The sequence below is a fragment of the Musca autumnalis genome, unplaced genomic scaffold (assembly GCF_047663935.1).
Source record: "Musca autumnalis isolate F117 unplaced genomic scaffold, ASM4766393v1 scaffold_180, whole genome shotgun sequence".
NCBI lineage: Eukaryota > Metazoa > Arthropoda > Insecta > Diptera > Muscidae > Musca > Musca autumnalis.
In genome coordinates, this window is record NW_027411734.1 from 5,069 (window position 1) to 77,157 (window position 72,089).

The 72,089-nt window shown below is 34.8% G+C and overlaps 2 long non-coding RNA genes across 2 annotated transcripts; both read right to left on the reverse strand.

Annotated features, from left to right (window-relative positions):
* Positions 1-32,217: 32,217 nt before the first annotated feature.
* On the reverse strand, positions 32,218-32,648 carry LOC141391872 (uncharacterized). The gene is made up of 2 exons (XR_012409733.1): positions 32,589-32,648; positions 32,218-32,487 (listed from the first exon to the last, which is right to left on the reverse strand). It is a non-coding gene; the product is annotated as an uncharacterized lncRNA (long non-coding RNA).
* Positions 32,649-43,212: 10,564 nt separating this feature from the next.
* Positions 43,213-43,655, reverse strand: LOC141391873 (uncharacterized). The gene is made up of 2 exons (XR_012409734.1): positions 43,569-43,655; positions 43,213-43,425 (listed from the first exon to the last, which is right to left on the reverse strand). It is a non-coding gene; the product is annotated as an uncharacterized lncRNA (long non-coding RNA).
* Positions 43,656-72,089: the final 28,434 nt, after the last annotated feature.

Here is a 72,089-nt window from a genome sequence, read left to right on the forward strand (position 1 = left end):
TTATTAAGAATATTTTTTGAAGGACCAAAAGACCTATAAGCGTGGATTTATTAAGAATATTTTTTGAAGGACCAAAAGACCTATAAGCGTGGATTTATTAAGAATATTTTTTGAAGGACCAATAGACCTATAAGCTTGGATTTATTAAGAATATTTTTTGAAGGACCAATAGACCTATAAGCGTGGATTTATTAAGAATATTTTTTGAAGGACCAAAAGACATATAAGCGTGGATTTATTAAGAATATTTTTTGAAGGACCAAAAGACCTATAAGCGTGGATTTATTAAGAATATTTTTTGAAGGACCAAAAGACCTATAAGCGTGGATTTATTAAGAATATTTTTTGAAGGACCAAAAGACCTATAAGCGTCGATTTATTAAGAATATTTTTTGAAGGACCAAAAGACCTATAAGCGTGGATTTATTAAGAATATTTTTTGAAGGACCAAAAGACCTATAAGCATGGATTTATTAAGAATATTTTTTGAAGGACCAAAAGACCTATAAGCATGGATTTATTAAGAATATTTTTTGAAGGACCAAAAGACCTATAAGCGTGGATTTATTAAGAATATTTTTTGAAGGACCAAAAGACCTATAAGCGTGGATTTATTAAGAATATTTTTTGAAGGACCAAAAGACCTATAAGCGTGGATTTATTAAGAATATTTTTTGAAGGACCAAAAGACCTATAAGCGTGGATTTATTAAGAATATTTTTTGAAGGACCAAAAGACCTATAAGCGTGGATTTATTAAGAATATTTTTTGAAGGACCAAAAGACCTATAAGCGTGGATTTATTAAGAATATTTTTTGAAGGACCAAAAGACCTATAAGCGTGGATTTATTAAGAATATTTTTTGAAGGACCAAAAGACCTATAAGCGTGGATTTATTAAGAATATTTTTTGAAGGACCAAAAGACCTATAAGCGTGGATTTATTAAGAATATTTTTTGAAGGACCAATAGACCTATAAGCGTGGATTTATTAAGAATATTTTTTGAAGGACCAATATACCTGTAAGCGTGTATTTATTAAGAATATTTTTTGAAGGACCAAAAGACCTATAAGCGTGGATTTATTAAGAATATTTTTTGAAGGACCAAAAGACCTATAAGCGTGGATTTATTAAGAATATTTTTTGAAGGACCAATAGGCCTATAAGCGTGGATTTATTAAGAATATTTTTTTGAAGGACCAATAGACCTATAAGCGTGGATTTATTAAGAATATTTTTTGAAGGACCAAAAGACCTATAAGCGTGGATTTATTAAGAATATTTTTTGAAGGACCAAAAGACCTATAAGCGTGGATTTATTAAGAATATTTTTTGAAGGACCAAAAGACCTATAAGCGTGGATTTATTAAGAATATTTTTTGAAGGACCAAAAGACCTATAAGCGTGGATTTATTAAGAATATTTTTTGAAGGACCAAAAGACCTATAAGCGTGGATTTATTAAGAATATTTTTTGAAGGACCAAAAGACCTATAAGCGTGGATTTATTAAGAATATTTTTTGAAGGACCAAAAGACCTATAAGCGTGGATTTATTAAGAATATTTTTTGAAGGACCAAAAGACCTATAAGCGTGGATTTATTAAGAATATTTTTTGAAGGACCAAAAGACCTATAAGCGTGGATTTATTAAGAATATTTTTTGAAGGACCAAAAGACCTATAAGCGTGGATTTATTAAGAATATTTTTTGAAGGACCAAAAGACCTATAAGCGTGGATTTATTAAGAATATTTTTTGAAGGACCAAAAGACCTATAAGCGTGGATTTATTAAGAATATTTTTTGAAGGACCAAAAGACCTATAAGCGTGGATTTATTAAGAATATTTTTTGAAGGACCAAAAGACCTATAAGCGTGGATTTATTAAGAATATTTTTTGAAGGACCAAAAGACCTATAAGCGTGGATTTATTAAGAATATTTTTTGAAGGACCAAAAGACCTATAAGCGTGGATTTATTAAGAATATTTTTTGAAGGACCAAAAGACCTATAAGCGTGGATTTATTAAGAATATTTTTTGAAGGACCAAAAGACCTATAAGCGTGGATTTATTAAGAATATTTTTTGAAGGACCAAAAGACCTATAAGCGTGGATTTATTAAGAATATTTTTTGAAGGACCAAAAGACCTATAAGCGTGGATTTATTAAGAATATTTTTTGAAGGACCAAAAGACCTATAAGCGTGGATTTATTAAGAATATTTTTTGAAGGACCAAAAGACCTATAAGCGTGGATTTATTAAGAATATTTTTTGAAGGACCAAAAGACCTATAAGCGTGGATTTATTAAGAATATTTTTTGAAGGACCAAAAGACCTATAAGCGTGGATTTATTAAGAATATTTTTTGAAGGACCAAAAGACCTATAAGCGTGGATTTATTAAGAATATTTTTTGAAGGACCAAAAGACCTATAAGCGTGGATTTATTAAGAATATTTTTTGAAGGACCAAAAGACCTATAAGCGTGGATTTATTAAGAATATTTTTTGAAGGACCAAAAGACCTATAAGCGTGGATTTATTAAGAATATTTTTTGAAGGACCAAAAGACCTATAAGCGTGGATTTATTAAGAATATTTTTTGAAGGACCAAAAGACCTATAAGCGTGGATTTATTAAGAATATTTTTTGAAGGACCAAAAGACCTATAAGCGTGGATTTATTAAGAATATTTTTTGAAGGACCAAAAGACCTATAAGCGTGGATTTATTAAGAATATTTTTTGAAGGACCAAAAGACCTATAAGCGTGGATTTATTAAGAATATTTTTTGAAGGACCAAAAGACCTATAAGCGTGGATTTATTAAGAATATTTTTTGAAGGACCAAAAGACCTATAAGCGTGGATTTATTAAGAATATTTTTTGAAGGACCAAAAGACCTATAAGCGTGGATTTATTAAGAATATTTTTTGAAGGACCAAAAGACCTATAAGCGTGGATTTATTAAGAATATTTTTTGAAGGACCAAAAGACCTATAAGCGTGGATTTATTAAGAATATTTTTTGAAGGACCAAAAGACCTATAAGCGTGGATTTATTAAGAATATTTTTTGAAGGACCAATAGACCTATAAGCGTGGATTTATTAAGAATATTTTTTTGAAGGACCAATAGACCTGTAAGCGTGGATTTATTAAGAATATTTTTTGAAGGACCAATAGACCTGTAAGCGTGGATTTATTAAGAATATTTTTTGAAGGACCAAAAGACCTATAAGCGTGGATTTATTAAGAATATTTTTTGAAGGACCAAAAGACCTATAAGCGTGGATTTATTAAGAATATTTTTTGAAGGACCAAAAGACCTATAAGCGTGGATTTATTAAGAATATTTTTTGAAGGACCAAAAGACCTATAAGCGTGGATTTATTAAGAATATTTTTTGAAGGACCAAAAGACCTATAAGCGTGGATTTATTAAGAATATTTTTTGAAGGACCAAAAGACCTATAAGCGTGGATTTATTAAGAATATTTTTTGAAGGACCAAAAGACCTATAAGCGTGGATTTATTAAGAATATTTTTTGAAGGACCAAAAGACCTATAAGCGTGGATTTATTAAGAATATTTTTTGAAGGACCAAAAGACCTATAAGCGTGGATTTATTAAGAATATTTTTTGAAGGACCAAAAGACCTATAAGCGTGGATTTATTAAGAATATTTTTTGAAGGACCAAAAGACCTATAAGCGTGGATTTATTAAGAATATTTTTTGAAGGACCAAAAGACCTATAAGCGTGGATTTATTAAGAATATTTTTTGAAGGACCAAAAGACCTATAAGCGTGGATTTATTAAGAATATTTTTTGAAGGACCAACAGACCTATAAGCGTGGATTTATTAAGAATATTTTTTGAAGGACCAAAAGACCTGTAAGCGTGGATTTATTAAGAATATTTTTTGAAGGACCAAAAGACCTATAAGCGTGGATTTATTAAGAATATTTTTTGAAGGACCAAAAGACCTATAAGCGTGGATTTATTAAGAATATTTTTTGAAGGACCAACAGACCTATAAGCGTGGATTTATTAAGAATATTTTTTGAAGGACCAATAGACCTGTAAGCGTGGATTTATTAAGAATATTTTTTGAAGGACCAATAGACCTATAAGCGTGGATTTATTAAGAATATTTTTTGAAGGACCAATATACCTGTAAGCGTGTATTTATTAAGAATATTTTTTGAAGGACCAATAGACCTATAAGCGTGGATTTATTAAGAATATTTTTTGAAGGACCAATAGACCTATAAGCGTGGATTTATTAAGAATATTTTTTGAAGGACCAAAAGACCTATAAGCGTGGATTTATTAAGAATATTTTTTGAAGGACCAAAAGACCTATAAGCGTGGATTTATTAAGAATATTTTTTGAAGGACCAATAGACCTGTAAGCGTGGATTTATTAAGAATATTTTTTGAAGGACCAAAAGACCTATAAGCGTGGATTTATTAAGAATATTTTTTGAAGGACCAAAAGACCTATAAGCGTGGATTTATTAAGAATATTTTTTGAAGGACCAAAAGACCTATAAGCGTGGATTTATTAAGAATATTTTTTGAAGGACCAAAAGACCTATAAGCGTGGATTTATTAAGAATATTTTTTGAAGGACCAAAAGACCTATAAGCGTGGATTTATTAAGAATATTTTTTGAAGGACCAAAAGACCTATAAGCGTGGATTTATTAAGAATATTTTTTGAAGGACCAATAGACCTGTAAGCGTGGATTTATTAAGAATATTTTTTGAAGGACCAAAAGACCTATAAGCGTGGATTTATTAAGAATATTTTTTGAAGGACCAATATACCTATAAGCGTGGATTTATTAAGAATATTTTTTGAAGGACCAATAGACCTGTAAGCGTGTATTTATTAAGAATATTTTTTGAAGGACCAATAGACCTATAAGCGTGGATTTATTAAGAATATTTTTTGAAGGACCAATAGACCTATAAGCGTGGATTTATTAAGAATATTTTTTGAAGGACCAAAAGACCTATAAGCGTGGATTTATTAAGAATATTTTTTGAAGGACCAAAAGACCTATAAGCGTGGATTTATTAAGAATATTTTTTGAAGGACCAAAAGACCTATAAGCATGGATTTATTAAGAATATTTTTTGAAGGACCAAAAGACCTATAAGCGTGGATTTATCAAGAATATTTTTTGAAGGACCAAAAGACCTATAAGCATGGATTTATTAAGAATATTTTTTGAAGGACCAAAAGACCTATAAGCGTGGATTTATTAAGAATATTTTTTGAAGGACCAAAAGACCTATAAGCGTGGATTTATTAAGAATATTTTTTGAAGGACCAAAAGACCTATAAGCGTGGATTTATTAAGAATATTTTTTGAAGGACCAAAAGACCTATAAGCGTGGATTTATTAAGAATATTTTTTGAAGGACCAAAAGACCTATAAGCGTGGATTTATTAAGAATATTTTTTGAAGGACCAAAAGACCTATAAGCGTGGATTTATTAAGAATATTTTTTGAAGGACCAAAAGACCTATAAGCGTGGATTTATTAAGAATATTTTTTGAAGGACCAAAAGACCTATAAGCGTGGATTTATTAAGAATATTTTTTGAAGGACCAAAAGACCTATAAGCGTGGATTTATTAAGAATATTTTTTGAAGGACCAAAAGACCTATAAGCGTGGATTTATTAAGAATATTTTTTGAAGGACCAAAAGACCTATAAGCGTGGATTTATTAAGAATATTTTTTGAAGGACCAAAAGACCTATAAGCGCGGATTTATTAAGAATATTTTTTGAAGGACCAATAGACCTGTAAGCGTGGATTTATTAAGAATATTTTTTGAAGGACCAATAGACCTATAAGCGTGGATTTATTAAGAATATTTTTTGAAGGACCAATATACCTGTAAGCGTGTATTTATTAAGAATATTTTTTGAAGGACCAAAAGACCTGTAAGCGTGGATTTATTAAGAATATTTTTTGAAGGACCAAAAGACCTATAAGCGTGGATTTATTAAGAATATTTTTTGAAGGACCAAAAGACCTATAAGCGTGGATTTATTAAGAATATTTTTTGAAGGACCAATAGACCTATAAGCGTGGATTTATTAAGAATATTTTTTTGAAGGACCAATAGACCTATAAGCGTGGATTTATTAAGAATATTTTTTGAAGGACCAAAAGACCTATAAGCGTGGATTTATTAAGAATATTTTTTGAAGGACCAAAAGACCTATAAGCGTGGATTTATTAAGAATATTTTTTGAAGGACCAAAAGACCTATAAGCGTGGATTTATTAAGAATATTTTTTGAAGGACCAATAGACCTATAAGCGTGGATTTATTAAGAATATTTTTTGAAGGACCAATAGACCTGTAAGCGTGGATTTATTAAGAATATTTTTTGAAGGACCAATAGACCTATAAGCGTGGATTTATTAAGAATATTTTTTGAAGGACCAAAAGACCTATAAGCGTGGATTTATTAAGAATATTTTTTGAAGGACCAAAAGACCTATAAGCGTGGATTTATTAAGAATATTTTTTGAAGGACCAAAAGACCTATAAGCGTGGATTTATTAAGAATATTTTTTGAAGGACCAAAAGACCTATAAGCGTGGATTTATTAAGAATATTTTTTGAAGGACCAAAAGACCTATAAGCGTGGATTTATTAAGAATATTTTTTGAAGGACCAAAAGACCTATAAGCGTGGATTTATTAAGAATATTTTTTGAAGGACCAAAAGACCTATAAGCGTGGATTTATTAAGAATATTTTTTGAAGGACCAAAAGACCTATAAGCGTGGATTTATTAAGAATATTTTTTGAAGGACCAAAAGACCTATAAGCGTGGATTTATTAAGAATATTTTTTGAAGGACCAAAAGACCTATAAGCGTGGATTTATTAAGAATATTTTTTGAAGGACCAAAAGACCTATAAGCGTGGATTTATTAAGAATATTTTTTGAAGGACCAAAAGACCTATAAGCGTGGATTTATTAAGAATATTTTTTGAAGGACCAAAAGACCTATAAGCGTGGATTTATTAAGAATATTTTTTGAAGGACCAAAAGACCTATAAGCGTGGATTTATTAAGAATATTTTTTGAAGGACCAAAAGACCTATAAGCGTGGATTTATTAAGAATATTTTTTGAAGGACCAAAAGACCTATAAGCGTGGATTTATTAAGAATATTTTTTGAAGGACCAAAAGACCTATAAGCGTGGATTTATAAGGAATATTTTTTGAAGGACCAAAAGACCTATAAGCGTGGATTTATTAAGAATATTTTTTGAAGGACCAAAAGACCTATAAGCGTGGATTTATTAAGAATATTTTTTGAAGGACCAAAAGACCTATAAGCGTGGATTTATTAAGAATATTTTTTGAAGGACCAAAAGACCTATAAGCGTGGATTTATTAAGAATATTTTTTGAAGGACCAAAAGACCTATAAGCGTGGATTTATTAAGAATATTTTTTGAAGGACCAAAAGACCTATAAGCGTGGATTTATTAAGAATATTTTTTGAAGGACCAAAAGACCTATAAGCGTGGATTTATTAAGAATATTTTTTGAAGGACCAAAAGACCTATAAGCGTGGATTTATTAAGAATATTTTTTGAAGGACCAAAAGACCTATAAGCGTGGATTTATTAAGAATATTTTTTGAAGGACCAAAAGACCTATAAGCGTGGATTTATTAAGAATATTTTTTGAAGGACCAAAAGACCTATAAGCGTGGATTTATTAAGAATATTTTTTGAAGGACCAAAAGACCTATAAGCGTGGATTTATTAAGAATATTTTTTGAAGGACCAAAAGACCTATAAGCGTGGATTTATTAAGAATATTTTTTGAAGGACCAAAAGACCTATAAGCGTGGATTTATTAAGAATATTTTTTGAAGGACCAACAGACCTATAAGCGTGGATTTATTAAGAATATTTTTTGAAGGACCAATAGACCTGTAAGCGTGGATTTATTAAGAATATTTTTTGAAGGACCAATAGACCTATAAGCGTGGATTTATTAAGAATATTTTTTGAAGGACCAATATACCTGTAAGCGTGTATTTATTAAGAATATTTTTTGAAGGACCAATAGACCTATAAGCGTGGATTTATTAAGAATATTTTTTGAAGGACCAATAGACCTGTAAGCGTGGATTTATTAAGAATATTTTTTGAAGGACCAAAAGACCTATAAGCGTGGATTTATTAAGAATATTTTTTGAAGGACCAAAAGACCTATAAGCGTGGATTTATTAAGAATATTTTTTGAAGGACCAAAAGACCTATAAGCGTGGATTTATTAAGAATATTTTTTGAAGGACCAAAAGACCTATAAGCGTGGATTTATTAAGAATATTTTTTGAAGGACCAAAAGACCTATAAGCGTGGATTTATTAAGAATATTTTTTGAAGGACCAAAAGACCTATAAGCGTGGATTTATTAAGAATATTTTTTGAAGGACTAATAGACCTGTAAGCGTGGATTTATTAAGAATATTTTTTGAAGGACCAAAAGACCTATAAGCGTGGATTTATTAAGAATATTTTTTGAAGGACCAATATACCTATAAGCGTGGATTTATTAAGAATATTTTTTGAAGGACCAATAGACCTGTAAGCGTGTATTTATTAAGAATATTTTTTGAAGGACCAATAGACCTATAAGCGTGGATTTATTAAGAATATTTTTTGAAGGACCAATAGACCTATAAGCGTGGATTTATTAAGAATATTTTTTGAAGGACCAAAAGACCTATAAGCGTGGATTTATTAAGAATATTTTTTGAAGGACCAAAAGACCTATAAGCGTGGATTTATTAAGAATATTTTTTGAAGGACCAAAAGACCTATAAGCGTGGATTTATTAAGAATATTTTTTGAAGGACCAAAAGACCTATAAGCGTGGATTTATTAAGAATATTTTTTGAAGGACCAAAAGACCTATAAGCGTGGATTTATTAAGAATATTTTTTGAAGGACCAAAAGACCTATAAGCGTGGATTTATTAAGAATATTTTTTGAAGGACCAACAGACCTATAAGCGTGGATTTATTAAGAATATTTTTTGAAGGACCAATAGACCTGTAAGCGTGGATTTATTAAGAATATTTTTTGAAGGACCAATAGACCTATAAGCGTGGATTTATTAAGAATATTTTTTGAAGGACCAATATACCTGTAAGCGTGTATTTATTAAGAATATTTTTTGAAGGACCAATAGACCTATAAGCGTGGATTTATTAAGAATATTTTTTGAAGGACCAATAGACCTGTAAGCGTGGATTTATTAAGAATATTTTTTGAAGGACCAAAAGACCTATAAGCGTGGATTTATTAAGAATATTTTTTGAAGGACCAAAAGACCTATAAGCGTGGATTTATTAAGAATATTTTTTGAAGGACCAAAAGACCTATAAGCGTGGATTTATTAAGAATATTTTTTGAAGGACCAAAAGACCTATAAGCGTGGATTTATTAAGAATATTTTTTGAAGGACCAAAAGACCTATAAGCGTGGATTTATTAAGAATATTTTTTGAAGGACCAAAAGACCTATAAGCGCGGATTTATTAAGAATATTTTTTGAAGGACTAATAGACCTGTAAGCGTGGATTTATTAAGAATATTTTTTGAAGGACCAAAAGACCTATAAGCGTAGATTTATTAAGAATATTTTTTGAAGGACCAATATACCTATAAGCGTGGATTTATTAAGAATATTTTTTGAAGGACCAATAGACCTGTAAGCGTGTATTTATTAAGAATATTTTTTGAAGGACCAATAGACCTATAAGCGTGGATTTATTAAGAATATTTTTTGAAGGACCAATAGACCTATAAGCGTGGATTTATTAAGAATATTTTTTGAAGGACCAAAAGACCTATAAGCGTGGATTTATTAAGAATATTTTTTGAAGGACCAAAAGACCTATAAGCGTGGATTTATTAAGAATATTTTTTGAAGGACCAAAAGACCTATAAGCGTGGATTTATTAAGAATATTTTTTGAAGGACCAAAAGACCTATAAGCGTGGATTTATTAAGAATATTTTTTGAAGGACCAAAAGACCTATAAGCGTGGATTTATTAAGAATATTTTTTGAAGGACCAAAAGACCTATAAGCGTGGATTTATTAAGAATATTTTTTGAAGGACCAAAAGACCTATAAGCGTGGATTTATTAAGAATATTTTTTGAAGGACCAACAGACCTATACGCGTGGATTTATTAAGAATATTTTTTGAAGGACCAACAGACCTATAAGCGTGGATTTATTAAGAATATTTTTTGAAGGACCAAGCGTGGATTTATTAAGAATATTTTTTGAAGGACCAATAGACCTATAAGCGTGGATTTATTAAGAATATTTTTTGAAGGACCAATATACCTATAAGCGTGGATTTATTAAGAATATTTTTTGAAGGACCAATAGACCTGTAAGCGTGTATTTATTAAGAATATTTTTTGAAGGACCAATAGACCTATAAGCGTGGATTTATTAAGAATATTTTTTGAAGGACCAATATACCTATAAGCGTGGATTTATTAAGAATATTTTTTGAAGGACCAATAGACCTGTAAGCGTGTATTTATTAAGAATATTTTTTGAAGGACCAATAGACCTATAAGCGTGGATTTATTAAGAATATTTTTTGAAGGACCAAAAGACCTATAAGCGTGGATTTATTAAGAATATTTTTTGAAGGACCAATAGACCTGTAAGCGTGGATTTATTAAGAATATTTTTTGAAGGACCAATAGACCTATAAGCGTGGATTTATTAAGAATATTTTTTGAAGGACCAATATACCTGTAAGCGTGGATTTATTAAGAATATTTTTTGAAGGACCAAAAGACCTATAAGCGTGGATTTATTAAGAATATTTTTTGAAGGACCAAAAGACCTATAAGCGTGGATTTATTAAGAATATTTTTTGAAGGACCAAAAGACCTATAAGCGTGGATTTATTAAGAATATTTTTTGAAGGACCAAAAGACCTATAAGCGTGGATTTATTAAGAATATTTTTTGAAGGACCAATAGACCTGTAAGCGTGGATTTATTAAGAATATTTTTTGAAGGACCAATAGACCTATAAGCGTGGATTTATTAAGAATATTTTTTGAAGGACCAAAAGACCTATTAGCGTGGATTTATTAAGAATATTTTTTGAAGGACCAAAAGACCTATAAGCGTGGATTTATTAAGAATATTTTTTGAAGGACCAACAGACCTATAAGCGTGGATTTATTAAGAATATTTTTTGAAGGACCAATAGACCTGTAAGCGTGGATTTATTAAGAATATTTTTTGAAGGACCAATAGACCTATAAGCGTGGATTTATTAAGAATATTTTTTGAAGGACCAATATACCTGTAAGCGTGTATTTATTAAGAATATTTTTTGAAGGACCAATAGACCTATAAGCGTGGATTTATTAAGAATATTTTTTGAAGGACCAATAGACCTATAAGCGTGGATTTATTAAGAATATTTTTTGAAGGACCAAAAGACCTATAAGCGTGGATTTATTAAGAATATTTTTTGAAGGACCAAAAGACCTATAAGCGTGGATTTATTAAGAATATTTTTTGAAGGACCAATAGACCAGTAAGCGTGGATTTATTAAGAATATTTTTTGAAGGACCAAAAGACCTATAAGCGTGGATTTATTAAGAATATTTTTGAAGGACCAAAAGACCTATAAGCGTGGATTTATTAAGAATATTTTTTGAAGGACCAAAAGACCTATAAGCGTGGATTTATTAAGAATATTTTTTGAAGGACCAAAAGACCTATATACGTGGATTTATTAAGAATATTTTTTGAAGGACCAAAAGACCTATAAGCGTGGATTTATTAAGAATATTTTTTGAAGGACCAACAGACCTATACGCGTGGATTTATTAAGAATATTTTTTGAAGGACCAACAGACCTATACGCGTGGATTTATTAAGAATATTTTTTGAAGGACCAAAAGACCTATAAGCGTGGATTTATTAAGAATATTTTTTGAAGGACCAAGCGTGGATTTATTAAGAATATTTTTTGAAGGACCAATAGACCTATAAGCGTGGATTTATTAAGAATATTTTTTGAAGGACCAAAAGACCTATATACGTGGATTTATTAAGAATATTTTTTGAAGGACCAAAAGACCTATAAGCGTGGATTTATTAAGAATATTTTTTGAAGGACCAACAGACCTATACGCGTGGATTTATTAAGAATATTTTTTGAAGGACCAACAGACCTATACGCGTGGATTTATTAAGAATATTTTTTGAAGGACCAAAAGACCTATAAGCGTGGATTTATTAAGAATATTTTTTGAAGGACCAAGCGTGGATTTATTAAGAATATTTTTTGAAGGACCAATAGACCTATAAGCGTGGATTTATTAAGAATATTTTTTGAAGGACCAAAAGACCTATAAGCGTGGATTTATTAAGAATATTTTTTGAAGGACCAAAAGACCTATAAGCGTGGATTTATTAAGAATATTTTTTGAAGGACCAAAAGACCTATATACGTGGATTTATTAAGAATATTTTTTGAAGGACCAAAAGACCTATAAGCGTGGATTTATTAAGAATATTTTTTGAAGGACCAACAGACCTATACGCGTGGATTTATTAAGAATATTTTTTGAAGGACCAACAGACCTATACGCGTGGATTTATTAAGAATATTTTTTGAAGGACCAAAAGACCTATAAGCGTGGATTTATTAAGAATATTTTTTGAAGGACCAAGCGTGGATTTATTAAGAATATTTTTTGAAGGACCAAAAGACCTATAAGCGTGGATTTATTAAGAATATTTTTTGAAGGACCAAAAGACCTATAAGCGTGGATTTATTAAGAATATTTTTTGAAGGACCAAAAGACCTATAAGCGTGGATTTATTAAGAATATTTTTTGAAGGACCAAAAGACCTATAAGCGTGGATTTATTAAGAATATTTTTTGAAGGTCCATCAGACCTATAAGCGTGGATTTATTAAGAATATTTTATGAAGGACCAAAAGACCTATAAGCGTGGATTTATTAAGAATATTTTTTGAAGGACCAAAAGACCTATAAGCGTGGATTTATTAAGAATATTTTTTGAAGGACCAAAAGACCTATAAGCGTGGATTTATTAAGAATATTTTTTGAAGGACCAATAGACCTATAAGCGTGGATTTATTAAGAATATTTTTTTGAAGTACCAATAGACCTATAAGCGTGGATTTATTAAGAATATTTTTTGAAGGACCAACAGACCTATAAGCGTGGATTTATTAAGAATATTTTTTGAAGGACGAATAGACCTATAAGCGTGGATTTATTAAGAATATTTTTTTGAAGTACCAATAGACCTATAAGCGTGGATTTATTAAGAATATTTTTTGAAGGACCAACAGACCTATAAGCGTGGATTTATTAAGAATATTTTATGAAGGACCAACAGACCTATAAGCGTGGATTTATTAAGAATATTTTTTGAAGGACCAATAGACCTATAGGCGTGGATTTATTAAGAATATTTTATGAAGGACCAACAGACCTATAAGCGTGGATTTATTAAGAATATTTTTTGAAGGACCAACAGACCTATAAGCGTGGATTTATTAAGAATATTTTATGAAGGACCAACAGACCTATATGCGTGGATTTATTAAGAATATTTTTTGAAGGACCAACAGACCTATAAGCGTGGATTTATTAAGAATATTTTTTGAAGGACCAACAGACGTATAAGCGTGTATTTATTAAGAATATTTTTTGAAGGTCCATCAGACCTATAAGCGTGGATTTATTAAGAATATTTTTGAAGGTCCATCAGACCTATAAGCGTGGATTTATTAAGAATATTTTTTGAAGGACCAACAGACCTATAAGCGTGGATTTATTAAGAATATTTTTTGAAGGTCCATCAGACCTATAAGCGTGGATTTATTAAGAATATTTTTTGAAGGACCAACAGACCTATAAGCGTGGATTTAATAAGAATATTTTTTGAAAGATCAACAGACCTATAAGCGTGGATTTATTAAGAATATTTTTTGAAGGACCAACAGACCTATAAGCGTGGATTTATTAAGAATATTTTTTGAAAGACCAACAGACCTATAAGCGTGGATTTATTAAGAATATTTTTTGAAAGACCAACAGACCTATAAGCGTGGATTTATTAAGAATATTTTTTGAAAGACCAACAGACCTATAAGCGTGGATTTATTAAGGATATTTTTTGAAGGGCCAACAGACCTATAAGCGTGGATTTATTAAGAATATTTTTTGAAGAACCAACAGACCTATAAGCGTGAATATATTAAGAATATTTTTTTATGGACCAACAGACCTATAAGCGTGGATTTATTAAGAATATTTTTTGAAGGACCAACATACCTATAAGCGTGAATATATTAAGAATATTTTTTGAAGGACCAACAGACCTACATATAAGCGTGGATATATTAAGAATATTTTTTGAAGAACCAACAGACCTACATATAAGCGTGGATATATTAAGAATATTTTTTGAAGGACCAACAGAGCTATAAGCGTGGATTTATTAAGAATATTTTTTGAAGGACCAACAGACCTATAAGCGTGGATTTATTAAGAATATTTTTTGAAGGACCAACAGACCTATAAGCGTGGATTTATTAAGAATATTTTTTGAAGGACCAACAGACCTATAAGCGTGGATTTATTAAGAATATTTTTTGAAGGACCAACAGACCTATAAGCGTGGATTTATTAAGAATATTTTTTGAAGGACCAACAGACCTATAAGCGTGGATTTCTTAAGAATATTTTTTGAAGGACCAGCAGACCTATAAGCGTGGATTTATTAAGAATATTTTTTGAAGGACCAACAGACCAATAAGCGTGGATTTATTAAGAATATTTTTTGAAGGACCAACAGACCTATAAGCGTGGATTTATTAAGAATATTTTTTGAAGGACCAACAGACCTATAAGCGTGGATTTACTAAGAATATTTTTTTAAGGACCAACAGACCTATAAGCGTGGATTTATTAAGAATATTTTTTGAAGGACCAACAGACCTATAAGCGTGGATTTATTAAGAATATTTTTTGAAGGACCAACAGACCTATAAGCGTGGATTTATTAAGAATATTTTTTGAAGGACCAACAGACCTATAAGCGTGGATTTATTAAGAATATTTTTTGAAGGACCAACAGACCTATAAGCGTGGATTTATTAAGAATATTTTTTGAAGGACCAACAGACCTATAAGCGTGGATTTATTAAGAATATTTTTTGAAGGACCAACAGACCTATAAGCGTGGATTTATTAGGAATATTTTTTGAAGGACCAACAGACCTATAAGCGTGGATTTATTAAGAATATTTTTTGAAGGACCAACAGACCTATAAGCGTGGATTTATTAAGAATATTTTTTGAAGGACCAACAGACCTATAAGCGTGGATTTATTAAGAATATTTTTTGAAGGACCAACAGACCTATAAGCGTGGATTTATTAAGAATATTTTTTGAAGGACCAACAGACCTATAAGCGTGGATTTATTAAGAATATTTTTTGAAGGACCAACAGACCTATAAGCGTGGATTTATTAAGAATATTTTTTGAAGGACCAACAGACCTATAAGCGTGGATTTATTAAGAATATTTTTTGAAGGACCAACAGACCTATAAGCGTGGATTTATTAAGAATATTTTTTGAAGGACCAACAGACCTATAAGCGTGGATTTATTAAGAATATTTTTTGAAGGACCAACAGACCTATAAGCGTGGATTTATTAAGAATATTTTTTGAAGGACCAACAGACCTATAAGCGTGGATTTATTAAGAATATTTTTTGAAGGACCAACAGACCTATAAGCGTGCATTTATTAAGAATATTTTTTGAAGGACCAACAGACCTATAAGCGTGCATTTATTAAGAATATTTTTTGAAGGACCAACAGACCTATAAGCGTGGATTTATTAAGGATATTTTTTGAAGGACCAACAGACCTATAAGCGTGGATTTATTAAGAATATTTTTTGAAGGACCAACAGACCTATAAGCGTGGATTTATTAAGAATATTTTTTGAAGGACCAACAGACCTATAAGCGTGGATTTATTAAGAATATTTTTTGAAGGACCAACAGACCTATAAGCGTGCATTTATTAAGAATATTTTTTGAAGGACCAACAGACCTATAAGCGTGCATTTATTAAGAATATTTTTTGAAGGACCAACAGACCTATAAGCGTGGATTTATTAAGAATATTTTTTGAAGGACCAACAGACCTATAAGCGTGCATTTATTAAGAATATTTTTTGAAGGACCAACAGACCTATAAGCGTGCATTTATTAAGAATATTTTTTGAAGGACCAACAGACCTATAAGCGTGGATTTATTAAGAATATTTTTTGAAGGACCAACAGACCTATAAGCGTGGATTTATTAAGAATATTTTTTGAAGGACCAACAGACCTATAAGCGTGGATTTATTAAGAATATTTTTTGAAGGACCAACAGACCTATAAGCGTGGATTTATTAAGAATATTTTTTGAAGGACCAACAGACCTATAAGCGTGGATTTATTAAGAATATTTTTTGAAGGACCAACAGACCTATAAGCGTGGATTTATTAAGAATATTTTTTGAAGGACCAACAGACCTATAAGCGTGGATTTATTAAGAATATTTTTTGAAGGACCAACAGACCTATAAGCGTGGATTTATTAAGAATATTTTTTGAAGGACCAACAGACCTATAAGCGTGGATTTATTAAGAATATTTTTTGAAGGAGCAATAGACCTGTAAGCGTGGGTTTATTAAGAATATTTTTTGAAGGACCAATAGACCTGTAAGCGTGGGTTTATTAAGAATATTTTTTGAAGGACTTATAGACCTGTAAGCGTGGGTTTATTAAGAATATTTTTTGAAGGACCTATAGACCTGTAAGCGTGGGTTTATTAAGAATATTTTTTGAAGGACCAACAGACCTATGAGCGTGGATTTATAAGGAATATTTTTGAAGGGTAAAGTAAAACAAAATAAAGTTTCTTTTTTAATAAAATACAATTATATTTTTTATTTATTTACATATTTACAATTGCAAAACAAACAAACCGGAAGACATTTACTTAAACTACTTAGGCTATAGACTTAAACTAAATTGGAAGACATTGATTTTACATTAAATTATATCAAGTATTTTACAATATTTTTTATCACAAAGAATTACGTTTTTAAAATTAAAGCTTTCTTTTTTTAAATTGAGATTTTTATAACTTTTCAGCTAATCCAAGAACCCAATGGAAGATAACCATCAGTGAGCTGTTAACCAAGTTGAATCCATGTTTAATGTCGGGATTTTGAATTCACACTCTTCGTCAAAGTATCAAAGACGATTATATTCATCTTTTCTGGATTGCCAAAATGTTTCCATTAAAGCGTTGATGATTTTTGTTTTAATTCCATTGGAACATTTAACAGCTTATGAAGGGCTGTTCAATACAGCAGGGCTTCTTGGGCTTCCATTTGTTCATTTAGCCAATTTTGATGTTCTTCTTCGGTGAAACAAGTTTGAGCTGCCACACTGAGTTGTGCCTTCAACGTCATCTTCTTTTGCTGCTGCATATCGTATTTGTAGAAGACATTTTTGCAGGACTTGACAAATTTCTTTAGATTTTTACCCCAACCAAATGTTGCAGAGTGTTTGTTGGTGTTGTTGTTGAAAGACAAAATCATGGTTTGAGCCATTTTTTTAATTTTTAAAATTTAGTTTTGATGGTTTGAAATGTTAACTGTTGAAGTTGCAATCTTTGAATGATGCCAGTTCTCTTTAAGGTTCCCACTTTTATACCAGATTCTCCCAAATCTATGTTTTTTATCATTTTCTTTTTTCGTTATAAGTGTGAGTAGTCTATTTATATTGCCGTTCCATTCTGTCTCCTTACCATTTCTGTGAACACTTAGTTTAAGGGTGAGTTTATTAATTGTTATCGTAGTGCCAGAATTTTCTTAACCTCAGCAGGTAATTAGAAATTCCCAACTGGTTGCTACGACCTTTGCCATTGCGTGTGGTGGCTTTCAAAACCTTGGGAGAATATTAATTTTGTTTTCAATTACTTTAGTACAAGAAGATGTTATGAAATTTTAAAATATATTCTTATTTGAAGTGATCCTCATGAATTTGATTTGAGAACATAAGAATTTTTATTATCAATTTGAGCAATATTTGTAAGTATTATTTCTTTTAATTATTACATAGAAAGTGGAACTGTGTTGAAAACCACAAAATTTTATTTTTTTATACCCAACACCACTATGTGGGGAGGGTATTATAAGTTGGTTTTGGCCAAAAAGTTTGTAACGCATCGAAATAATGGTCGTAGACCCATACTTATATATATCAAAATGAATGTCTCGACGAGCTGAGTCGATCTGGCTATGTGTGTCCGTCCGTCAGTCCGTCCGTCCGTCCGTCTGTCCGTCTGTCCATCTAAACCTTGTAATCACGCTACAGGTCGCAATTTTGATCGCATCGTCACGAAATTATGTGTGTTGATGGGGGTCCCGGAGGGGAAGAAGCCTATTGATTTTGGTGATGGTCGGATAATATTTAGGGGTCGGCATGGGCAAAAAACTTATGTGGATAAAAAGACAACGTTTCTTTCCAAAACGAATATCTCAGCTTCTATATGGGTGTACCAAAAGCAAAACCTGACAATTAAAGCAGAAAATATAACCTTTCTAATGATGTAAAGTAGGTGATCGTAGGTGATCAAACAACAAAGATATTACAATAGTAGCAAATAAAACCCCAATTTTCATTTTTGCGACTTTAATTATATTGACGAATATCACAGCTTTAGTTGTAAACTTTCCAAAAGCAAAGCCTGACTATGAAAGTAGAAGTTCCCGTCTTTACAATGATACAAACTATGTCGGCGTAGGTAACCAAATGACGGAGATATCGCAATAGTCGGTAATACATCCCATTTTCCTTTTTTTGGAAATCACGCTACAGGTCGCAATTTTGATTGGATCGTCACGAAAATTTGAGGGTTAATGAGGGTCTCACAAATGAAGAAGCCTATTTATTTTGGTGATGGTCGGATATTATTTAGGGGTCGGAATGGGAAAACACTTATTTGGAGAAAAGTCCCAGAGAGAAAGAGGCATATTATTTTTGGTGGTAGTCGGACTATATTCCCTAAAAGAAATGTTTACCAATGAAAAGCTTATGCACTGGGGTAGTGGTGTAGGGTATCACATGATCGGCCCCATGCCGACTATAGCCTTTGCTCACTTGTTTCCAGTACCATTAGACCACAAACAATTGTTCATTCTACTTTATGTCACATACATATTTCATGTTGATTTGCAAACAATTCGATGAGTTGGAGCTCTTTACTTGAAGTTAGGTAAAAAATCAACAAACAGAATTTACTAAGGAACGTCAAATTCTGCTAGCCATATTATTTATCACTGGTACATGTATGGTTAGATTTATGCAAAAAATTGATTATGAAGTTAATTAATTTTTTTTCTTTAATAAGCTGTGAATTCGAAATTAAAATTAGTTATCTGGGAAATTGATTTTTTTGATTTATGAGTAAATGAGCGACATCGCAAAGTTTTAATGAAAACATTTTCCAATACGTAGGTGTACCATTGTGGCCTAACTTTTATTATCTCAGGGTGTCCGAAGTGTTTAAAAAATCAAAATGTGTTACCGTAATATAAAAGATAATAATATGTTCCATATAATTTGGTAATTATTTCAACGGGCAGCATTCTTTCATATGAGAGAAGTGTCCGTTGCCTCACAAATGTAGATTTTTTAAAATAGAAGGACTGACAAATAATGGATTGACATTTTCAAGGGCCAGTAGATGTATAACGTGGATTTTTTAATGGAGTCATTTTGAAGCAGTTGCTAACCACAAAACCGGAGTTTTTAAATAAGACATTTTAAGAACCTACTGACCACAACGCTGGAGTTTTTATACCCTCAGCCTTTAGGCTAAAAGGGTATTTACACTTTGATACGACAAAAATATGCCTCATCGAAATAATGGTTTTAGACCCCAAGTATGTTTGTACGATATCCGTTTCAGACAATTTTGAGTAGATCTAGCAATGTCCGTCCGTCTGTCTGTCTGGCTGGCTGGTGCGCACGATAACTCTCGAACGGATCAATGGATTCGGTTCAAATTTTGGGTATCGCAATATTTTGTCCAGATTCGATTTAAGTTCGAAGATAGGCCATATAGGTCCACTCCTTCAGGTACCTCCCCCACAAATGTTCAAAAATTGTCGCAAGAAAACTCTCGAACGGATCTGCCGATTCGGTCCAAAATTTGGCTTTCGTAATATTTTGTCCAAACTTAGTTCAAGTTCAAAGATGGATTATATCGATCCACTCCTTCCGGTACCTCCCCCACAAAAGTTCGAAAATGTTCGGAAAATTTGTGCGTACGATAACTCTTGAAGGAAGTTACCGATTTGGTCCATACTTTGCACATTATGAAATTTCTACCAGACTTAGATGAGGTTCCAATATGGACTCAATCGGTAAACTCCTTCGAGTACCTCCCACACAAAATTTCAAAAATATTCGGAAAAATTGTTCGCACGATAACTCGGGGAGTGACCGATTTGGTCCATACTTTACACATTCTCATAATATCTACCAGATTTAGATAAGGTTCGAATATGGACTATATTTATCCACTCCATCCCGTACCTCCCACACAAAATTTTGGATATGTTCACTTTAAGACCTGCTATTGAATCACTTTGATTTTTGTTGAAGCAACTTATGTACATTCGCTGCCTCAATTACGATGGTAAACGTTTTTTCAGGGGCAAGTCCATACTTCATGAGAAAACAGCCCGAAGGTTGTAAAAACCCCCTATGGCACCCCCATGGTCTATGTAGGCCCATTCCTTTAAGTATCTCCTCCGCAAAACTTTTGAACTTTAATCCTAATCAACATTTTTCTCGGTTCATACGGCTAAAATTTTGAAACCCCCTAAATACATAAGTTTTTTTTTGGAAAAAACTGTTTCAATTTCCGCAGTCTGAGGGCATAAGTCTGTCGGCAAAGCTGACTTATACTTTCTTACTTGTTTATAATAAAATGGAATGAATGTTATTTAAGGCAGTAAAAGCAAAAGTTCACCCATTCTCACTACAGAAAATTATTTTTGAGAAAAAATGTCAAAAAGTCATATTTTATTGAATTCCAGAGGGGGCGGAGTACCTCCCCTATGTGATATTTAAAAAAACGCGTTATTTGCAGAGATTAGGAATGTATCGGTTTAGAAATTTATGAATTAATCTACAATCTAGGTACTTCGTTCGGGCCTAAAGAAACGACCACGGGTGCTTTTTATACCCTACACCACTATGTGGGGAGGGTATTATAAGTTGGTTTTGTCCAAGGAATGGTTTTGTCGAAATAATGGCCGTAGACCCATACATATTTACCAAAATGAATGTCTCGACGAGCTGAGTCGATCTGGCTATGTGTGTCCGCACGTCTGTCCAATTTTATTCCGATCGCAACAAATTTTGGGGTTTGATGAAGGTCCCAGAGGGGAAGAAGCCTATTGATTTGGTGATGGTCGGATAATATTCAGAAGATATCGCAATAGCCGCTAATAGAACCCTGCTTTTAATTTTGCGATTTTAATAATAATAATGGCGAATATCACAGCTTTGGTTGCGGCCCTTCCAAAAACAAAGTCTGACTATGAAAGTAGAGAATACCATCTTTACAATGATGCAAAGTTGGTTGGCGTAGGTGGCCAAATAACGGAGATATCGCAATAGTCGGTAATACATCCCATTTTTCAATTTCTTTGTAATCACGCTACACGTCGCAATTTTGACTGGATTGTCACGAAATTTTGGGTTTTAATGGGGGTCCCACAAAGGAAAATTGATGTTGGTAATGGTCGGATATAAATTCAGGAGTCGGAATGTGAAAAAAAACTTATTTGGGGAAAAGGCCAACGTTTTATTTTATATCTCTCTTCTGTAAGAGGTATATCGAAAGCAAAACCTGGCAAGGAAAGTAGAAAATATCACCTTTACAACGATGTGAAGTAGGTTGTCATAGGTGGTCACACAACAGAGATATCGCAATAGTCGGTAATGCATCCCTTTTTCCATTTTTTGTGCAATCACACTACAGGTCGGAATTTTGATCTGATCCTCTCGAAATTTTCGCACTTTTCTATTTTCTTTATTTGAGTTGTACTGACGATGCACTTAAATGCGTTTCAACAACATTGACTTGTATTAATGAAGGCAGTCAAAAGTAGTGGTGTAGAGTATCACATAGTCGGCCCCGACCAGACTATAGCCTTGACACACTTGTTTTAAATGCATATGTTATATCTCCAATACTACTGAACCGATTTCTATTAAGTTTGCTGCAAAAGATAAAGGTTTGCCGTTGTTGTGTATATTTTATTTCGGATGAGGTGGGGTACCTTCCCCACGCATTTCTTTTGAAAACTATATGTATAGGCAAAACTTATGATTATATCGGTTTCAGCATACATTTTGGAAGGCAATGATTGCATGATAATATCAGCAATGAGCGAAAAAAATCCGACAAAGTCCGTAAGAGAAAATAAAGGTTACATACAAAATCTTTTGATAAATATAAAATTAGCCTAGGTTTGACAATGGAGCGAAGAAGTGATGTAGAAAATACATATTTTTGAATTGTCAAGCATAAAGTCAATAAAATGTTGTCATTAAAACTCATTACGACGGGCTAGCAACGCGGACCGGGGTCTGCTAGTTTAATAATAAATTTGTATTTTTTGCGACGTTTTTGTGTTGAATACATTTTCTTAAGCGCCCTCTGTTGTATAAACGTGAATATTTAGCGTAAATTTTTAAAGGGTCATCAGCCCAACAAATTTGGTTTTTTTAATAAATTTCTTTTCATTCACTTTCTTAGCACTATAAACGTAAATTTGTATGATAATTGTTTAGGACCATCAGTCCAATAAACCTGGTCATTAGCCCTACAAGAATTTATTTTTGATTACATTTTCTTAAATCAATAAATTTTTGAGTAAACCATTAAAAATCTGGTTTTGAAAACCAAAATCCATACAAACAATGAACGTGGATTTATTTCTATGTGTTTTCCGTTTTGAGACCAACAGAAAATAAAAAGTTTAATTTTTCGAGATTTTTTCCTCTTCCAATCAATAGAAAAATTCAAAAATTGTAGGTTTTCTTATGGTTAAAAATATTTTATTTACATGGAAGACAATCTAAAACTAAAATTTCCTTAAAAAAATACTACAAGCAAAACAAACAAACCGGAAGACAATTTCTTAAAACTAGAGGATCTTATACTAAAACCTTAAACTAAGAATTTAAGTTAGGAAGACAATGATATGTTGTATTCTAAAGGTTGCACATAAGTTTCATTACAAATAACACAATTATGATATTGATTTTCTTTAAAAGAACAAGTTAAAGCTTTTTTAAAATTAATTTTGCAAAACAATTGTTTGATTTTAAACGTTAGGTTTTGCGTTGGAGATGCGGCAACATCCTGCCATGAGAACAAACCTTTTTCTAGTTGCTTAGATGGGGAAGCCAAGAATTGTTGATGTTGTGTCGGGATTTTAAGTAGGGTAACATCAACAGCTTCTATTCGTTTCCGTGAAGAACCACAAAGGCTGTGTCGTTGATATCGTTGGTCAAACCTTTTTCTAGTTATGTTTGGTGGGGGAAGCCAAGAAGTATTGATGATTTGTCGGGATTTTAATAGCTTCTTTTCGTTTCCCTTGAAGAACCACAAAGGCTGCCAGTTTTGATATCATTTCTCTGGGGAATTGCTGGATCTCTGTTTTTCTAACGTTCGTTGAGGGGGGTTTTAAGTAGTTGTAGTAGGCGTTTGCACCAATTCTTCTCTTTTGGCTGTTAAGTCATTTTGGGAAGATTATGGGCAAAAATTAAAAATAAGTTCTTTAATTTATTAAAAAATTGTTTAAACAATTTTTAAAGCTATTTAAGAAAACAAAGGCCAAAATCCCTCTTCACTTCTTCTCCTGAAGGAAGAGATGTTTTGCCTATGAACGATGCACTTGTAGTGTATGACTCTCTGGCATAATCATCGACTATTTATACCTGTTGCTGCATGAGGAAATTCATCCCCCAACAAGTTGTTGCACATTAGGGGTGGATTTTTTCTTAGTTTTGCTACTAAAATTAATTCCAATAGACTTGTGGTTTTTTTTGGTGGTGGTAAACTCATCCTTGTACAAACCTGCAACTGTACTTGTTGCACTGCATAAGTGGCTTAGCCGAAACATGTGTATCTTTCTCTCTTGTCTTGTATTCTAACTTAATTTCAATTAGAGAGTATTTCTTTCAAATCTTCACATGTGATTGCTAATGCGGCGTGTGGTAGGTAACCTACGCTCAGTTGTTGCTTCGTGGGTGTTTAATGTTTGCTCATTTGTTGCAACAGTGTTTTTATTAATAGCTGATAATCAATTATTTCGCTTGTTCAATTGTTTAAATCTTTATTCACTGATATGAATTCTAAAGTCCTCAATATTCCTATGGAATTCTTTGGAATTTGTAAGAATCTTCTCTATGTTATGGAACGTGCTTAAAATTCTTTAATAGTATGTGCAATGATTAAAGACTTCACAAGAATACAGGGGGTCTTCCTGAAGTGTTATTGCATTGAAAGCAGCTATTCCTATTTGTTGGATAATAAATGAAACATAAAAATGACAAAACATTCATGGGGTGTCCAATGAACGTAATTTTTCTTATTGATTGCACATTTTTTGAAAAAAAAGCATTTCCAATGAAATTTTGTTTCAATAGAGACATGGAAATTTACAGAGAACCATAGAATAATTGAATATAAAACTATGTGTAGGGCATAATATTGTGAGGCCCGTGCTACGAATTTAAAGGGGGAAGATCAACAAATTTTATCGGGGAGAATTACTTGGCAATTCATTATTTTAAGTTCCAAGAATTGATAATGTTTTATTATGACAATATATTTGTTAACTTCACATTTAATTTCAAATGATTTGAAATGAAATTTGATTTAATAATGCAACGTTTCAAATTCGATTCATGTTAACAAAGAAAAAATTAATACAGACCTTCTCTTCTATAGAAAACCATCTGAGGCGAAATTATATTTTATAGAAGGTTTGAAGACTGTCTACGGTGCACAGTGTCATAACAGGGGCCAAAAATTGTCAAAACCAAGTACCTCGGAGTACAAATATGTTGACGGAAGTCGATAGAAAATATGCCAATTAGAAGGATTTTGAATTTTGACATAGGCGTATATATATGAGGGTTCAAGTCCGATAATTATTGGCAATGTGCATTTTTCTCCATATTCTCCCAACATTAACAACATTTATTATCTTGAAATATTTGAATATTTAAAGTAACGGTCATTATAAAATTGATTTTTTAGGTTGCATTGGATGTAATAAAATTGGCTACACATTTGTTTGGAAGTAAATATTGAACATGAAGCAATTTTTTTTTTATATTAGTATAGTGGGAAAAAATTTGTATAAACGTGTACATCGATATTATTTGCTGTTTGAGTTGTGGAAAGTGAGTACTTCAATTGTATAAAGGTGCCAGCTGCAAAAGTTTGCAGAAGAACTTGTTGTATATGTATCTTTTTCAGTGACCACTAGGGTTGTGACTTTTTCTCAGAAATGATCTCCTGTAGTGATAATGAATGAACTTTTGCCTATTAATGCCTAAAATAGCATTCATTCCATTTTATTACAAAACAAGTAAGAAAAGTCTATAGTCGGACGGAGCCGACCATGGGATACCCTATACCACTATCCCTGGACAATCGCTCTCCACGGAACTTCTTTTCAATAATTGTGAAAATTTAATTATCAAATATCAGAGATGTAATGTATAATACATATGACCAAAACCAAAAAGTTATCTAGCATGGCAAAGACATTTTTGTAGCAGGAAAGGAAAATTTAGTTCACACAAACTAAAATGTAATGAAACCCACTTATGTAGTACTACTACTACTTTCGTTGTTCAACCACTACGTTATTGAAATTTTTACCAATTTCACACAAAATTTCAGTCCATTTAACCCGCTAAGAATTATCTGATCTTCACGTTGGTTTGTACGCTTCTTCTTCATCATAAACTCAAACTTTGTTTAAAATTTTGCGGGTTATTATTATGACCTACAGAGCCGCTACAAAATTGGTTAAAATTTTGTTTTTGGTCCATTTCATCCCCTGAACATTTCACGATCATCTCCAAAAACTTATCATTTCTAAAATGGCCCGAACCCAACCTCCTTAAAAAATTTGTTACAATCGGTCCGTAATTGCGGCCTTAAGCTTGCTTACAATTTTTTATGGACGGACACACATCCCTAAATCGCTTTATCTAGTCGAGATATGAATTTTGGCATACCAAATAAGGGGTCTAAGACGAATATTTCGTGGTGTTACATAAACTTTTGGAGAGACAATATGTAGCATGGGATAAAAATGTGGTTCTCTACACAGAACCCATTATATATTAGGCAGTAGGCCCGTTATCTAGCAAACACTTTATTGCAATTTACATCAGAGGAAAGGTCAGTAGTTTTTTTCCATATGTAGGCTACTTTGCTCAAGGAATTAAAATATCGACCAAAAATAAAATTTTTATATTTTTCATACAAAAGTAATGGTCCATTTCACCCGCTAAAGAATATCAGATCATCATTCAAAATTGTAGGCATCTTTTTCGACCTATACTTTTACCCGGTGCAAAATTTCGTGACTATTGATGTATAATTGCGACTTCTAGCGAGTTTATTATTACACTACAAACAAATAACGGGATATATTAGGCTGTAACTTTGTTATCTGATCATGCACACCAACATAATTGGCATCAATTGAAAGGTCAAGCGTTCCACTTTCAAGTATATCTCACTTGTCCGGAATGTCTTTTCCAGGAATTAAGATATAAGCTGTATATTAAAAATTTTCACAATTTTCACACAAAAGTTTTGGTCCATTTAACCCTCTAAATATTATCCGATCGCCATCTCAAATTGCAAGCTTCTCCTTTGTGATATACTCTTACCTTATTTAAAATTACGCGTTGATCGGACTATTATTGAGACCTACAGAGCCGCTAGAAAATTGGATAAATATTATGTTTTTGGTCCATTTCAACCGCTAAATATTTCACGATCATCACCAATAAGAATAGGGATCTATTCTGATCAGAACCTGACCTCCATACAAAATTTCGTGACGATCGGTCCTTAATTGCGGCCTGGAGCGTGTTTACAATTTATAATGGACAGACGGACGGACGGACGGACGGACGGAAGGACGGACGGACACACATCTCAAAATCGCTTTATCTCGTCGAGATATGAAGATTGGTATACCACATTGGGGGTCTCCGACGAATATTTCGCGGTGTTACATGAATTTTTACCAAAACAAACTTATAATACCCTTTTCCACATTGTGGTATAGGGTATAAAAAGGTTCCGCACAAACCACTTTGATTTTTTTTTTTTTTTTTTTTTTTCAAAAAATTCTATGAAGTGAAAAAAAAAAAATGTTTTAAAAAAATTATTTCCTGTTGCACGAATGATAAAATTAGCGAGAAACAAACGGTCATGTCATTTTGGTTATGTGGTTTTATCTTGTTTTCAGTTAAATAACAGCTTACAGTGACTTGAAAACATTTTCAAAAGTTCTGAAAAATAAAAACTTTAAAAGCTTTTTGTGCGGACGCTTTTTTTATCGAATTACTTTATAATTAAGATTTTGTGCAGTCTTAGGTAAAAACTCATCACAATGTCATACAGGGATACGAGGTTGTAAAAAAGTAATAACCCTAGTGACCACCGTCCGTCCGTCTGTCCGTAGGTCTGTCTGTTGAAATCAAGATACAGCTCGCAATTTTAAAGATAGAGGGTCAAAATTTGGTACAGAAGATGGTTGGTATTGAAAATGGGATATATCGGTCCACGTTTTGATATAGCCCCCATAGAACGGTACCTCCCGATTTTCGGTATTTTTAAGGTTTTAGCTTCATTATTCTACCAAAATGGCTGAAATTTGGTACGTAGTCTTCTTTAGTGGTATAAAACTTTCCCCCAGAAATTTGTCGGTATCGGTCCACACCTTCATATAGCTCCCATAGAACAGTACCTCCCGATTTTCGGTATTTTGAAGGTTTTCGCTTCATTATCACACCGAAATGGCTGAAATTTGGTACTTAGTCTACGTTGGTGGTATAAAACTTTCCCCCAAAACTTTTTCGGTATCGGTCCATGCCTTCATATAGCCCCCATAGAACGGTACCTCCCGATTTTCGGTATTTTGAACTTTGTGGCCTCAATATTTAACAGAAATGGCTGAAATTTGGTATTTAAAATTCGTTAGGGGTACTCAAACTTCCCCTTTAAATTTGTCGGTATAGGTTCACGCCTTCATATAGCCCCCAAGGGAAAGGTACCTACCGATTTTTCGTATTTTGAAGGTTGTGTCTTCAATATTCCACCAAAATGACAGAAATTTGGTATTTAGTCTTCAATGTGATATAAAACTGTTAGCCAGAAATATGTCTGTACAGGTTCACGCTTTCATATTGCCCCATTTCTGACACAAATTCGTCTGTATAGGTCCACGTTTCGATTTAGCCCCATAGAAAGGTACCTCCCGATTTTCGTAATACTGAAGATTGCGACGTCAATATCCAACCGAAATGGCTGAAATTCGTTATTTCGCCTCCCAAGAGTTATAAAATATTCCAGAAGAGTATTATCAGTATAGGTCCACGTCTATCCCCATAGAAGCGTACTTCTGGATTTTCGGTATTTTTTAAGTTTTACCCACATTCTCATACCGAAATATAGGAAATTTGGTATTTAGTCTTATTTGAGCCTAAAAAGTTTCCGTAAGAATTTTGTCGGTATAGATCGAAGTTTTGAAATAGCCCCCATAGAATGGTGCCTCACATTGTTTTACCGAAATTGCTGAAATTTAGTATTAAATCTTCTTCATACACGAAAGGAAACAAATTATTCCATTTTATTTCAATACAACAAGTTCGGCCCGGCCGAAATTAACGCCGTTCTTACTTGTTTAACAAAGCGTTTAGCGGTGTCGACTAATGCTCGAAAACGAATGCACCGATCATCATATATTTTTGTGGGCATATTTTTTACCTAATAATCTTCTCTTAAAAGGGGGAATTTTAAAAATATAAATTTAACAAAAAATGGTGAACTGTCAGAATCGAAATTTGGATTTTTACAAAAAATGGGCCGTTTTTTAAAATTAATCGGTCAAAAAACTTTTTTAGGGAAATTCCTCTTATTTAAAGACAAAATGTTGATGTATTCAATAAACCCACAAAAACATATGAAGACTGAAAACCAAATTTCAGCCATTTCGGAGGGATAATGTGGCTAAAACCTTCAAAATAGCGAAAATCGAGCGGTACCGTTCCATGGGGGTATATGAAAACGTAGACCAACACCAACAATTAACTGCAAAAATATTTCGCAGCCCAGGATAAGGGTAAATACACAAATATCTCCTGCTTTAGTTATATAATATGACTACAAATACCGAAAATCGGACGGTACCACCCTATGGTGGCTATATCAAAAAGTGGACCTACCTCCATATTTTTTATCAGAAAAGTTTTTTCTACACTGGGCAACTTACTTTGGCTTCTATGAATATAGAATCCACCTACGGAGGCCTTTTGGTCGACAAGTTTAGCCGAAATATAAAAACTATCGAAAATTGAAAAGAACCGTTATATGGGGGCTACACAGAAACGTGGACCGACCTTCCCAATTTTTTTGCCCTCGACATTGTCAGCCAACGGTGGTCTTCTAAGCCATAGAAGCCACCAACGGTGGTCTTTTACTAAGGTCTTCTAAGCAATAAAAGCCTCCAACATTGGTCTTCTATTCTATAGAAGACATCAACATTGGGCTTCTATTCTATAGAAGACACCAACATTGGTCTTCTATTCTATAGAAGCCACCTACGGTGGCATTCCATTCTATAGAAGCCACCTGCGTGGCCTTCTATACTATAGAAGCCACCTACGGTGGCCTATTCTATAGAAGTTACCTTTACTGGCTTTCTATACTATGACAACCATCTACGGGTGTCTTCTTAAAGAAATAGTGGTTCTGATGCATTCTGAAAAAAAGGGTGCTTCTACAGACCCTTTCTGAAAGAAAAGGTGCTTCTATATACCCTTTCTGAAAAGAAGGATGCTTATATAGACCACTTCTGAAAAAATTAATAGACCCTCTCTGAAAGAAAGGGTGCTTCTATAGACTCTTTCTAAAAGAAAGGGGGCTTCTGTAGACTCTCTCTGAAAGAAATGGTGCTTCTATATACCCTTTCCAAAGAATGGGTGCCTTTTTGGACCCTTTCTGCAAGAAAGGGTGCTTCTATAGACCCTTTCTGAAAGAAAGGGTGCTTCTATAGACCCTTTGTTAAAGAAAGGGTGGTTCTATAGACACTTTCTGAATGAAAGGGTGGTTCTATAGACACTTTCTGAATGAAAGGGTGCTTCTATAGACCTTTTCTGAATGAAAGGGTGCTTCTATAGACCTTTTCTGAATGAAAGGGTGCTTCTATAGACCTTTTCTGAATGAAAGAAAGGGTGCTTCTATAGACCTTTTCTGAATGAAAGGGTGCTTCTATAGACCTTTTCTGAATGAAAGGGTGCTTCTATAGACCCTTTCTGAAAGAGAAGTTGCTTCTTTATACCCTTTCTAAAAAGAAAGGGTGCTTCTATAGACCCTTTGTTAAAGAAAGGGTGGTTCTATAGACACTTTCTGAAAGAAAGGGTGCTTCTGTAGACTCTTTCTGGAAAAAGGGTGTCTCTATAGAAACTTTTTGAAAAGAAGGGTGTCTCTATACAACCTTTCTCAAAGAAAGGGTCTCTACAGAAACTTTCTGAAAAGAAGGGTGTGTCTATACAACCTTTCTCAAAGAAAGGGTGTCTCTATAGAAACTTTCTGAAGAGAAGGGTGTCTCTATAGAAACTTTCTGAAGAGAAGGGTGTCTCTATACAAACTTTCTCAAAGAAAGGGTGTCTCTAGAAACAATTTCTCAAAGACCCTTTGTGAAAGAAAGGGTGCTTCTATAGGCCCTTTCTGGAAGAAACAATGCTTCTATAGACCCTTTCTGGAAGAAACGATGCTTCTATAGACCCCTTCTGGAAGAAACGATGCTTCTATAGACCCTTTTTGAAAGAAAGGGTGCTTCAATAGGGCCTTCCTGAAACAAAGGGTGTTTCTAGATTCTTTCTAAAAGAAAAGGTGCTTCAATAGGGCCTTCCTGAAACAAAGGGTGCTTCTATAGACCCTTTCTGAAAAACAGGGTGCTTCTATAGACCCTTTCTGAGAGAAAGGGTGCTTCTACATACCCTCTCTGAAAGAAAGGGTTCTTCTATAGACCTTTTCTGAAAAAAGGGTGCTTCCATAGACACTTTCTGAAAGAAAGGGTGCTTCTATAGACCCTTTCTGAAAGAAAGGGTGCTCCTATAGACCCTTTCTGAAAGAAATGGTGCTTCTGTAGACTCTTTCTGAAAGAAATGGTGCTTCTATAGACCCTTTCTTAGAGAAATGGTGGTTCTGTAGACCCTTTCTGAAAGAAATGGTGATTCTATAGACCCTTTCTGAAAGAAATGGTGCTTTTGTAGACCCTCTCTGAAAGAAATGGTGCTTCTGTAGACCCTTTCTGAAAGAAATGGTGCTTCTATAAACCCTTTCTGAAAGAAAGGTTGCTTATAAAGACCCTTTCTGAAAGAAAGGGTGCATTCATGGTCTTCTATTCTACAGAAGTCATCAGGGATGTGCGTATATTCGATAGAAGTCACCTACCGTGGTCTTCTATTCTATAGAAGCCACCTACCGTGGTATTCCATGCTATACATGCCAATTACCGTTGACTTCTATGCTATAGATACCACCTACGTTCGACTTCTGTTCAATAGAAGCCACCTACATACAGTTGTTTTCTATTCTATAGAAGCCACCTATCTACAGTTTTCTTCTATTCTATAGAAGCCACCCATGGTGGTCTTCTATGTTATATTCTATAGAATCTGCCATGAAAAAATCCACATACATTATTTAATTGCAATGTATTTTTTTATTGGAGGAATTAGTATGATAAAGCTTTGTATTTCATAACGTGTTTCAGATTATAATCCATGTCCTGGTCCTCTGCGGTTATCTCTACGCTACATTATCCAATGTTTCTTTGGAAGCGTTTATTTGCCAAGACCGAGGCCCAGAGCATCTAGAGGCAAAGGCAATTTGTCCAATACTGGTTCAGCTGCAGCAATGGCGCTCATTACAGCAAAAGCAACAATGGCAAAGATGGTTTTCATTGTGATCTAAAAGAGAAATGAGAAATCAATGTTGGTTGGAAATTTTCTTCTGGTTTATCTTTTTTTGAAGTTTTAAATAATTTTCCAAAGTTTGTATAAAATCTTACCTTAAACGTTTGTTTTATTGAATAGTTTAGAGAAAACTGTATGCTTTCGGTAACCGTTTTCAGGGTTTTTATACAAAAATTTAAATATTATCTACAACCAACTTCGAAATTATAGACCAAAAAACTAATTTCAATATGTCACGATTTTTGTTAATTAATTTTGAATTAGTAATTTAAAAAATAAAATAATTATTTTAGAAAATTATTAACGGATGTCGTATATTTTTTACTGTTCGTGACATAATACTCTGGATTTGAAAGATAATATTTTCAAGGAATATTTCAATATACAATTTATTTTTATTTTTTAATCCATTTTTTATAGCTTATACTGTATTATGCTGAGGATTATGTGTCATAGTTAGGATACAAATATTTGAAATGTGTGGAAATAGTAGAGTAATACCTAACTTTTAAGGAGAAGAAATCTGAGGGAGAAGAATCCAAACTTGCTTTGGCTTACAGCTTACAGCTGTTCTACACCAACGGGTCGAAGCGTTAACCCAAAAAATGGAAACCTATCTACAAAAATTAAAGTGTGGCTTGACGAAAAACCAATTTTCCTCAGTTTTGGATAGGAAACTCAAATGGAGGACCACGTCCAGGAAAGAGTAAACAAAGCTCACAGATGTTGGTCAACTGGATGAAGGACTATACGTTCTGAATAGGGTTAGAAACCTAGGATGACATAATGACTTATCAAAAGCGCAGTTTAGACCTATGTCTGCTGGAAACTGCTGTTATACAGATTAGTGAGGAACCGAAAATAAAAGCTCTATGAACGCTAGAGAACCAAATACGGTTTGCCTAGACAATGTCAAGCTTCTAAATAGCTCCTGAAGTCTTCTTTACATAAAAAACACCTCTTGAGCTATTTCATGTACAGGAGACCAAGTGAGATATTCTCTAGGCAGAAGTCCCATGGAGATCTCCTATAGACAACAAACATATTGAGTTATTTAAAAGACAACCCAATATCACCAGAGGTCTTCTATAGACAACAGAAAATCTCTTGATGACAGCTATAGGGAAGATACGAATCTTTAAGGTCTTCTACGAGTATAGACAAGAGAAAACCTTTGAAGGTCCTCTGTAGATAACGGAAGATCTATTGGAGGGCTTTTACGGCGTAATAATTCTTGATAGCTTTTATAGACAGTAGCCCCCTTGAGATCTTCTACAGACAAAAGACCTCTTGAGATCTTCTCTGGACTTTTTTGGCCCTCTCCAGACAACAGTAGACCCTTACTATACCAAATGATTTCTTGAAGTCTTCTATAGACAGAGGTATTTTATGCAACAGAAGGTTATTTAACGACAAGAGATACCCTCTTGAGACCTTTTCTCGACATGTATTTTATAGGAAGAAGACCTCTTCAGGTCTTCTATTGTCAGCAGACAGAAAGCTTCTTGTGGAATTCTTTAGATAACAGAATATCTCTTGTGATCATATAGAAAGCTGAAGAGTTATTGAGAGTTTCGTTATACAACATAAGTGCTTTGGAAGTCTTCTAAAGATAACAGAAAATATATTGAGATTTTCTATGAAAGGTCTTTGTGATCTTCTCTACACAATGACTTGTTGTAGTCTCCTATGGAAAACGGAAAACCTGTTAAAATCTTCTGTAGACAACAGAAGAAGTTTTGAAGTCTACTACAAGCAACAGAAGGACTACTTTTGTGAATAGAAGACCTCTTGAAAGTCTTCTATATATAACAAAATTCCTTTCGTAGTTCCATAGACCGAAGGCCCCTTGTGTTCTTCTACAGACAAAAGAAGGCTTTTTAGGGCTTCTATAGACAGGAGAAGAAGCCTTGGAGTCTGCTACAGGCAACAGAAAATCCCTTGAGGGACCTTGGAAAAACTCTTGAGTTTTTCTATAAACCGCAGAAGACATATTGAGGAAGGCCCCATCAAGTCTCCTATAGACAGCAGAATACCTCCTGAATTCTCCTGTACCAGACGAAGATCTGTTGTGATTTTTATAGACAACTGAAGTACTCTTGATTTCTTTTACTTACCACAGAAAAGCCGTTGTGGTCTTCTATAGACGGACGATCTCTTTGTTTCTTCTGTAGACAAGAGAAGACCTCTTGGGTTTTCTAAAGACAGGAGAAGATTTCTTGAAGTTATCTACTAACAACAGAATACCTCCTGATGCATCCTAAAGACAGCAGCAAACTTCAGAATTCTCTACAGACAACAAAATGCTTCCTTATGTTTTCTATAGAAAGCAGAAGGCGCATTGAGTTCTTCTACACACAACAGAAGATCTTTGGAGGTCTTCTATAGGCAACTGAAGATCTTTTGAGGTATTTTACTGGCAACAAAAGATCTCTTGAGGTTTCCTGTAGTCAGCAGAAGACCACCTGAGGTCGCCCATATCTAATAGAAGACCTCCTGAGGTCTCCTCCCGTAGACGGAAGATCTCTTCAGATCTTCTGGTGCTTCTACAGAGAAGATGAGACCTACTTAGGTCTCTGTAGACAACAGAACACTTCTTAACAGAATGTCTTTTGATTCACCAGAAGACCTCCAGAGGTCTCCTACAGTCAACAAAGACCCTCTTAAGGACTTCTACAGCCGTTGAAGTCTTTTATAGACAGAAGAACTGCTGTAAACAAGATAGGACCTGGATCTTCTACTGACAAGAGAAGACCTCCCGAGGTCTCTGCACACAACAGTAGACCTCTTAAGGTTTTCTATAGCCAGCATAAGTCCTATTGTGTTCTTCTGCAGACAACAGAAGACATTTTGATGTCTCTTACAATCAACTGGAGACATCATACATTCTCCTATAGTCAATATAAGACCTCCTCCAGTCATCAGAAGACTCCTTAAGCTATTCTGTACACAACGAAAGAACTCTTGAAATATTCTCTAGAAAAAATCCCCTTACGGACTTTGGCAGACTATAACAAGTAAAAAGTCGTTAAGTTCCAGGCCGAACTTTTTATACCCTCCACTATAAAATAGTCTTAATTAAAAAAAATGGAAATGGAAAAAATGGAATAATTAGGGTCCTTTCACAGTTTTAGGTGTAACAACTTTTCGACAATGGATAGACTCCTACTGCCTCCCACTATTGCTTAAATTACACTGTGAACACAAATGTTGGGGCAGAGATAATTCCTTTTGGAAATGAAAGCCCTTGGTGTGTGTATATTAAAAACCCCGAAGGACAAAGTTGTATAGCTGCAGGGAACTTCAAGAGTCAAATTGAGGGTAGCTTCATCAAAACAATGTAGACCCTCAAAAATTGACCCATGTTGAAGAATTTTATTGAAGAAATTTCGTGACCACTTCAAATTCCCGAAAATCGGGGGTACAGTTATATTGGGGGATATACCGAAACATGGACCTATATTGTCGATTATTTTTGAGTAGACAAAATTGTAGCTAAAATTCTCAAAATACCGAAAATCGGGAGATACCGTTATATGGGGGCTATACCAAAATATGGACCTATGTTGACGATGTTTGGTGGAGATATTTCTTGACCACTGTGAACCTCAAATGTCAATTTGCAGATAGTTCGGTTAAAAATTGTGGCTAAAATTCTCAAAATACCGAAAATCGGGAGGTACCGTTATATGGGAACTATACCAAAACATGGACCTATGCCCATATCCTTTGGGATATAAGTTTGTTGATCACTAGGAACCATAAGTGCCAAATTATAGCTAATTCGGTCAGCAAATGTGGCGAAGAACGTCAAAATACCTCAAATCCGGAGGTACCGTTATATGGGGGCTATACCAAAGAGTGGGCCGATATAGCCCATCTTCGAACTTGACCTGCCTATGGAAAAAAGACCCTCGGGTGCAAAATTTCAGCACTCTCAATTATTGCGGACGCTAGAGTGATTACAACAGACGGACATGGCTAGATAGTCTTAGAATTTTATCCTGATCAAGAATATATATACTTAATAGGGTCGCAAATGATTAGTTCGATGTGTTACAAACGGAATGACAAACTCAATATACCATAGTATGGAGGGTATAAAAAAGCCATAGCCCTCCTGTCCACTGAAGAAGACTACTTTTTGACAACCAGAGACCTCTTCTGTACACAACAAGTGAGAAAAGGCTATAGTCGGGACGTGGCCGGCTATGTGATACCCTACACCACTACCCCTGTGCATAAGCTTTTCACTCGTAAACATTTTTTTAGGGAGATACTAAAGTTTTCACCTATCTGGCTTTTGTACCAAATGACTTAAGGCGAACTGAACCAATACAATTACTATTTAATTTTATATTTGACTTCTGCCGACATTTACTTAGTACTGATCGCTGGTCCTCTTGATTAATCGTTAATACAATAAATAGAAGCAGAAGCATTTGTCATTAAAGTAAAAACTCCATGAATGCCACATTTTGTATTAATTTAAAGCTCAGATGGTTTAGTTTGATTATCAAGCTCTCTCCTTGGGATATGTCCAACAGGAGGAGAAATATCTGGCATGGAAATAAAGGTGCATAAATTGGAAATTGAGATATCCCAGAGACTTTTTTAACATCACAATAATTTCACCAATTTTGGTAAAGCAATTGGGAACATATCTGAATTGAATTCAAATAAAACAAGTAAAAAAGTATCAGTCGGCTTTGCCGACAGAGATATACCCTTAGCCTATGTGAATTGGTACTTTTATCTACGGATAGATCGAATGTATTTAGGGTCTTTTCAGAATTTTGTGGCACTTTTTGGACATTTGAACTTGCCGACAAAAATGTGGATTAGGATTAATGTTCAAAAGTTTTGCGGAGTAGGGAATGGACCGACATAGTGCATTACGGAAGTGGATCTTATTTTGAGAGTCATATGTTTTCGATAGATATCGCGCCCACTAGTCAGTTCAGTGGGTTATCGTACACCTGTTGGACCAGTATGCCAGGAAGCATGGACTTGTCCACGGAAAACATAATATGACTGTACATCATCGGTATAAATTTCAAAAAGATCTCCGAACAGACCCTATACTGCACTTGGACACAAATGTTGAAGGGACCGATATGGGCCATTTTAGAATGTAAACTAAGTTTGGACAAAATATGACAAAATCCAAATTTTGGACCAAATCGGTCTATCAGTTCGAGAGTTATTGTGCTCTCCAACTACTACATATGGTGCCATAGGGGTTTTTTACAACTTTCGGGCTGTTTTCCCAAGAAGTATGGACTTGCCACTGAAAAAACTTTTGCCGTTGTAATTGAGACAGCGAGTGCATGCTGCTTCAACAGAAATCAAAGTTAGTCAAGAGCAGGTCTTAGAGTGAACTTATCCGAAATTTTTGTGTGGTAGATACCCGAAGGAATGAGCAAATATTGTCCATATTCAAACCTGATCTATATCTGGTAGATATATTAGGATGCGTAAAGTATGGACCAAGAGTTATCGTGCTCACAATTTTTCCGAACATTTTTGAACTTTTCTGGTGGAGGTACCTGAAGGAGTGAACCGATATGGCTTATCTTCCAACTTAAATTAAGTTTGGACAAAATATTATGAAGGCCAAATTTTGGATCGAATTGCGCTCTAACCACTACACACGGTGTCATAGGGGTTTTTTTGAAACTTTCAGGCAATTTTCTCAGGAAGTAATAGTGATGAAACTTGTACCGCCGCATGGGCGGGGGCCGTGAATACAAGATGCTACAACAAAAATCAAAACGATTCGAGAGCAGGTCCTAAACTGAACTTTTCCGAAATTTTGTGTGGGAGGTACCCGAAGTCGTGGACCGATTGAGTCCATATTGGAACTTCATCTAAGTTTGGTAGAAATTTCACGATGTGCAACGAGTTATAGAACATTTTTGAACTTTTGTGGGGGAGGAACCGATATGGCTTATCTTCGAACTTAAACTAAGTTTGGACAAAATATTGTGAAAGACCAAATCGGTTCATCCGTTCGAGAGTTATCGTGCGCACCAGCCAGACAGACAGACGGACGGACATTGCTAAATCGACTCCAAATTGTCTGAAACACATTTCGTTCAAACATAATTGGGGTCTAAAACCATTATTTCGATGAGGCACATTTTGCCCGTACGAAAGTGTATACACCCTCGTTAGCATAAATGCTGAGGGTATAAAAACCGGAAAGTGGGATGTGCGCCAACCTATTTTGCATCATAATAGAGGTGACATTTTCCTCATTGACGGGCTTTCCTTTTGGAATACGCCTACTAGAAGCTGGGATATTCGCATTTGAATAAAACATTGAATGTTCTCCACATAAGTTTTTTGCCTATTCCGGCCCCTGAATATTACCCGACCATCACCAACATCAATTGGCTTCATTTTCTGTGAGACCCCCATCAACCCAAATATTTCATGATGATCCGATCAAAATTCAGACCTGTAGCGTGATTTAAAAAAAATGGAAAAATGGGATGTTTTACCGACAATTGCGATATCTCAGTTATTTGGCCACCTACGCCAACCTACTTTGCATCATTGCAAAGATGGGATATTCTACTTTCATAGTCAGGCTTTGCTTTGGAAGGTCCTTAACCAAAGCTGGGATATTCGTCATTATAATTAAAATCGCAAAAATGAAAGTTGGATTTCATTAGCGACTATTGTGATATATTCGTTGTTTGACCACCTACTTTACTTCATTAGAAAGGTGATATTTTTTACTTTCATAGTCAGGTTTTGCTTTCGGTATACTCCTTATAGAGGCTGGGATATGTGCTTTTGAATTATACGTTGACTTGTTCGCTAAAGCTGTGATATTCGTCATTATAACTAAAATCGAAAAGAAAGTTGAATTTTCTACTTTAGAAAGTTGATATTTTCTACTTTCATCGCTTTTGGAAGCTGAGATATTTGCTTCCTTATGGAAGCTGAGATATTTGCTTTGGGAAAAAACCTTTGACTTTTTCTCCAAATAAGTTTTTTGTGGGATTTCATTAGCGACTATTGTGATATATTCGTTGTTTGACCACCTACTTTACTTCATTAGAAAGGTGATATTTTTTACTTTCATAGTCAGGTTTTGCTTTCTGTATACTCCTTATAGAGGCTGGGATATGTGCTTTTGAATAATACGTTGACGTGTTCGCTAAAGCTGTGATATTCGTCATTATAACTAAAATAGAAAAGAAAGTTGAATTTTCTACTTTAGAAAGTTTATATTTTCTACTTTCATCGCTTTTGGAAGCTGAGATATTTGCTTCCTTATGGAAGCTGAGATATTTGCTTTGGAAAAAAAACCTTTGACTTTTTCTCCAAATAAGTTTTTTGTCCATTCCGACCCCTAAATATTATCCGCCCATCATCAAAATCAATAGGCTTCTTCCCCTCCGGGACCCTCATCAAACCCAAAATTTGGTGACGATCCGATCAAAATTGCGACCTGGGGCGTGATTACAAGGTTTAGATGGACAGATGGACGGACACACATACCCAGAACGACTCTGCTCGTCGAGGCATTAATTTTGGTATATATACCCAGCAAAATGTTCGATGCCAAAGATGCCATTCAATCATGGGTGCAAGTATTATGGCATGTCATGTTTGTATCATCTTCATCGATGAATTTTATATGAGCGTGGACTCCAAAAGATGATATTCATTTTTGGATCCAAAGCATGTCATTTACACCAATGCTTTGACCTGTCATTTCAACCAATGCTTTGGCATGTCATTTTCACCAACCATTTGCAATGACATTATCATTACGACGAGAGTTTTAACAACGTTGGTTGTGATTTCGAGTCTCCGACAGCATCAAGCCCATTGTAAATAATTATTCGTATATATTTAGAAATATGTGTATAAACAAAAACACAAAATTCATCTCTATTGGATCGATGGAATGGGTTCAAATGCTGATGAAAAGATCGGATCTTTCACGACTTCCTTTGCATTGGTTCAAATGCTAATGAAAAGATCGGATCTTTCAGGACTTCGTTTGCACAAATGCAAAAGATGCCATGAAATCACGTCATCGCATGGAACACCTTCCTTCAAATTTTGCTGGGTAAGTATGGGTCTACGACCATTATTTCGATGCGTTACAAACATTTTGGGCAAAACCATCTTATAATACCCTCCCCACGAAGTGATGTAGGGTATAACAAGAGACCTCTTATAGTATTTTAGATACAGAAAATCTCCTGAAGACTTTGGAGCTCTTCTATACACAACAAAAGACCTAATGAAGTTTGTGATCGACAGAGTATGTCTTTAGGTCTTCTATGTCCTTCAGATATCCTTTTGAACAGTCGATGAGCTTTTGAGCCCTTTTATAGCCAATAAGACCCCTGTTGAGCTCTTTTGTACAAACTAAGATTTTTTGTGTCCTTTATAGACAGAAGGCATCTTGGAGTCTTCTTAAGCCAAAATGTTCATAGCTTTGGGTAAAACTGGGAGGCAAGAGTTTTTGATTTTTTATCCATATATACATAATTAATTTTTCGTCTTGTAGGTAGGAGTGGGAGGTTTCAAAGGTATATTTTGTAATATTAGTTTTTTCCAGAACCAGAAGCTTATACTATTTGTGTCGTTTTTAAAACTTTGCGAAAAACCACTTCCAGTTTTTCTAAACTAGAAAAACGTTCACCTTTCTTTAAACAAAAATTGCGTTTAATAACGTTCTTTCTAGAAACTCTTTTCACAAAATTTGGTTAATAACAAGTAGAAGTTGTATACTTGTTTTTGATGGACTAACATGTTGATTTTGACATTTCTTCAATTTTCCTCATATGGTACTTTTTGAACAATTTTGTATGTGGAACTCAAGTCCAAAAGCACAAAATTATTCACATTATGAAATAAGTCGAAACTTTGCCAGTGTAGAATTGTGGAGTTTGTCTGTTTCACTTAACACTATCAATAATTCAGATTTGGTATAAGAAATGTGTATGTGGGTGTTTTTTTTTCGTGCAATATTTTATTGAAATAATATTAAAAACTTAAATTGTAAGCTTCCCATGGACATTGTAATCCCATTTTCCCTCCACAGTACTTCCTTGCCAAGTTTTCACTTGCCCCCAGCCAAGGTGTACATAGCATACCAAGGCAGTATGTTCCTTGTGGGTTCAGCTGAACCAATGGCGCCCACGACAGCAATGGCAAGAGTGACAAAAGTGTGGTTCATTTTTTGATCTAAAAAAGAAACAAATAATTATAATAAATTATTTCATATTGAAATTAGAAAAAATCTTAATATAAATAAAGTATAAATTTATGACAAAATTTGTTTATAAATATTTTGTATCTTGTTAAGATATTTACATACCTTGAGCTGTTTGTTATTTGAATTGTAGAATAGTTTAAATATAACTGGTTACCTTTAGTATCTACAATTAAGTTTTATAAACATTTACCCATACTGCTCTTTGAACGCTTAGGCCAAATATCAATTAAGTTGGAACACGTTTTATCGTTATGGATTTTAGCAAAGATTTGTTAATAAAAAAGTTAATTGTAGAATAATTTAGACGAAATGACAATAACAACTTCATTAGTATATCATGTAATATGGTTTCTGAATATGCTCTTAAAAATCTTCTTCGACGCTTCTGTATTAAAAAAAAAAACAACAACAACAAAACAGCTTGTACTTTTTGGTTCCGTTGGTTGGTGGTGGGGTTACGAAAATTAGCAAATTGTCCTGTCATTCCCATACGTATATCTCACAAATAGATTCCTCTAACGCCTTTCTAAAAACGGACATAATTTCCTTTCTTTTAAATTTTTTAAAATAATAAATAATTTTCGTCTCCCTTCTGAAGATCAGAAAATATGCTTAACAAAAAATAAACAACAAAATGTGACTAAAAAGTCAATCATCTTTTGAGTCTTTCCTCCTACAGTTGCCGCTAAAACATAACAAAACCTCGAAACAAAATATTTTCCTTTAAAAGTCACTCTTCTTCTTCAGCAGAGTATAAAATATGTTTATTAACAAAATATAAATATCTGATATAAATATCTGATGTCATCTTCATATTAATTGTAGCCATATGACGATTGACTCTCCTTGCTTTTTTTGTAAAAATAAACCAAAATGTTTATTTTATCTTGGCTAGAGTGCATGCGTAGAGTTTGTAAACAATTTTCCCAGCTAAAGTCAATTGGGAAATTCCCAGATGCTGTCAAATTAAACGCAAAATATGCTGAGAAGAAAGGTTGAGATATTTTAAAAATAACATTTGGCATTTAGGGGTTAAAAAGGTTTGAAAAATAAATAAAATAAAAATTTCTAAAAATAAACAAACTACACATTTTGTCTGTACAAATTTTTAAGCAGAAGTCCAGAAAAAATTGTTGGGAGATGAGATGGCCTTCTGGAAGATAAATCTGAATGAAATTATTATATGTCTGAATTTCTAAGGCTCATAGTTTTGGTGAATCGATAATGACCGGAAAGTTTAAAAAACCTGCCAAGTAGAGTTCTGGTAATATGTGAAGTATTTCGTATTTTGTTAGTGTAGACTGTGTAGACTGTGTTGATTGGATTTGTTACTGCAATAGTAAGTTCCCCCTTTTTATGATACCCACCACACAAGGGCCTAACAATTGTCCGTGTTTTTTTTTCTTGTAATATTTTATTAAGCAAAATTATGTAGTTAATAACTAGTGCTTGCAAGGATTGCTCCTGTCCATGGACATTGTCACTTCATTCACATCACTTCATTGTCCTTATTATATCTATTACTCTGTACTGTACTTCCTCCTCAAGTTTTCACTTGCCACCGGCCAAGGTGTACATAGCATACCAAGGCAAACTGTTCCTTATGGGTTCAGCTGAAGCAACGGCGATCATGAAGACAACGCCAATAATGACAAAGGCGAAGATAGTTTTCATGTTCAGATCTAAAGAAATACCAAATAAATATAGTAAATTATCAAAAACAGGATTTTTTTAAATTTTAATTCATATATAATTTAATTACTCTAAATTTCTATATAACTAAAATTGATGAGATATATTTTTTCTTTTTGTTTTAGATATTTACCTACTTTATATTATCTGTTTGTTTTAAGGAAAACTGTCTGCCTTTGGTAGCTATATTTAACGTTTTATAAACTTTTGCCCCTACAGCTCTTTGGATGCTTGGGAAGAAAATAGCAATTAATTTAGTGCACGTTTTGTCGTTGTGGAAATTAGCAAGAAAAACAGTTAGCAAATATTTGTTAATTAAAAAGTTAATAAGTTGCTCAGATAATTCAGACGAAACGGTAATAAAAAATGTAATTGGTAGATAATGTAATATTTCTACCCAATACCTGCTTGAGAGATTAAATTGAAGTTCCTGTGCTTAAATGAAAAAAAGTATAACAATAACTTCGGTCTAGGTATAGTATTCGAAGCATTACCAAAGAAACCATTTCCACACCCGATATGCCTGATGACCTAAGCAACTAAGAGTGAAAGCATTTGCATAATTTAATGATTGCTTGTGATTCTCTTCGGCTTAACTTTTTCATTTGCAAAACATCTTTGAGCAATTAGGTGAACTCAAAAGAGAAATTAAAAAAAAAACAAGTAAGAGAGGGCTATAGTCGGACGGGGCCGACCATGTGATACCCTACATCACTTCCCCTGGGCAATAGTTTTCCACTGAATTAATGTTATATGATTGCGACATATTTTTGCCGTCCGGTCATACATACATAAGTTGATATACACGATAACATACCAGAGATATAGCACATACATACACCATCGCTACTGGAAACGTTAGGTGTAATTTTCATTAGTTTATAATGGACACATATACCGTTTTGGCTATATATACATATATACATGTTTTATTTTTTTTCAAAAATTAATATTAAAAGACATTTAGAAGTAGTTTTCGCTTATTTTTACCCAATCATCCAATGAAAAAACGACAAATTTTTTGGGTATTACATTACTTTTGACCAAAGGTAGCACAAAATTTTCAATCCTAGTATATCCTTACAATGTTCATCAATTTAAATTGCGGGAATTTCGCTCCACATTTTGTTGCTAGCAACTAAATGTAGTTCGTTACAAGCAAACCAGAACAATAAAGAACCCCATTTATATGTTAGACACTACTTTCGTTATGTAGCCGCTACATTGATATAATTTTCATCAAGAGAGAGGTCACGAGTTGGTTTTCTAATTTCGTTTTCGTAATTTGTCTTAATATGTTCCCCAGAAATTATAATGTGCAGCCAAAATTAAATTTGTATATCTATCCCGATTCATATTAGCTCAATGATAAGGGACCTACTGTTTATTGCCGAGTCCGAACGGCGTGTCCTAAGACACCACTTGTAGAGAAGTTGTAGATGGCTGAAATACACAGGAAATGTTGTTGTAACATTGTTTTTTATTATGTTTGTATGTTCTTTCCTCTGTTCAATCTTGCTCTGGATCCATCTCCAGTTCCAGAAAAATGGCTGCTTCGATGGAATGTAGCCACAGATCCACTGGAGTTATATGGGTAGGTTTGGCGGGGAAGTTGAAAAGGTGTACTGCGTCGTGCGGGCCTATATCGCATACTGGGCAGATGTCTTGCACGGCACGATCGATTTCCGCACAATAAGAATTTAGGCGACTGCAATATCCCGAGCGTAGTTGAGCCAAAACTACTCTGGTTTGTCGTGGCAGCTGACGCTCCTCAGCTGCGATAGATGGAGGATGTACTCCGAGTACTTTATTCACACTATAATTGCTTAAGGCCTTGGCAACTGCGTCCGTGTGAATGCTATTCAAACATGCTTGATATGCTTGTTGATCTAGGGGACCTCTCCCTCTAGAGCATGGATATCCTTCCTAATCTGCCTGAATGTGTCGGCCCTACCCACAAGATGGTGATTGGGATTGTTCACACGGTAACATCCAAGCAGGTACTGCAACGAAAGCATCTCATTGTGTTGCTTAACTGGAAGAATCTTTGCCTCCTCATGTAGATGGTCCACTGAATATTTGAGAAGGCACCCTGTTGCTGTTCTCAGGGCGGCATTCTGGCAAGTTTGAATCTTTTTCCAATTCGTACGTTACGATCTAGATGCCGTCTGGAGGGGGCGGAATACAGGAGAGGTAGAGGTTAAACAGTTCCGGAGATATCACCCCACCTTGGGGAACTCCCTGTTTCACTCTACGGGGTTTGGACTTCTTATTCCTGAATTCCACGTACGACTGGCGTCCACACATATAGTTGACTATCCAACGTTTCAAGCTTTGCCGGAAGGTTGTCTGCTCAATGTCCTCAAACAGCGTGGAGTGCCTGACTGTATCAAAGGCTATGTTAAGTCAAGCGCCACCATCACTGTTCTATCGCACGGCCGTCTCTCCTTGACAGATATATGTGGTAACGGCGTGCAGCGCTGTTGTCGTGCTGTGCTGCTTACGGAATCCATGCTGATGATCGGCAACTTGATAGCTATTTCTGATACTGGGGAGGAGTAAGGCCTCAAGTGTCTTTGCTACGGGCGACAAAAGCGAAATCGGCCTGTACGATTCACTTTTGCTGGCATCCTTGCCTGGCTTCCGTAGTGGGACCACCCTGCCCATTTTTCAGACTTCGGGAACAACGAGGGTGGCTAGCGACAAGTTGAGAACTTTAGTGAGATACTCCAATCCCGGCTCATCCAGCTGCTTCAGCATTACCATGGAGATTCCATCAGGGCCCAACGCTGATTTAGCGTTTCTGATGGCATTGGCAACATCATCCATTGTAAATTGTGGAGGTTCATCCTCGCAGGAAGAGATCTGATGCGACGTAATGCTCTTCTCTTCGCCCTGTCACTCTCGGGGTGCTCGACAAACTGTCGATTGAAATTACTTGCGCACCTCTTTGGGTCAGTCAACGTAACGTCGCCAAAAGTGACTGTGGTCCTATCTTCCTTTCTTCCAGGATTCGAGAGTGACTTAACCGTTGCCCACAATTCATCTATACCGGCTCCAATGTTGCAGCTCTTCAGATGATTTAACCATTTGTTCCGCTTATGCTCGCCGACCAGCCTATTAACTTCCAGTGTCAGTTCCCTGACTCTGGGGTCAATGGGGCTGGCACAGCGAAGCTCATCACGCTCATTTGCTAATCCCGTCGCCTCTGCTGGAAAGTTTGGTCTTACTTCGGGTATTCGACCAGTTTCATCAGGGGCAAGTCCATTCTTCCTGAGAAAATAGCTTGAAAGGTGCAAAAAACCTCTATGACACCGTGTGTAGTGGTTGGAGCGCAAGATAACTCTCGAACGGATCTGCCGATTCGATCCAAAATTTGGCCTTCATAATATTTTGTCCAAACTTAGTTTAAGTTCGAAGAAAAGCCATATTGGTTCACTCCTTCAGGTACCTCCCCCACAAAAGTTCAAAAATGTTCGGAAGAATTGTGCGCACGATAACTCTTGAAGGGAGTGGCCGATTTGGTCCATACTTTACGCATCCTAATATATCTACCAGATACAGATCAGGTTTGAATATGAACTATATTTGCCCATTCCGTCGGTTACCTCTCACACAAAATTTCGGATAAGTTCACTTTAAGACCTGCTCTTGACTAACTTTGATTTCTGTTGAAGCAACTTGCAATCGCTGTCTCAATTACAATGGTAAAAGTGGCAAGTCCATACTTCCTGGGAAAACAGCCCGAACGTTGTAAAAAACCCCTATGGCACCATATGTAGTAGTTGGAGAGTTGGAGAGCGCAATAACTCTCGAACTGATAGACCGATTTGGTCCAAAATTTGGCCTTCGTCATATTTTGTCCAAACTTAATTTAACTTCTAAAGTGGCCCATATCGGTCCTCTCCTTAGGATACCTCCCCCACAAAAGTTCAACATTTGTGTCCAAGTGTTGTTTAGTGTCTGTTCGGAGATACTTTGGAAATTTATACCGATGATATACATCCATATTATGTTTTTTGTGGACAAGTCCATACTTCCTGGCATACTGGTCCAACAGGTGAACGATAAACGACTGAAATGACTAGTGGGGGCGATATCTATCGAAAACATATGATTCTCAAAAAAAGATCCACTTCCGTAATGCACTATGTCGGTCCATTCCCTCCTCCGCAAAACTTTTGAATTTTAATCCTAATCCACATTTTTGTCGGCAAGTTCAAATGTCCAAAAAGTGCCGCAAAATTCTGAAAAGACCCTTAATACATTCCATCTGCCCGTAGATGAAAGTCCCAATTCACATAGGCTGAGGGTATATCTCCGTCGCCAAAGCCGACTGATACTTTTTTACTTGTTTTTTGTTAATTTTAACCGCTAAATATTATCCGATCATTATCCAAATTATTGACATCTTCCTTGACCAAAACTCTTGCCTCGTGCATAAATTTGTCAGTATTGAACTATAACTGCGACCTTTAGCGTGAATGTAATTACACTGCAGACAATTAAAACTGTGGGATCCGTGTATATAACAGGGTGTAACTCTGTTATCTGACCAAGTACATTACGTAATTGACATCAATGGAAAGGTTAAAAGATCGTCTTTTAAATATAACTTACGTTTTCGTTCACGGCATTATACAAATTTTACACAAAGTGTTGGTCCATTTGACCCGTTAAATATTATCTGATCATCATGTTAAATTGCAAGTTTCTTCTTCATCGTAAACCCAAACCTTACATAAAATTTAGCGCCGATCAAACTAACTATTGTTGCAAAATTATAGCATCGGAGGAAAATATGCTCTCTAAACAAAACCCATTATATAATAGGTAGTACGCCCGTTATTATTGCACATTATTTGCAATTTGCATCAGCGGTAAGGTCAGTAGTACTTTTTCCATATGTAGGCTACTTTGCCAGTATATCCCCTTTAGGAATTAAAATATGAACCAAAAATAAAATTTTGATATTTTTCACACCAAAATAATGGTCCATTTCACCAGCTAAATAATATCAGATCATTATACAAAATTGCAGGCATATTCTTCAACTTAAACTCTTACCTCGTGCAAAATTTCGTGACTATTGACTCTCTAGCGTGTTTATGATTATACTACAAACAAATAACTGTATATATTAACCCGTAACTCCGTTATCTAATCATGTACACCAACACAATTGGCATCAATAGAAAGGTCAAGAGTTGCTTTTCCAAACATAGCTTACTTGCCTGGAATGTGTCTTTCAGGATTAAAGATATAAACTGTATATAAAAAATCTTACCTTATTTAAAATTTCGAGGCGTTCGGACTATTATTGCGACCTAAGAGCAGCTACAAAATCGGTTAAACATTTTGTTTTTGGTCCATTTCACCCGCTAAATATTTCACGATCATCACCAATAACAATAGGTGTCTATTCTGGTCTGAACCCGACATCCATGCAAAATTTCGTGACGATCGGTCCACAATAGCGGTCTAGAGTTTGATTACAATTTATAATGGACAGACGGACGGACGGACACACATCTCAAAATCGCTTATTTCGTAGAGATATGAAGATTGGTATACCACATTGGGGGTCTACGACAAATATTTCGCGGTGTTACATGAATTTTTCCCAAAACAAACTTATAATACTCTTTCCACATAGTGGTGCATTTTAGTTCCCAGAGTTATTTATACGAACTGAATAAACGGACTAGAATCACAGAAACCAATGAAGAGAAAGAGGTAAGGTTTGGGACCTTATAAGTTTGTGGTCTTCTATAGCCAACAGAACACATATTGGCGTCTTTTATATACATTAGATGGCATCTTGAGGTCTTCCCTAGGCAAAATACGAGCTTTCCAGGTCTTCTAGAGGTTCAGTCACTTATAAATGATTTGAATTACTATTATATCAATAATTTAATACACAAATGATGTTCATATAAAAGGATGATCACGGAGTTCATAAAACATATGGAAAAACTCTAAACATTTCATATGTTTGCTTCCAGAAGGCTACATACCGCCTGTAGAAGCGTTGTAGGAGCAAAATGTGCTGCTTGTTTATTTTTTGGAAAAAAGGATTTTATTTATTTTTAAACCTTCTCTTCGAACCCAAATGTATTTTGTTATTTTTTTAATATTAGGCTTTCAAATGTATATTCCTTGGTGTGTTTAATTTACCAACATCTGAGGATATCCATATTGACTTCACTCCGGGAGTTTGTTTATAAATAAATCCAATGGTCACTTTAAAGTTGGTAAAATAAACATTTTGGGTTTAATTTACCAAAACACAACACATCAAGTCAGGCAGTCAATCACCATTTGGTTGCCCCAGCCTCGAAAGATGATTTGCGGCTCAAACATAAACACATGCAGTTTATTCCAAATATTTACTTAATAAACATATTTTTAAAAAGTGAATTGTAGAAAGAATATTTTCTTTGGAGGTTTTGTTATGTTTTAGCGGATGGTTGGCTTATTAGTCACATTTTCTGTTTATTTTCTTTAGCGCAATTTTTATACCCTCACCATAGTATGGAGGGTATATTAAGTTTGTTTTTCCGTTTGTAACGCATTGAAATACTCATTTGCGACCCTATAAAGTATATATATTCTTGATCAGGGTAAAATTCTAAGTCGATCTGAGCACGTCCGTCCGTCCGTCCGTCCGTCCGTCCGTCTGTGGTAATCACTCTAGCATCCACAAAAATGGAGATAGGACGCTGAAATTTTGGGAAAATGCGTCTTTTGTTTGCAGGCAGGTCAAGTTCGATGATGGGCTATATCGGTCCACGTTTTGGTATAGCCCCCATATAATGGTACCCCCGATTTACGGTATTTTGACGTTTTAGCTACATTTTCAGACTGATTTGGCTATAATTTGACATTTAGGGTTCTTAAGTGTCAATAAATATATATAACAAAACTTGTGGACATAGGTCCACGTTTTGGTATAGCCCCCATATAACGGTACCCCCTGATTTGCGGTATTTTGACGTTTTTAGCTACATTTTCAGACTGATTTGGCTATAATTTGACATTTAGGGTTCTTAAGTGTCAAGAGATGACCTGGCTAAAGAACATAGAAGAATGGACAAAATATAATAATTCGGCAAACCTTCTAAATGCGGCAAGAAATAGAAACACTTTTGAGATAATTGTTAATAATTTATAAATATATAGTACTAACAAATATCAAATTTAATATGTATATAAATAAGTAAATGAAATGTACCTCGATATGTATTGTATTGTATGGTCGCTTACATTCGAAAATCGAATTAGCAAATAAAGAAGAAGAAGAAGTGTCAATAAACATATACGACAAAACTTGTGGACATAGGTCCACGTTTTGGTATAGCCCCCATATAACGGTACCCCCCGATTTGCGGTATTTTGACGTTTTTAGCTACATTTTTAGACCGATTTAGCTATAATTTGACATTTAGGGTTCTTAGGTATCAATAAACTTATATAACAAAAGTTGTGGACATAGGTCCACGTTTTGATATAGCCCCCATATAACGGTACCCCCCGATATACGGTATTTTGACGTTTTTAGCTACATTATCAGACCGGTGTAGCTATAATTTGACATTTAGGGTTCCTAAGTGTTAATAAACTTATATATTAGAAGTTGTGGACATAGGTCCACGTTTTGGTATAGCCCCCATATAACGGTACCCCCGATTTGCGGTATTTGGACGTTTTTAGCTACATTTTCAGACCGATGTAGCATAATTTGACATTTAGGGTTCTTAAATGTCAATAAACTTATATAACAAAAGTTGTGGACATAGGTCCACGTTTTGGTATAGCCACCATATAACGGTACCCCCCGAATTACGGTATTTTGACGTTTTTAGCTACATTTTCAGACCGATTTAGCTATAATTTGACATTTAGGGTTCTTAAGTATCAATAAACTTATATAACAAAAGTTGTGGACATAGGTCCACGTTTTGGTATAGCCCCCATATAACGGTACCCCCGATTTACGGTATTTTGACGTTTTTAGCTACATTTTCAGACCGATATAGCTATAATTTGACATTTAGGGTTCTTAAGTGTAACTAAACTTATATAACAAAGGTTGGGGACCTAGGTCCACGTTTTGGTATAGCCCCCATATAACAGTACCCCCGATTTACGGCATTTTGACGTTTTTATCTACATTTTCAGACCGATTTAGCTATCAATTGACATTTAGGGTTCTTAAATGTCAATAAACTTATATAACTAGTGGACATAGGTCCAGGTTTTGGAATAGGCTCCATATAACGTTACTGCCCGATTTCAGGTATTTTGAGAATTTTACCAACAAGTTTTAACCGAATTAACTGTAATTTGAACATTTGACATTTGAAATTCTTAGTGGTCACCACACCTCTCCACCAAAAATTGCCAAGAAAGCCTCCATTTAACAATACCTCCCGATTTTCAGTAATTTGATGATTTTAGCTACAATATTAAACCGAACTAGCAGTAATTTGACATTTGAAGTTCTTAGTGGTCACAACACCTCTCCATCAAAAATTGTCAACATAGGTCCATGTTCGGATATAGCTCCCATGTAACGGTACCTCCCAATTTTCAGTAATTTGGCAATTTTAGCTACAATTTTTAACAGAACTAACTGTAATTTGATATTTGAAGGTTGTAGTGGTCACAACACATCTGCATCAACGATTTTCAACATAGCCCCAATATAACGATACTTCCCGATTTTCGGTACTTTGAAGATTTTACTTAAAATGTTTAACCGAACGTAGGTCCATGTTTTGGTATAGCCACAAAACAAACTTCCCGATTGTCCGAACCTTAGCATTATTTTTAGGACGAACTTTCTGTAATTTGAAATTTAAAAGCCAACAAAAATTCTGCAACAAAAATTGTTCATTTAAGTTCATATTTTTGTATAGCCCAGATACCTCCGAACTAGCTGTTAATGACATTTGAAGTTCCCACGTTATGTACCTATTTTCGATATTTTGAGGATTCTAGCTAAATTTTTTAACCGAATTAGGAGTTATTTGGCATTAAAGGCTCCCATCAAATACTGTCAACATAGGCCCATCTTTTATTATAACCCCTATATAACAGTACCTCCCAATTTCTAGCCCACCAAAAATTGTCAACAGTTAGATATAGGCACCATAAAAAAGGGCCTCCCGAATGAAGCATTTTATGTACATTATCTGACATTTTAACGTACTCACTTAAAGTTGGGGACAGGAATGAATATTTTATGGTGGAGGGTATGAAAAGTTCGGCCCGGCCGAACTTAATGCTTTTTTACTTGTTGATCTTCAAAAGGGAGAAAAGCAATTTTTGTCTTTAAAGGATTGAAGTCTCCTCAAATAAAATTTAATAATATATTTTCTATATATATAAAGCAGGAGGTAAAATAAATCAATAAATTTTAAATAGATAGAAGATGGTTTCTAAGTATCGGATTTATCCGAAAAATTAACATGTAATGAACAGTCTGATTTAACATGGGGATTTCCCAATTTAACCGCTGTCATATCTTAAACAAAATGATGTCTGGACTTCAGGGGGACTGGGAGCCTTGAGGAGCTAGCTTCAGTCAGTTGGGGGGTTCATGTCCCCTTGACGTCACAGCACCTACTCTACACATAAACAAAAAGTTTTAATATAGACTCCCGTTTTGTCTTGACAAAAAAAAAAAAATGAAATACAAATCTGTTGAAACTTTACACAAAGAGCTGACTAATTGTTACCCCAACTGGTATGGATGAATTAAAACTGCCTATCGTTATCCCCAGTCTTGAAATGGAAGCCGATTCCGGATGTTCTGGAATCGATAGCCTCGTAACCCAACCCATCCTTGGACTTAATGGCTTATGAATTATGAATAAGTCCCCGAACTCTGATAACTGTCGTCTACTCTCACATCCCTGCCGTAAAATCAAAGATACTTAAGCATTCATGGTAAATTGCAATTATTTATGGAAAAATATTCATTTATTCAGCAACATGCAAACAGGTTTCTAATAGTAAAATAATGGGTTTGAATCGAACTCAGACATGTTTGAGAACTACAAAATGTATCTTAATACTTCAGTTAGATTCATAAGTGCAAATTGAATTGAAGATTAAATCATAAAAATAATTTCTAACATAAGGGTACTCACTTAAATTTTGCGGTTGTCTAATATGAATTGAAACAAATGGTTTCGATAATGATCGTAAACTAAAAAAATTTAAATAAGCACCATTAACTAACAATGATATATGAAAAAAATTATGGGAATATAATTGGTATGAATATCTAAGTTACCATAACAACGATTATTATCTATCCTTAAATTCTGTTTCGTTTTGCAAAGATCAATTCTAGTTTATCAACACAGGATTTAATTATTTTTTTTTCTCTGTGAAACCTCGAATTTAAAATAGGTTTGTAATGATTTTAGTAATACTTATATGAATGATCTACTTAAATAGAGACATGGCATATAAACGCAAAATTTTAAAACAACAAGATTTATAATTCATATGCGTTTTTCACTTACCGCTTTCATCAGTCGATTTTAGATGTACGTCGAGGCCTCGATGAACTCGTTTCCGACGAATGTGGCTACAATAATTACTTGAAAAATTTTGCTGTATATATGCCAGGACAATATGGTTGTTTATACTTATTCTAATTCAACAAGTCTAAACTAATCCAAATTTGGGTTTCTTCAGGTATTTAATCCAGTATTATGATCCTGGTATCTTCCATGCACTGATAAGAATAAATTGTTACGGATTGGTGTTGGGCTTTATGATGCAATGCAATGATGCAATTAAAAGGTATATCCGCAACATTAAAGATTAAGATTCTGGGGTTACTCTGCAATCTTAGACGGTTAAATTTGATTGCTGATGTTTAAGGCTTGGGATTGTAATCCCCGTTTTTGGTAATGATAATTGTATTTTAATTGCTCAGCCCTCTTCGTCGCGTGGTACCTCACTAGCCGTCGATGAGGCAAATACAAAAGTATACACAAGTAGGCTGAGCCTTTATAAGTTCGCTGGTTAAATATGGTTTCAAGTTGTTTTTATAGAATTAGCAAAATTAAGGTTATTTCAGGGATTCACGGTTCAGTTGCTTCTAAAGATATTAAAAGGCCACAACTTAGTTAATGTTTGGTTTTCTAAAAAAAATGTTCACTATTACCTCTGAATTACAAGAATTTAGGAATAATCTCGTCTCTTCAATTAAACTGAATGTTACGAGGAGATTTAATTTATCGAATATGCTAATATACTTTGAAGAAATGCAACAAAATACACTTTCGATCTTGTACAGTTTCACTTTCAATTTCAATGCACTTGTGCTGTAAATTTCAATGTTGTGTGCTGTTTAACAATCACCAAGCAAAAGAACGATTGAATTTTGTTACTGAAACTTGGAGCTCTGCATACAAGTAGGGTAGGAACATGATAAAAGTCTCCACTGCTCTATCTGCTGAGAAACGGTCAGAATTGCAACGTTTACGGTTATTACCCTGGACTTTGATCTTTAGCTCTTTTCTTGACTACGGCACAATTAACCGAAAGTCGAAACAAAAGTGGCGAAAATATCATAAAAAAAAAACAGAAAAAAATATATATAAAAAAGACTTGAAATAAGTTTAGCCAGACTTGGGCTCGAACCCGGGACTACAGAATACGAAGCCGCAGTTCTACCCTCTGAGCCGTGTAAGTCTGTTTTACAAGGCAGAAATTTGTTGTGATAGATGCTGTGCTGTCGCTACACACTAATACTAGTGCAAGGGGGAGTTGTAACGAATCGACCTGTTACAACGAACAACTAAATATAGAGTGTGGTAAAAGAGGGTAGAGCAAAACAATAATCGATAAAAATGAAAAATAAGACAGAACAAGAAAGAGGGAAGACTAAAGCGTATGGCATAATTAGGTGAAGATATCAGTGGGCAGATTTTTACCTTACCCAGCAAACAATTTTGGTTCGGAAGTAGAAAATAATAAATGTTGAAGTTTCATGCGTATTGACATTCATTACAAACAGTGACACCTTGTCGTTGGTTAAGTATTCCATCTGCTACGGCATTTCTATGTTAAAAATCAACTAATAAGACATTCCGGGGCAATTGTATTTGCAACAACTTAATCGAATTGACAACTCAATACGAAACAAATTTCAGCTGTTGCAAAATGTATTTAATGAAGATCTCATGATTCTAGTTTAGTAAATATAACTAGTTACGCTAATGATTGCTTAAAGACATTTCAATTAGGACCATCAACAATGGATTTAATGAGAAATCTAAACAAAAATTTGCCAAGGAACAAATTTCCAGCGCCAAATTAAAGCATGAAATTTCCCAAGAAACCAAAGGACATCCCTAACATAAGCAATGGATTTCCAAGAAAATAAAGAAATTTTCTCAAAATAGAAACAATTTCTTAAAAAAGTTTGATGACAATAAAATTAGCAGGAACATTGCAAATTTCACAGAGTATGACAAACAAGAGATGAAATTGCATTCAAGTCCCTAGCCATCCCGATTGTAGTCATGGTCACGCTTTAAAAATAGCATAAAGTTTTTAAATTGCCCATAGCAAACAGCTGTAACCAATTCCGATTCATGAGGTTACAAAACACACCATTTTTTGGTTTCTTGGCTGAGAGAATAACATCAGCCGAAGAAAGAGATGCTATAACTCTGCCGAAGCAGCATTGAAATCCATCGAAATGTAGCAAATCGATTCTGTGTGGCCGAGTTAAACTTGGTTGGCCTATTGTCTCTTCAGAATTCTAGAGAATAAAAAGTTTTAATGCGGCGTGACAAAAAGGAAACCAACAAGATTGCCGAATGTCAAAAAATGTGTGTCATTGACTGAAAAACAGAAGAGTTCAGGACATTAGGGAGACAATGATTGAACACAGTTTGAGTTTGAATTGGGAGTGTAACGAATTGCCAAATATTCTTCCCGCATTTATCTGTGTTGTTGTAAAGGAAGATAAGAAGTGTGTCCTCAAGGCTGCTTGCCTTACTACAAGCAAAATGTTTGTGAGCATGCGCACAACACAGCATGCAGACTGGTAGCAGTAGTTGGTTGCATCTTTGAGATGAAAACATTTTGCCACTTGCATATATGCCTGAATGGGAAATTTGAAAAAGGCATTGAAATATCGACACATTTCCTATAGAAACTTAAAGAAGACAACAGGTCTTCACGTAGAACAGTCATTTTTAAAAAATCCACGTTTTATTTGTCTAAGTTTGGCTTGAAAAATTCTTTAAAAAGTCGACGTTTTATTTCTCTAAGGTTGGCTTAAAAAATCGGAGGTTGGGTTGACAATATCGCGTTTTTTGTCCGAGGTTGGTTTGGAAAATTCATTTACAAAACCACATTTTGTGTGGATGAGTTTGGCTTAGAAAATTCTCTAAAAAATCCACGTTTTATTTGTCGGTGGTTGGCTTGAAAAATTCTTTAAAAAATCCACGTTTTATTTGTCGGTGGTTGGCTTGAAAAATTCTTTAAAAAATCCACGTTTTATTTGTCGGTGGTTGGCTTGAAAAATTCTTTAAAAAATCCACGTTTTATTTGTCGGTGGTTGGCTTGAAAAATTCTTTAAAAAATCCACGTTTTATTTGTCGGTGGTTGGCTTGAAAAATTCTTTAAAAAATCCACGTTTTATTTGTCGGTGGTTGGCTTGAAAAATTCTTTAAAAAATCCACGTTTTATTTTTGTCGGAGGTTGGCTTGAAAAATTCTTTAAAAAATCCACGTCTTATTTGTCGGAGGTTGGCTTGAAAAATTCTTTAAAAAATCCACGTTATGCTTGTGGGAGGTTGGCTTGAAAAATTCTTTAAAAAATCCACGTTATGCTTGTGGGAGGTTGGCTTGAAAAATTCTTTTAAAAATCCACGTTATGCCTGTGGGAGGTTGGCTTGAAAAATTCTTTAAAAAATCCACGTCTTCTGTGGCTGAGGTTGGCTTGAAAAATTCTTTAAAAAATACACGTCTTCTGTGGCTGAGGTTGGCTTGAAAAATTCTTTAAAAAATCCACGTTATGCTTATGGGAGGTTGGCTTGAAAAATTCTTTAAAAAATCCACGTCTTCTGTGGCTGAGGTTGGCTTGAAAAATTCTTTAAAAAATACACGTCTTCTGTGGCTGAGGTTGGCTTGAAAAATTCTTTAAAAAATCCACGGCTTCTGTGGCTGAGGTTGGCTTGAAAAATTCTTTAAAAATCCACGTCTTCTGTGGCTGAGGTTGGCTTGAAAAATTCTTTAAAAAATCCACGTCTTCTGTGGCTGAGGTTGGCTTGAAAAATTCTTTAAAAATCCACGTCTTCTGTGGCTGAGGTTGGCTTGAAAAATTCTTTAAAAATCCACGTCTTCTGTGGCTGAGGTTGGCTTGAAAAAATCTTTAAAAAATCCACGTCTTCTGTGGCTGAAGTTGGCTTGAAAAATTCTTTAAAAAATCCACGTCTTCTGTGGCTGAGGTTGGCTTGAAAAATTCTTTAAAAAATCCACGTTTTCTGTGGCTCAAGTTGGCTTGAAAAATTCTTTAAAAAATCCACGTTTTCTGTGGCTGAGGTTGGCTTGAAAAATTCTTTAAAAAATCCACGTTTTCTGTGGCTGAGGTTGGCTTGAAAAATTCTTTAAAAAATCCACATTTTCGGTGGCTGACATTGGCCTGAAAAATTCTTTAAAAAATCCACGTTTTCGGTGGCTGACGTTGGCCTGAAAGGTTGGCTTGAAAAATTCTTTAAAAAATCCACGTCTTCTGTGGCTGAGGTTGGCTTGAAAAATTCTTTAAAAAATCCACGTCTTCTGTGGCTGAGGTTGGCTTGAAAAATTCTTTAAAAAATCCAAGTCTTCTGTGGCTGAGGTTGGCTTGAAAAATTCTTTAAAAAATCCACTTTTTGTGTGGCAGAGGTTAGCTTGAAAAATTATTTAAAAAATCCACGTTTTGTGTGGCAGAGGTTAGCTTGAAAAATTCTTTAAAAAATCCACGTTTTGTGTGGCAGAGGTTAGCTTGAAAAATTCTTTAAAAAATCCACGTTTTGTGTGGCAGAGGTTTGCTTGAAAAATTCTTTAAAAAATCCACATTTTGTGTGGCTGAGGTTGGCTTGAAAAATTCTTTAAAAAATCCACGTCTTCTGTGGCTGAGGTTGGTTTAAAAAATTAGGTTTTTATGTGGCTGGGATTGGCTTTTAAAATTCTTTAAAAAATCCAAGTTTTATTTGTCAGAGGTTGGCTTGAAAAATTATTTAAAAAATCAACGTGTTATTTGTCTAAGGTGGGCTGGAAAAATTGTTAAAAAAACCACGTTTTATTTGTCAGAGGTTGGCTTGAAATATTCTTTAAAAAATCCTCGATTTCTGTGGCTGAGATTGGCTTGAAAATTCTTTAAAAAATTCACGTTTTCTGTGGCTGAGGTTAGATTGAAATTTTTTTAAAAATTGCACATTTAGTGTGGCATAGTTGGCTTGAACAATTCTTTAAAAAATCCACATTTCGTGTGCCGGAGGTTGGTTTGAAAAATTCTTTAAAAAATCCAAGTTTAGTGTGGCTGAGCTTGGCTTGAAAAATTCTTTAAAAAATCCAAGTTTTGTGTGGCTTGGCTTGAAAAATTCTCTAAAAAATCCAAGTTTTCTCTGGCTGAGTTTGGCTTGTAAAACTGTTTAAAAAAGCCACGTTTTCTGTGGCTTAGGTTGGCTTGAAAAATTCTTTTAAAAATCTACGTTTTAGGTGCCTTTCGTTAGCATGAAAAATTCTTTAAATAATCCATGTATTCTGTTGGTAAGGTTGGCTTGAAAAATTCTTTAAAAAATCCACGTTTCATGTGGCAGAGGTTGGATTTTAAACTTCTTATCAAATTTACGTTTTCTGTGGGTGAGGTTGGCTTAAAAATTCTTTAAAAATCCACGTTTTATTTGCCTAAGTTTGGCTTGAAAAATTCTTAAAAAAATGTACGTTTTATGTGTCTTTAGTTGGGTTGAAAGGTTCTTTAAAAAATCTACGTTTTATGTGCCTTAGTTGGCTTAAAAAATTCTTTAAAATATTTACGGTCTCTGTGGCTGAGTTTAACTGTAAAACTGTTTAAAAAAATCCACATTTTCTGTGGCTTAGGTTGGCTTGAAAAATTCTTTAAAAATCCACGTTTTGTGTGTCTAAGTTTGGCTTAAAAAATTCTATAAAAAAACACGTTTTCTGTGGCTGAGAATGGCTTGAAAAATTCTTTAAAGAATCCTCATTTTCTGTGGCTGAGGTTGGCTTAAAAATTCTTTAAAAATCCTCATTTTCTGTGGCAGAGGTTGGCTTGAAAAATTCTTTAAAAATCCATATTTAGTGTAGCTGAGGCTTGAAAATTCTCTAAAAAATTCACGTTTTGTGTGGCTGAGGTTGGTTTGAAAAATTATTTAAAAATCCACGTTTTCTGTGGCTGTGGTTAGCTTGAAACATTATTTTAAAAATCCAATTGGCAGATATTGGGTTAAAAATTATTGAAAGACTACATTTTTTACTTGTCGGAAATTGGCTTGAAAAATTCTTTAAAAAAATCCGCATTTTAGGTACATACAATTAAATTTAAAATACCATAAAAATCACCATGATGACAATTCCAATGAATTGAAAACTCAATAAGATAAGTCACTAAAAATTACAGCTGTTCTTAAAATGTGTCTAGTAGATTCATAAGGAGTGTGGTTTAGTAAATATAACTAGTTACGCTAATGATTGCTAAAGGACATTTCAATTAAGAACTGCAACAATGGATTAATGAGAAATCTAAACAAAAATTTGGCGTAGAAAATATTTCCAAAGCCAAATTAAAGCATGAAATTTCCCAAGAAACCAAAGGACATCCCAAATAGCATCAATAAATTTCTTAGGAGATAAAGACATTTTCTCAAAATAGAAACAATTTCCTAAGAAAGTTTGATGACAATAAAATTACCAGGAAAATTGCAAATTTCACAGACTCATACCAAAGATGAAAGAAAATCGCAATGAAGTCGCCAGTCTTCCTGATTGTGGTCATGGTCACGCTTTAAAAATAGCATAAAGTTTTTGAATTGCCCATAGCAAACAGCTGTAACCAATTCCAATTCGTGAGGTTACAAAACACACAATTTCTTGGTTTCTTGGCTGAGAGAATAGCATCAGCAGAAGAAGAAAATGCTGTAACTCTGCAGAAGCATTGAAATGCATCGAAATGTAGCAAATCGATTCTGTGTGGCCGAGTTAAACTTGGTTGCCCTTTTGTCCTGCGGAATTCTAGAGAATAAAAAGTTTTAATGCGGCGTGACAAAAAGAAATCCAACAAGAATGCCAAAGGCAAAAATGTGTGTCATTGCCAAAGAAAACGAAATATGAAACAAAACATTTCGGGATATTAGGGAGACAATGATTGAACACAGTTTGAGACAATAGGGAGCATAACGAATTGCCAAAAAAGTGATGGTTGTTTTTGTTGCTTATTGTATACATGTGGGATACAAGGAGTATATCCTGAATAGTGTCCTTGCTACTATGAGACAACCAAACTGTGTGAGCATGCGCATAGCACAGCATGTAGGCTGTCACTGATGCTGTATGGGTAGCGACAGTAGTTTCCCTGTGCACTGACTAACTCTTGCATACATGTGTAATATAAAGTAGGAACTCTTGTACAGGGTGTGTGGACTCTATTGTTTTAGGCGAAGTTAATTTTTCACGCTCTTAGACAAAAGGCTGACTTGGTCGCATATTACGGATGCATTTGTTCATGGTAAATTATAAACTTTTTATTCTAAAGAAATGTAAAGGCAGCAAATATTTAAAAGAACACGAAAAAAGAACATGAATTTTGTTCGGTCCAACCGAATCGATTTGTTCCAAACGTTTGACATTCAATAACCAAATTGTTTTGTGCATTACAAGACAATTTAAATTTTCATTTATTTAGAGACAAAAATTCGAGACAGCTGTTTAGTTATGGCCAATATTGCCTTGCATTCTCCTACACACCATTAACTTTGGTTAGGGAGAAAAGCATGACTAAATATCTTCAACAAAGATTTTTGTTTCCGAAGCCTTAAAATTCCTGTGAAATGTTGAACATTGTAACCCACTGTCTCGTTCGTGTGTGTTTGGAGTCACTATGAAATTTGCAATTTTCTCGTTAATTTTATTGTCATCATATGGTGTGTTAACTTAATTTTTTCGAATGTCTGACAATGTGATTGTTTGGCGTCAACTCTCTTTCGTTTTGGTTTCTTGCTTGATTTCATGCTTTAATAGCTGATGAATCTAAATTTTACGTCGTATAATTTGATTGATAAACACTGTAAACTTTATTTTGTATTTCCATTAGTTGGTATTTAAGGGACAATTAGCGTATCAGAACATCTTAATAGAGAAAAATTGTGAAATAATGACAAAATTGAAATGTTTTGAAACAGCTGAAAATTTTTAAAGCATTGATAATATGAAAACATTATCACGTAGGATGGTATTGTTAGGTATCCAAAACTCGTACAGAAGAAATATTGTTGAAAAAAATATATTCTGACAGAAAAATAGCGTATTGTAAATAATTACAGGGTGACGTAGGGGATGAATGATACCAAGCAACGGTCTTGACCGGCTTTAACATGGCAAAGCCCAGGATTTATCTTGGTTCCTCTTTCATCTCAAGTGGACACTGACCTCCCCGTGGTGTCACCTGGGGAACTGCCTTTAACACCCGTTAAAGGTAGTGAGCTAACATGTGCCGCGCGTTCACCCATAAGAACGTTAAAAACTTGGGTTTGGGCGTCGGGTTAGTAACCCTCCCCTAGAAAAAAACATACTACTATGACGTACTTGAAAAGTACAAGGCCGATATTACTGCCATACAGGAAATACGATGGATTGGGAAAGGCGTCACAACAACACCTAAAGGTGACGCACTGTATTATAGCTGCCATGACGTAAAGCATGAGTTTGGTTGCGGATTCGTAGTTAGTCGGAGACTAAAACATCTGGTATCCAGCTTCACCCCAGTAAATGAAAGACTTGCTGCAATTCAAATAAAAGCTAAATTCTTCAACATCAGCTTTATTTGCGCTCATGCTCCTACTGAAGAAAAGGACGAACAGACCAAAGATATATTTTACGAGCGCTTAGAAGAAACATATGACCGTTGCCCTGCCCATGACATTAAAATCATTCTAGGCGATGTTAATGCCAAAATTGGAAAGGAGAATATCTTTGGCCCAACAGTCGGGAAATTCAGTCTCCACAGTGAAACATCTGACAATAGTATGCGGCTGATAGACTTTGCAGCTGCAAAAAAACATGGTAGTTATCAGTACCAGATTTAATCATCTCGATATTCATAAGGGCACCTGGCTGTCTCCAGATCAAAGAACAAGTAATCAAATTGATCATGTTGTAATAGATGGAAGACATTTATCCAGCGTGTTGGATGTACGATCGTTCCGAGGCGCAAACATTGATTCGGACCACTACCTTGTTGCAGCAAAGGTACGTACCCGTCTAAACGTTGCAAATAAAGCACGAACAGACACAACGCGGAAGTTGGACATCGATAGGCTGCAAACACAACATATAGCCACAGCATATTCCACTCAACTAGCCCAATTGCTTAACGCGAGCACTCCTTGTCCCGATAACATAACAACACAATGGCAACATATTGCCCACTCCATGCAAACAGCCGCAAAATCCATACTTGGATTCCAGAGACCTCCACAAAGGAATTCATGGTATGACCAGGAGTGTCGTGCTGCTACCGAAGAGAAAAATGCGGCATATAGAGCTACTTTACAATCAGTAGCAACGCGTAGCGCACGAGAGAGATATCGGGAGAAAAGGAGAGAAGAGAAACGTCTTTTCCGCAAGAAAAAGAGAGAAATGAAAAAGCGGGAGTGTGAAAAAATCGAAATGTGCAGGAGCCAGAATGAAGTCCGAAAATTCTACCAAAGAGTGAAACATCAAACAGATGGCTTTGGTATAGGCACATCCTCCTGTAGAGACCAGCATGGTAATCTGGTAAAAGATACAGATAGCGTGCTCAGGATATGAAAGGAACATTTCTCCAATCTGCTGGTATCCAATAGTAGCGAAGACGATGATACCACAGATCCAATTCCAGATGATGGTATAGAATGTATACCGCCCGGCCAAGATGAGGTAAAAACAGCAATCAACCGGCTGAAGAATAATAAAGCAGCAGGAGCCGATGGCTTACCAGCCGAGCTGTTTAAAACCGGAGGCGACGCGCTGATAAGGTGTATGCATCAGCTAGTTAGCACCATCTGGCAGGAAGAACGCGTACCCGACGATTGGAACCTGAGCATCCTATGTCCCGTCCACAAGAAAGGAGATAACACTGTATGCTCCAACTATAGGGGCATAAGTCTTCTCCCTATTGCCTATAAAATAGTGTCAGGGATATTGTGCGAACGACTAAAGCCAATGGTCAACGAAATAATTGGACCATTCCAATGTGGCTTTAGACCTGGCAAGTCCACCATTGACCAGATATTTACCCTGCGACAAATCCTAGAGAAGACCCAAGAGATGCAGATCGACACATTTCACCTTTTTGTCGATTATAAAGCAGCATTCGACAGTCCCCTTCGATCAAAGGTATTCCACGCAATGTCTGAATTTGGTATTCCCGCAAAGCTCATCCGGCTTTGTAAGATGACTTTAACTGATACTAGATCCTCAGTTAAAATTGGAAAGAACCTCTCCGAAGAATTTTGTACCAAAAGAGGTTTCAGACAAAGAGACAGCCTTTCGTGTGACCTATTCAACATTTTGCTGGAAAAGGTAATACGAGATGCAAATGTCAAAAGAAATGGCACAATTTACACCAATAGCCACATGTTACTTGCCTATGCTGATGACATAGACATCATGGGACGATCAGTAAAGGAAGTAACTGATACCTTTAGGAAGGTCGAAGCAGAATCTGCGAAAGTGGGTCTGGCGGTAAACGGCGAAAAGACCAAATTGATGGTGTCGACGCGCAAAGCGTCCATAGAGCTCGGACCAACTGTGGAAGTTGGTACCTACAATTTTGAGGTAGTTAAAGACTTCGTCTACCTCGGCACTGTCATAAACACAACAAACAACATCAGTTGTGAAATAAGAAGAAGAATTGTATTGGCCAACAGATGCTACTATGGTCTAAGTAAGCAATTTAAAAACAAAGCCACATCTCGTCAAACAAAAATAACACTATACAAAACGCTGATACTACCCGTGCTAATGAATGGGTATTTGCGCAAGCAGATAAGGCAGTGCTTGGTGTGTTTGAGAGGAAAATTCTTCGAAAGATCTACGGGCCGATTTGCGTTGACGGTGAATATCGACGTCGTATGAACCACGAGCTATATCTATATATATAAAAGAGCTTAGTGTTGACTGAGTGAGTGAGTGAGTGAGTGACTGACTGGCATATCATCGCCCAGACGAAACCACTGAAGCTAGAAAGCTGACATTTTGACTGTGGGTTGCTGTTGGTGTGTAGGGGTGAGATAAGGCTGGGTTTTTGGAAATTCGACCTAGAAGGGTACGAAAAGTACTAAAAGGTACTAAATATGGTACCCTTTGTATTAGGCAAACGGGAAGAGCTAGAATTCTCAAATTTGGAATGAGAGTAACTGATGGAGAGTTAGAAAGATGTACCAAAGGGTTTTTGGAAATTCGACCTCTAAGTGTACGAAAAGTACTAAAAGATACAAAATTTAGTACCAGTTGTATATTTTGAACGTATTTAGCTAGAAACTTGGAATTTGGTTTGTAAATAAATGTTGGGAAGTGGTGTTTATAATAGGAAATGGTTTAGGAAATTCGTACTCATGTGTACGAAAAGTAGTAAATGGTACTAAATTTAGTACAATTTACATTTGGGGGAAAGGATAGAGCCTGAAATTTGTAATTAAGATTACTGACGGAGTATAGGATTGAGATATGGGGGTAGTTTTGGAAATTGGTACTTAAGTGTACGAAAAGTACTAAATGGTACTAAATTTAGTACATCTTGTATTTGGATGACCGGATAGACCTGGAAACTTTGGAAATTGATTACTGATGGAGTGAAGAATTGAGGAAGTTTTGGAAATTCGTAGGGTTCGAAAAGTACTAAATGGTACTAAATTTGGTACAAATTGGATTTGCGTGAACGGATAGAGCTGGAATCCTGAAATTTGGAATTTAGATTGCCGTTGAAGTGTAGGATTGAGATATGGGGGCAGTTTTGGAAATTGATACTTATGAGTGCGAAAAGTACTAAATGGTACTAAATTTGGTACAATTTGGATTTGGGTGACCGGATAAAGCTGGAATCCTGATATTTGTAATTAAATTACTTTTGGAGTGTAGTATTGAGATAGTTTTGGAAATTAGCACTTATGGGTACGGAAAGTACTAAATGGTACTAAATTTGGCACAATTTAGATTTGGTTGAACGGATAGGTCTGAAATCCTGAATAATGGAATTAAGATTATTGTTCGGGTATAGGATTGAGGAAGTTTTAGAAATTCGTACTTATTGGTACGTAATGTACTAAATGAATGTATTAAATTTGGTAGAATTTGGATTTGGTGAACAGATAGAATTGGAAACCTGAAATTTGAAGTTAAGTTTACTTTTGATGTGTAAGATTGATGTATTTGTGGAAATTCGTACTTATAAGTACAGAAAGTACTGAATTTGGTACAAATTGGATTTGGGCGAACGGATAGAGCTGGAATCCTGAAATTTGGTATTTAGATTGCCGTTGAAGTGTAGGATTTAAATATGGCGGTAGTTTTGGAAATTCATACTTATGGGAACGAAAAGTACTAAATGGTACTAAATTTAGCACAATCTTGATTTGGTTGTCCGGATAGAGCTGGAATCCTGAAATTTGTAATTAAATTACTTTTAGAGTGTAGTATTGAGATAGTTTTGGAAATTTGTACTTATGGGTACGAAACGTACTAAATGGTACTAAATCTGGCACAATTTAGATTTGATTGAACGGATAGGATTGAAACCCTGAAAAATGGAATTAAGATTACTGTTCCAGTATAGGATTGAGGAAGTTTAGGAAATTCGAACTTATGGGTACGTAAAGTACTAAATGTACTAAATTTGGTACAATTTGGATTTGGTGAACAGATAGACGTGGAATCCTGAAATTTGAAGTTAAGTTTACTTTTCAAGTTTTGAAATAGGTACTTATAAGTACGGCAAGTACTAAATTTGGTACAAATTGGATTTGAGTGAACAGATAGAGCTGGAATCCTGAAATTTGGATTTAAGATTACTGATGGAGTTAGGGATTGAGGAAGTTTTGGAAATTCGTACTTATGGGTATGGAAAGTACTAAATTTGGTACAATTTGGATTAGGGTGAACGGATAGAGCTGGAATTCTGAAACTTGGATTTAAGATTAATGATGGAGTTAGGGATTGATGAAGTTGTGGAACTTCGTACTTATGGGTACGGAAAGTACTAAATTTGGTACAATTTGGATATAGGTGAGTGGAATCCCGAAATTTGGAATTAACTTTACTATTGGTGTGCAGGATTGAGGTAGTTTTCCAAATTCGTACTTATGGGTACGGAAAGTACTAAATGGTACTAAATTTTGTACAATTTGGATTTGGGTGAACGGAGAGAGCTGAAATCCTGAAATTTATAATTTAAATAGCTTATGGAGTGTAGGATTGAGGTAGTTTTGGGAATTCGTACTTATGGGTACGAAAAGTACTAAATGGTGCTATATTTGGTTCAATTTAGATTTGGGTGAACGGATAGAGCTGGAATCCTGATATTTGAAATTAATATTACTGTTGGAGTGTAGGTTTGAGGTGGTTTTGGAAATTCGTACATATGTGTGCAAAAAGTACTAAATGGTACTAAATATGGTATAATTTGAATTTGGGTGAACGGAGATAGCTGAAATTTGGAATTTAGATCACTGTTGGAGTGTAGGACTGCAATAGCATTTTAAGTTCTTACTTATGGTTACTAAAAGTACAAAATGGTACTAAATTTGGTACAATTTAGATTTGGGTGGACGGATAGAGGTGGAATCCTTAAAAATTCGGAATTGCTGTGGGAGATAGTAATTAAAATTCGTATTTTCATACGAAAACTATTAATTGTATTATGAATAGAGCTGGAATTCGGAAATTTGGTATTATAGCCGCTGTTGGTGTGTAAGGTTGTGGTTCTGGATATACGTACAATAAGTGTACAAAAATTACTAAATGGTCATGATAGCTCAATTAATTTAATTACATGAAACTGGCACAGAATTTGGTTCAAATTGTTATCGAGTAAAGGGGTAGAGCTGAAATTGTGAAATTCGGTATTAGTATAGCAGTTTGCGTTTATAATGGAGATAGAGAGGAAGTTTTGGAAATTATGTATACGAAAAATACTAAATCTCGGTTTGGATATAAGGAAGTCATTTTTGAAACTTATACATATTAAAAGTACTAAATTTGGTACCAGTTTGGCGTTGCATGAAGGGATAAAGGTGAAATTTCGAATTGTTTTATGAGGGTTTGTGTTGGTGTTTAGATAAGGATTTTTTGAAATGCATAGACATTCTGGCTGATTTATTGAGAAATAGGAAATGTACTAAATTGTATTAAATTTGACGTTGGGTGTAGCATTGAAGCTAGAATTATATAATTAGTGTGTGAATAATTTATTTGGTATTGGTTCATTGTTATAGGTGGTCGTACAATAAGTGTACTAGAAGTATTAAATAATATTAAATATTGAAGCACTGGTATTGTGTGAATCGATAAATAAAATTTGTTATGAGAATCACAGTTGAGATCAGAGGATCAGGATCAGAAGGTTTATTTAAATCTACCTTTAATTTTATGAAAGGTTCCTACATGTACTACCATTGGCATTGGGTGAACAAGTAGAGTTAAAATTGTGAAATTTGAGCTAAAGTCCTCAATTTTAAAAAATTGTTCTGAATAGTGTACTATTGTTTTTATGATAACACAAATTCGTTTTCTAAATAATGTACTGAAATCAACAAGTCAAACGTATCTTTTCAACAAAATTGTTTTTTTTTTTTTTTTTTTTTGTCTATTCTAAACGTTAAGTAAGTTCATTTGAAAAAGGAACATCTATGCGGCTAATGTTTCACAAGTAGGTTTGTACACTCTGAGAACAAAAAAGGCCTAAAATAAAATGTCTCAAAAATTAACTGTTATATAGGGTAACATATTTTTAATAAAGGTTTTCTACATTTTGATATCACAAATTCCAAAATTCGGTTGGAAAATGTGGATTAAAAAATGTGGATAAAATTTTCAAAATACCCATACCGTTCTAATAAAGCATGGTCTGGAATTTCAAATGTAGGCCGCGGTTGAAGTTTAGAGTTCTTTTTTGAAATTCAAACAAAACGTGTACGAATACTTCTTAAATGAAATTAAATATCAATTCAAATAGGTCCGCATACGAAGTAGCGGGCATTTTGCTAGTAACCTATACAAAGACATGAATATAGTTAAACGTATCGAGATGCAACGATTGCGTTGGCTAGGCCATATCATGAGAATGAGCGACGTATGAATACATGCCACATGGCGGTACACGCAGAATCGGCAGGCCTAAGCTTCGATGGAGCATACAAGTGGATGAAGAAATGAAAAGGCGCGGTATTCCAAAAAGTCAAGCGAAAAACAGAGAGGAATGGAGATCTTTTCTTAGTTCGGTCTATGGAACAAATGTTTTGTAATGGGCCAACTAAGTAAGTAAGTAAATAATTACAAATAGATATTGTTGAAGCAACTATATATTTTGTGTAATTATGATTTTTGACACAAAATAAATAATATATCGGCGTGAAAACGTTCTAACATGAATGTAGAAATGTGGACGCTACTGTTCCGAACTTAAATCCAATGGCTTAATTTTGATGAACACACAATGAGTCAAAATTCGATGTTCCTGGCCAAAACCCCAACTTTTCCATCGTACTGCCCCAATTTTTCTGTTTAACAGTTTTTTCATTATTATGCAGTTTCTCAGGGAAAAATACATATTTTTGATATTTTTTTAATTGCGACATATTTATTAAGTCATTACTCTTAAAGTCTTCTATAGACAGAAGGGCCTCTTGAGGCTTTTTGTTTTCTTCTATACACGGAAGACTACCTCTTGAGAGATTCTGTAGACAGTAGAAAATCTTTGGGAACTCTTCTATAACCAAAAGTAGGTTGTCTGAGTTTTTTTTTCTTGACATAAGAGCTCCTGAGGTCCTTTATAGACATGAACAAGTAAGAACGGCGTTAAGTTCGGCCGGGTCGAACTTGTTACACCCTCCACCACAAGTTGTATTGAAGTAAAATGGAATAATTAGTTTCCTTTCGTGTATGAAGAAGACTTAATACTAAATTTCAGCAATTTCGGTAAAACAATGTGAGGCACCGTTTTATGGGGGCTATTTCAAAACGTCGATCTATAGCGACAAATTTCTGACGGAAAGTTTCTAGACTCAAAGAAGACTAAATACCTATATTTCGGTAAGAGAATGTGGCTAAAACTTAAAAAATACCGAAAATCAAGAAGTTCACTTCTATGGGGATATAGGAAGACGTGGACCTATACTGATAATACTCTTCTGGAATATTTTATAACTCTTGGAAGATGAAATAACGAATTTCAGCCATTTCGGTTGGATATTGACGTCACAATCTTCAGTATTACGAAAATCCGGAGGTACCGTTCTATGGGGGCTATATCGATACGTGGACCTATACCGACGAATTTTAGTCAGAAATGGGGCAATATGAAAGCGTGGACTTGTACAGACATATTTCTGGCGAACAGTTTTATATCACATTGAAGACTAAATACCAAATTTCAGCAATTTTGGTGGAATATTAAAGACACAACCTTCAAAATAGGGAAAATCGGAAGATACCTTTCCATGGGGGCTATATGAAGGCGTGGACCTATACCGACAAATTTAAAGGGGAAGTTTAAGTACCTCCAATGAAGTCTAAATACAAATTTTCAGCCATTTCGGTGGAATATTGAGGCCAAAACGTTCAAAATACCGAAAATCGGGAGGTACCGCTGTATGGGGGCTATATGAAGGCATGGACCGATACCGACAAATTTCTGGGGGAAAGTTTTATACCACCAACGTAGACTAAGTACCAATTTTTAGCCACTTCGGTGTGATAATGAAGCTAAAACCTTCAAAATACCGAAAATCAGGAGGTACCGTTCTATGGGGGCTATATGAAGGCATGGACCGATACCGACAAAGTTCGGGGGGAAGTTTTATACCACCAACGTAGACTAAGTACCAAATTTTAGCTACTTCGGTGTGATAATGAAGCTAAAACCTTCAAAATACCGAAAATCGGGAGGTACCGTTCTATGGGGTCTATATGAAGGCGTGGACCGATACCTACAAAATTCTGGGGGAAAGTTTTATACCCCTAAGGAAGACTACGTAACAAATTTCAGCCATTTTGGCAGGATAATGAAGCTAAAACCTTCAAAATACCAAAAATTGGGAGGTACCGTTCTATGGGGGCTATATGAAGGCATGGACCGATACCGACAAAGTTCTGGGGGAAAGTTTTATACCCCTAAGGAAGACTACGTAACAAATTTCAGCCATTTTGGCAGGATAATGAAGCTAAAACCTTCAAAATACCGAAAATTGGGAGGTACCGTCCCATGGGGGCTATATGAAGGCATGGACCGATACCGACAAAGTTCTGGGGGAAAGTTTTATACCACCAGCGTAGACTAAGTACCACATTTCAGCCACTTCGGTGTGATAATGAAGCTAAAACCTTCAAAATATCGAAAATCGGGAGGTACCGTTCTATGGGGGCTATATCAAAACGTGGGCCGATATATCCCATTTTCAATACCAACCATCCTGCAAGTAATAAAAACTTCTGTACCAAATATTGACTCTCTATCTTTAAAATTGCGAGCTGTATCTTGATTTCAACAGACAGACAGACAGACGGACATGGTTAAATCGACATAGAATTTTATGCTGATCAATAATGTACATACTTTATAGGGTCTCCGACGAATATTTCGATGTGTTACAAACGGAATGACAAATTTAATTATACCCTCCATATGGTGGAGGGTATAAAAAATTGTGGAGGTTTTCTATAGGCAGTGAAGTTCCTCTTGAGGTCTTCTATAGACTGAAAAATAAATTTTGTGGTCTTCTATACACACGAGAAGGCCTCTTTGGGGTTATATAGATATAAGGTCTAATAAGGTTACCCATGGAAAGAAGATCTATTGAGATTGTTAGCCATAGGCACAAAATCTGTTGAGATCTTCTGTAGACAGAAGACCTATTGAAGAAGAAAAAAGTCGCCTGGAAATCTCGTACTTTAAGCATAAACGAGTAAGAAAAGGCTATATTCGGACGGAGCCGACCATGAGATACCCTACACCACTACCCCTGTGCATAAGCTTTTGACAGGCGCCTTTGCTCTGAATGTCTTCATTAATACAGGTCAATTTTGTTGAAACGCATTAAAGTGCATCGTCAGTACATCTCAAATAAAACAAGTGACTCAAGGCTATAGTCGGGTCAGGGCCGATTAAGTGATACCCTACACCACTACCTCTGTGCATAAGCTTTTGA